Source organism: Daucus carota, chromosome 4, assembly GCF_001625215.2.
Source record: "Daucus carota subsp. sativus chromosome 4, DH1 v3.0, whole genome shotgun sequence".
In the NCBI taxonomy this organism is placed as follows: domain Eukaryota; kingdom Viridiplantae; phylum Streptophyta; class Magnoliopsida; order Apiales; family Apiaceae; genus Daucus; species Daucus carota.
Genome location: NC_030384.2, coordinates 28921327 through 28982274, shown reverse-complemented (window position 1 = coordinate 28982274; position 60948 = coordinate 28921327). Strand labels below are relative to the sequence as shown.

The 60948-nt window shown below is 32.7% G+C and overlaps 7 protein-coding genes and 1 pseudogene across 7 annotated transcripts in view; 5 read left to right on the top strand and 3 right to left on the bottom strand.

Moving 5' to 3' along the window:
* Positions 1–3790: 3790 nt before the first annotated feature.
* Positions 3791–4396, bottom strand: LOC108218299 (wound-induced protein 1). Its single transcript, XM_017391199.2, has one exon. The coding sequence runs from the start codon at positions 4335–4337 to the stop codon at positions 3867–3869; it is 471 nt and encodes a 156-aa protein (XP_017246688.2). The 5' UTR covers positions 4338–4396; the 3' UTR covers positions 3791–3866.
* A 7783-nt stretch (positions 4397–12179) lies between these two features.
* LOC108217987 (short-chain dehydrogenase reductase 2a) lies at positions 12180–14052 on the bottom strand. Its single transcript, XM_017390902.2, has 2 exons — positions 13774–14052; positions 12180–13060 (listed from the first exon to the last, which is right to left on the bottom strand). The coding sequence occupies exons 1-2, from the start codon at positions 13857–13859 to the stop codon at positions 12229–12231; spliced, it is 918 nt and encodes a 305-aa protein (XP_017246391.1). The 5' UTR covers positions 13860–14052; the 3' UTR covers positions 12180–12228.
* A 15534-nt stretch (positions 14053–29586) lies between these two features.
* On the top strand, positions 29587–32403 carry LOC108216868 (uncharacterized). Its single transcript, XM_017389722.2, has 4 exons — positions 29587–29817; positions 30824–30893; positions 30976–31070; positions 32122–32403. Exons 1-3 carry the CDS (start codon positions 29635–29637, stop codon positions 31023–31025), a joined length of 303 nt encoding a protein of 100 aa, XP_017245211.1. The 5' UTR covers positions 29587–29634; the 3' UTR covers positions 31026–31070; positions 32122–32403.
* A 4260-nt stretch (positions 32404–36663) lies between these two features.
* On the top strand, positions 36664–40944 carry LOC108219508 (F-box/LRR-repeat protein 3). The gene is made up of 8 exons (XM_017392988.2): positions 36664–37472; positions 38009–38134; positions 38334–38438; positions 38523–38916; positions 38993–39122; positions 39553–39847; positions 39942–40193; positions 40429–40944. Exons 1-8 carry the CDS (start codon positions 36822–36824, stop codon positions 40477–40479), a joined length of 2004 nt encoding a protein of 667 aa, XP_017248477.1. The 5' UTR covers positions 36664–36821; the 3' UTR covers positions 40480–40944.
* Positions 40945–44348: 3404 nt separating this feature from the next.
* On the top strand, positions 44349–46998 carry LOC108219317 (probable WRKY transcription factor 33). Its single transcript, XM_017392684.2, has 4 exons — positions 44349–44760; positions 45141–45754; positions 45850–46014; positions 46351–46998. Exons 1-4 carry the CDS (start codon positions 44449–44451, stop codon positions 46781–46783), a joined length of 1524 nt encoding a protein of 507 aa, XP_017248173.1. The 5' UTR covers positions 44349–44448; the 3' UTR covers positions 46784–46998.
* A 4349-nt stretch (positions 46999–51347) lies between these two features.
* Positions 51348–53273, top strand: LOC108217159 (uncharacterized). The gene has a single exon (XM_064092284.1). The coding sequence runs from the start codon at positions 51643–51645 to the stop codon at positions 53107–53109; it is 1467 nt and encodes a 488-aa protein (XP_063948354.1). The 5' UTR covers positions 51348–51642; the 3' UTR covers positions 53110–53273.
* A 1980-nt stretch (positions 53274–55253) lies between these two features.
* On the top strand, positions 55254–57615 carry LOC108219385 (probable protein phosphatase 2C 65; annotated as a pseudogene).
* Positions 57616–59287: 1672 nt separating this feature from the next.
* LOC108216375 (patellin-6) overlaps positions 59288–60948 on the bottom strand; it is a 2235-nt gene continuing 574 nt past the window's right edge. Inside the window, exons 1-4 of the mRNA XM_017389131.2 lie at positions 60700–60948; positions 60397–60521; positions 60065–60206; positions 59288–59756 (exon numbers count right to left, since the gene is read on the bottom strand). The exon at positions 60700–60948 is cut by the window's right edge and continues 574 nt beyond it. Of these exons, the coding sequence (XP_017244620.1) occupies positions 59496–59756; positions 60065–60206; positions 60397–60521; positions 60700–60948 (777 nt within the window). The 3' untranslated portion in view covers positions 59288–59495. The remainder of the gene's footprint in view (positions 59757–60064; positions 60207–60396; positions 60522–60699) is intronic.

Below are 60948 nucleotides of genomic sequence, written 5' to 3'. Positions count from 1 at the left end.
TAAGCTTAGTTCAATATATAAAGGATGAGAGAAATCATGTGTTACTGCCTGATGATGATATTAAGGAGAAGTGTGCTAGGTATCGAGTTGTTTAACGTGGTTAGGGAAGGGAAATCTTGAGGGAACAACGACCCATTCATTTTATTAAATCTGATTCTAGTATAAGTGAGGTTATTTCTTCTTGAGATAAAAGTGACATTTAAACATGATCATGGCCAATGATTAAACAGTTGGTTTAGATGATATTTCCATTGAGGTATGAAAATGTTAGAGAGAAACTGATGAGCGGTGGTTGACAGCACTCTTTAATGAGATACTAAGGACAACCAGATAGTCAGATGCATGGTGATTGAGTGTCGTGGTACATATTTATAAAAGCAAAGGTAGTGCGCAGAATTATAGTAATTATTGTGGTATGGAGCTACCTAGTCATATAATGAAATTATGGAAACGAGTTATTGAGTGTAGGATTAGGAAGGTTGTTGAGATTTCCCAAAATCAATTGGGTTTCCTGCTTGGGCGTTTGATGATTGAAACAATTTATCTCATTTGTTGTCTCACAGAGAAATATCGAGAGTGTAGAAGGAATCTACCTATAATGTTTATAGACACCGAAAAAGATTATGATAATGTACACACAAGATTATTTGGAAGTATTTAGAAGTTAAAAGGGTATTGCAGTTATTTATAAGTATAATACAAGATATGTATTTAGAAGTAGGAACATGTATTCGGACACCGATTAGTATTTTTCAGTTGAAGCGGGAGTGCATCAAGGGTCAGTATTAAGTCTCTTTGTTTTTATTCTTGATGTGATTACTCAGAAGATTCGAGATTATGTCACATATTGTATACTGTTTGCTCATGATATTGTATTAGTGGCAAAGTCTATGCAGTGGCGGAGACAGAACTTAAAATCAGGGTGGGCCAAAATATGTGATAAAAAAATTAAATGTCAAAATATAAATTGAGACTAGAGCAAATATTTATAATTGCTGGAAGAAATTAGAAAAGGGGCTACTCGAACCTGACTCTCGGAGGAGTTATACTATAACATGTACAGCTTGATCTAGATATCCCATGTTGTTATGTAATATATAACAAATATTTGTATAAATTTCAGGGGTGGCCAAGGCAGGTGCTGGCCTGCACTTGGTTCCACCCCCGAGTCTAGGAAGGCGGTTAATGTAAAACTAGCTTCTTGACCCATGCAAAGCACGGGTTGTTTTAAGTTATTTTTCTAATATATCTTATATCTTCTTGTTCATCTTTGTCAAATTGAGAAAATTTATATTATAAAAATAATTTAATTTAATATTTATTTATATTTTAAGTCAAATTATGTTAATGTATATGTGTACACATCTATCCTCACTATTATCATATTTATTAAAAATATAAATACAAAAAAAATACACTAATTAAATTTTTATTATATAATTAAATTATCACACTTCTAAAATTATTGAAAATTTGATATAAAAAATGAAATTCTTGCCGAACCAGAGTCTTTGTCATATAGTTATGTACTATATTTATAATTATTCATACACACACACACACACACACGCACACACACACACACACACACACACATATATATATATATGATTTTATTAAATCATGATAATGATATATTTGAAAAATCGGCCGATTAATCGATAATCAGACGGATTTTTAACTGGATTTGACAAAATTCAATTAAATCGATGATTAATTGGTTAGTGTGTGTGTGTGTGTGTGTGTGTATGCACACATATCCTCACTATCATGATATTTATTAAAATATAAATACAAAAAACATACACTATTTAAAATTTTATTATATGATTAAATTACCACTCACCAAAAATTATTAAAAAATTGATGTAAGAAATGAGATTCCTGCCGAATCAAAGTCTTTGTAATATAGTTATATATTATTTTTATAATTATTCTAATATATATATATATATATATAATTTTATTAAATCGTAATAATTAAATATCATTTACAGATACATACAATTTTCAAAAAAATTGCGATTAACCGATTAATGTATAGTTGGACGGATTTTGATCCGATTTAACAAAAAATTGCTCTATTAGATTAATCATTCTAATTAATCGCAGATTTTATGATTTATGCTTTTATAACACTGGATATTTATTTATTTATTATTAAATCAAAATTATTAATATAATATACGTATATGTGTTGAAGTTTTAATTTAAAAATAATTAATGTACATTAATGATTACACATTAATGACTAATAAATACGTTTGTATTAAAAGTCAATAACAACCTTTATATATATATAAATAAATGTATAGTGAGTAAAGGGCATATTTGTCACTTCGAATTAAATTACTCAAAGTTGTTCTATTAGATATATAATTGATTGATTGATTAGAATAGTGACGTATGACTCTAGAAACAAATTTTTTACGTCTAAGTTGTTTAAAAAATGAGTATATATGTTTAGGCTAATTTCAACGGGGAGAGTAACGAGAATGGTGCACTGGTAAGTATTGTAGATGATATACTTAAATGGCGGGCTGCCACATAAGTATTGTGTGGTAAAAGGGTATCTTTGAAGTTGAAGGACAAATTTTATAGAACAACAATCAGACCTATATTATTGTATGGTTCCAAGTGTTGGCCAATGAGAAAAGTAGAATAGCGTAGATTAGAGATCGTAAAAATGTGTATGTTACGTTGGATTTAAAGTTGCATAATGATAAATCACATACCAATGAGTTTTCAGAAGAGCGTTGAATGGGGAACCAATTTTTAAGATATTGAGGGAGGGTCGATTGAGGTGGTACGAACATGTTCGTTGAAGACAAACAATGACTAGTTAGGAGGATTGACAACATATTAGTTGAGCGAAAAAAAAAAAGAGATAGGTTGAAGCGTATATCAGCTGATCAACTATGCTGGATGACAACATATTAGAATAGTTGAGTCTAATTCTTAGCGGTATATGATCGGTAGGTTGTATAGATCTACTTCATTCATGTATCTTTATAGGTGTTTGTGTATGCTTATGTCATATGTAGCTATATATCGTACTCATTATATTTTATTTATATTAAATCAAGATTTTACGGAAACAATCTCCATACTCTTTCCTTACTCTTTTGAAAAATAGGAATATGTTTGCGTATATCTTACCATTCTAGATCCTCTGTAAACGGGATATATAGGTTATGTTTGGTTTAATTTTAAATCGTTCCACAATCTTTGAGCAATACAAAGGCCCTCTTGCGATATATTCTCGAGTCAAGTCATGTGAGCATATATAAGACAACCTTAAGGCTTAAATATTAATCGGTCGTTAAAACCATTTCCTTAATGTTAATGTCGCCATCAAAACTTAAAAACCTCGATATCACCATCAAAACTCGCAACTCTTTCTTTCTTTTTGAAGGCGCTCTTGTCATGGGATATATCGCAGCCGTCTTCTATAGTCTATACACTCCATGGCATCAGCCACTTCATAAGAAACAAAAGCATATCACAATTTATTATACAACTTCCACACTTATAGCACTTTGATTTTTGACATCCCCTTTCTGCACATTAGTTTAGATATTATCCCCCGCGTCCAAAATACATGCACGTATCACTATAAAGATAACAGCCTTTCGTCACGAAATACTTTATAGACATTCCCAATTGAATTCACGTATCACTATAAGTATAACCGACATTCATGACAGAATACTTAACGAACATTTATCATATAAAACTTTCGACAATTTTATGGGATATAACACCTAGTTATTATTGGCGGATCAAGGGAAAGAAAATGTTTATTAATCAAATGGGAAGATTTATCAGTATACAATATATGAATTCTCTTAAAAATAGCATAGAGTTCACATGGCAAGCATAAGTGCTGGCAAGGATCTTTTGAAGAGATCTCTAGGCTGGCTCTGCCACAATGTGGAGCCATGGTGCCTAGAGAGCCAACTCAATGGTCTCAACTCTGTGATTGTGAGCCAAGTGTTGAAATACTCCCTGAACTGCGAAATGGTTCCATTCTTCACGGTCCACACATGCACCCAATAGACCTTAGGGCCTTCCCAGCCTTCCACCACAACGAGATCGTCAATGACGCTAATGCTGCGTGGATCAAAGATGAACTCATTGTAGGGTGATTCTCCCGTGAGGACCTTCATCATGTGGTGGCATTTTTGTGGCCCGTGGAACCACCATTCGAGGTCTTTTCCCACGACTCGTGCGGCCTTTTTTGTGTCGCCGTTGGCCAAGGCCTTGTAGAGGCCTTCGACGGTCGCCCTGTTTGCTCTCTCTAAGTCGGATACGGGCGACATAGCATCCATCTCCATGCGAGGGGTGGAGAATTTAGAGAGGTTGCCAAGCTGGGGGAACTAGCTGAAGCTTAAAATATGAGAATTTGGAGTTGTGCATGTTCTTACTTTGTAACGCTATTTATAGCTAGGTAATTGGTATGAGACGGAGGAGAATCATTTTCCCCTAGCTAAATATTTTTTTTTAAGCAAATATTTATTTTTAAATAATGCAAGGTATCTAGCTTGAATTTACTTTTACCAACATGGGAGAAAAACATACCGAGGCATAAAAATTATGTAGATCGAAAATGTCAGGGGCTAATACCGGTCAAGGTCAATTTCAGAAATTTCACTACTAGAAAAATTGCTAAATTTGACAGAATACTTTTGACAGAGATTATATTCGACGGAACGCTCCTGACGTTGTTGTCTGTCGAAATTTAACTTAAAAGATAATTTTAAAATTAAGTTCTAAAATTATATTTTACAAGAATATTAAAATGTGTGTCACGTTCCGTCTTTCGATCTATACAATTTAAGGAACAAATGGAGTAATATATTGATGTCGGAAGTACAAAGGGAACAAAAGGAGTAATATATTGATATCAGAAGCACAAAGGGAACAAAGACAGTAATATATTGATGTCAGAAGTATAAAAGGAGTAATATACTGGTGTCGGAAGTCAACTGATGCTTACCTCGGCTTCAGACTGACACTACAACAAATTAAATAGGTCTTTTTAAAGATCCATAAATAATTCTAGGATTGAATTTTATTTCTAATTGAGTCCAGTTTTATGTTCTGCCACTGATACATGAAGATCATAAGTATGGACTACTAAAACGACTATAATCTAACCGCCAGAAATTAACTCTATACTAGCTCTCGGGTTTTACTAAATAAAGCGATCAGTACTTAGGACTGGTTGATAAATCCAAATTACAAATTCTACAAATCAGGCATATTACCAAGCTTGTGATCTCACTTTTTAACCGCGACTGATCGATTTTAACCGAGCACTCTTGTTTCTAAACTCTTAGACGGCTTAGGGAATATCTATTTTAAGTTTATTCTTTGGCATCTGCCTTAGTGTTCCGCAGCGAAAACTCTGCAGCATTGCTTATGAACTGACCTCTTTGTACTTACTTGTGTGATCTTTTTCAAATTTCTCTAACACATTAGTATTACTATATATCTTAGTTGGTGAAATGTTGGTTGTGTTTTAATCGACGTATATGTAATTAAGTTAAATAATTAGCGGTGATGGCCATGTCATGAATGATTAAATATTTGAAGCCTATAAATATCTCTCACTCTGTAAACGACGAGCTGCTGTAATTGATTCAAAGACAATGACATAAGAACGTGTAGTTAGCGAGGTTGCTAACATGTAGTTAAGGAGAATCGGATATTCTGAAACGCGAACTGGTCTATTGCAGATTCAACCAGGAATCTATTAGGAAGTGGCCAAAGTTGGTACATTGATTAGAATTAAGTTGCAGAGCCTAATGATAAATTTTATGATTTTATATGCTTGAAAACTAAATGCAGATTGTAGTTGAACTGCACTTTGATTTACCCTTCAATTTTTATTGGGTGAGCCGTTGCCAGTAATGATAATGTGTACTAATGATGATGCTTAATAACGTAATGATTGTGATGATGCTTAATTAAGTACTCCCTCCGTCCCATTTTAACTGCCTTTTTAGAATTTGATTGTTGTCCGAAAATAAGTGACTTTTTCTTGTTTTCATACACTATTTGGTAGGTGAATTTCAATTTTGCCCCTCATTAATGCAGCTTATATTTTCTATGCAATGCAAATAGTACGAATAAGTGCTTCTAACTTAAAATTCCAGAAGTGGGGCTTTTAAGCCCCGCCCAAACACCCACTGAGATTACTTATTCTGCTGAAAAGCTGTAAATGAAAAGAGGTTGCAGAGTTGATTCCTTGATCTTACTAGCATTCGACGCCTACATAAAATCCCAAATCAATGCTAAAAATACTTCAAGCTAATGATTTGCTATGCATTAAAAATTTCTTTTAATCATGGAATCTGAGAAAAGAATTACTTATAGTATTTGAACCAGTGAGCTTATGGAGGGGAAAACAACTTTGGTTGCACTTGAGTTTACCTTCTCTGCATAGAGATAATCGAAAAGATCTCCAACCATCACCTAATAATATGATTTTCTTTTAATTGTTTATCTTTGAATAAACTAGTGTCCAAAAATTGTGGAACAGATTTGAATAGGCTGGAGATGCATTTGTTGTACACATGTCAAATGATATTTTAATGTTCGATCTTCTGTCCGTATTTCAGATCGAATTTATGCTTTTCATAGAGATGCAACCGCTCCTTGCCTTAATTTCCTAATGCATATGATGAAACTTGATCTGGTTGATCATAATAATTGATAGGGTAAAACTAACAATGTTTTGAGTTGCATCTTAATACAGTTGTTAGAGCCACTGTTCTGAGTAAGTCCTAAATCCTACAATCTACATTATTGTAATGAATGTCTAATTTCATAAAATCTGACTGCTGAATCGCGGTATGACCTATTAAGATCGTGTTATCTTAAAACCTTAATAGTTAAAAGAATTCTTAGCCAATGATAATGATACTGTAATATTATTAGATATTAATAATAATGATGTGAAAAAGAATTCTCGTGGTGTAGGCCTCAACACTCAACAAGCGGATTGCTTATTTTGTGTGATAATCATCAGAGGAAATTAATTATGAAGAATGCAGCGCATTTGCGGAGGCTGGGATTACGGGACCGTTTGGGCAAACTTGATTCCTGTTTAAAATAAAGAAATAGATAAAGTGAGAAGTAAATAACTTAACAAAATGTTTGGAAAAAAACAGAAACTCTGAGAAAGAAGCTAGCATTCTCAGCTTTTTAAAAATGCTTCTACTTATTTACACAAATGATCAAAAAAAAGAAGTCAGAAGCAGACGCCTCTTCTGTTAAACAAACCGGGCCTATATATAAGAACTCAAGCAATAATTAATCTTCATCATTTACTTTAAAAAATGAAGTATGATATCCCATGCCATGCACATTTTTATGAAACTATGGTATCCCGGTCAACAGACCTACAAATTACATTTATCTTATTGTACCTTGCATAGCCAGGATGAATTATTGAAGTAGAGTTTGAACTAGCCCATAGCCTTTCTGAGTATCGACTTGGGCATCGCAATTGCATAAAATGGAGTAATGGTCCCAAGAGCCCATAAATTTAATTTCTTGAGTTGCAGAGTAGGATCCGGTTTATCTGATTATTTTTCACTTAAGAGTTAAAATATACAGGCCAGGAAACAGATGAAATTTCTGAACAGAGGGAATAGATAAAACTTATTAGAGCATCTCCAACCATGAAGACTCCTTAGCTAAAAGGTGAGTTGTCATGCCAAAAATAAAAAATTTAGCCAACCTCCTATGGATGGTCAAATTTGTCGAACCTCTACAGGTCTGTAAGAAATCTGTAATATTGCACATCATTTATTACCATATTGAACTAATATATTCTATTTTAAAAATCTAAAATATTAATAACATGCTATTTTTAAATTACAGCCAACCAATATAACAAATACCATTGAAGCAAAATGTCTTACAGGTTCAGCAAATTTTACATAACATATTACAGGTCCAATTTAGCCAACTATTATAGCCAACACCGTTGGAGATGCTCTTACGTGTTACTGTTAAACTCATTTTTTTATTAATAAAATTTCTAATTAATAATTTGAATTCTTAATTTATAAATTCAAATTACAAACCACTTAATTGACTCAATTGACTTATATAAAATTATCCAAACACTTTTAATAACTTAAAGGACAAATTCACTTATCACTTATAATCCTCTTCTTTATTTAAAGCAATAAGACACTTTTTTTTGACAAACAATTGGTTTTATTAACAGAAATCTCTCATCGGAACCCAGCCGGGACAACCCCGAATTGTCAACTACAATCTGATTGTGAAACAAAGAACGAACTAAACAAATAGCCGTTTTGTTTTCAGTTTGCACATATAGAATATTCAAATTCTTAGATCTAAAAAGTATTACAATGACATATCGAGCAATCCTACCTACAACACCTACAAAACTAGTAGCATCGCAATTAACATTCACATAAGTATCATGTATATATAGTCCGATGTTCTGAACTATCAGTTATATCAACTGATATTGGAGCAACAAATGCCTCCGAAATATTAACAAGTTTTTGTTGCGAAACGTGAGCTCTTGCGATATCCACCATAATCCAAGAATTGATGCGGGTCTTATAGATCAACCAAAATATCATATGAATACTTTTTATAAAAACTTCCAAAAATCGTACGAAAATACACACAAAACTCAAAATATGACATACACACATCTCAAAAATATGGGCACGAATAACAACCTTGATAACAAGTTACCTAACAAGATCTCACATCTCACAGATCTTGATTATATTGAAAAACTGAATTATAGAAAAGAGGATATGAGAGAGCGAAGATGACTTAACTGATGAAGAGATGAAGATTTAAAAGATGGAGAAATGGCGGCTTGAACCCTAGTTGCGGGAGTCGACTCTTAAAATAGAGGAGACAGATGGAAAACCCTAATTTCAACCGACACTTTTTTTAAGTTAAGATGAACGGCTCATAACTAATTTAATCTAAATTTACTTCTTTAGATGAGTTAACATAATTATAGTGTAAACTACAGTGACACTCGGATGACAGATTTTTTTTGAAATAATTTAATATTTCAATGATATTTTAGATTTTAATCAGAACACTCTCAACCATAAATTTTAATTGAAGAAATGAAATAATTATGTCTAAGTTATCTTTTTAGGTGTTTATATATAGTTCAATATCTTTTTCTTATTTTATAAGTGTTTGTGTTTGGTATTCTGTTCAAAAAACTAATGTTATGTCCTGTTGGTAAAAATGGGATGTAATAATATGACCAGAAATAGAAAAAAAAATAATAACAGGATTGAAAAATAATCGAGGTTTATAATTTTTATGATAAAATTTGAAAATAAATTGAGGAAGAAAAAAGAATAAGCACTATTTTGCAAATTGAAGTATCATCTATAATATAGGATGTTAAATATGAAATGGAAGATTAAATAAAATGTATAAACAATTATTAACAATATAATTCAAGTTATATTTTGATAACTCCATATCCCGTTCCAGGGTGCTTCCTCTGCCGTGTACGGGTGTGTTGTGGTGTTGCTGCTGGATGGGAGCCTACGAAACAGCATCGGAGGGGGGTTTAAACCCCGCGGCGTCTCCGACGTGAGAATAAGTACGGGCGTCGGAGTAAATGGACGGAAAATAAGCTATTTTTGTGTTTGAAAGGCGAGTGTATATGGTGGCTGCTGAGTATGGCTGCTGTAGTGTTTTAGCTTTTTAAGTGAGTGCGGGTGTGTGTGTATATATATGAGAGTGTGGATAGAATAACCCTTAAACCTCTCTTCCTTTGTCTATTTATAAGTCAAAGGATGAGGGTTTAAGGGAGTGTATCTTGAATCCTGATCATACATGTAGGTGATGGATGCTCTACACGTGTCCTGGTGTTAGCTGTAGAATAATAATTTGGAATGTTCAAGCATTTGTCTCTATCGTCCAATAGTTGACCGATGTGTCTATCGCTATCATCTGGGGTGTCAGCCTATTTCTTGCACAACAAATGCCGGTTTGAACTTATATGGTCTTGGGGTGCGGGGTTGAATCCGGGTGGAGGATCCGAGTCCGGGTGAGGAATTCGGATCCGGGCTCTTCTCTGGACTTGGCGTCTGGCGGGGTTGGTGTGTCCCTCAACCCGGGTTGGTTATGCTTCCCGGACTGCTCCCCTGTGCGGTGGTGTGATTATATCCTATCATATTTCATGCATGCTGTAACCAACACTCTTCCGTAAAAATCGCACTTCAATCACAAATATTCACAAATGTTGACGTTTTTCAGGAAATGTAATCAATTACGTTATTTTCCCTTTATGAGTATATCAATTTTAGTAACTTCGTTTAGACAGCCGTACTTTGGCCAGCTGTAATAACCCTAGTCAAATAACCCGTCAATCGTCATGTTGTGCAAGAACATGGAGATCGCTTTTATATGGTGTTCCCACTTCCCAGTAGATTAAACCTGGCAGCCTCAAAACTGAGCCGTAAAATAAACACAACAACCAACTCTCTTTGACTTCTACTACTGTATATCTTTTGACAGTTAGGTGGGGTGATCTTCGTGTTCTCACCTAGGAGTATCTTGATCAAAGTCAACTTCATGTGTCATACTCCTACAACTTTTTCGCACTAACTGTTCATTGTTCATGCCTAGCCACTTGTTTGTTACGTCGTAATTGATAATTAAGATCAACTTCAATTATGAAAATATTTAGCTGTAGAATGAATTGCGATAGCCACTTGTTTGCAGGCCGGCCCTAGAGATTTGGGTGCCCTAGACGAATTTTGAAAATGATATCTTTATTTTTCAAGATCATAAAAAAATATATATATATATATATATACATTCAAATTAATATACAATGACATAATAAAAATATTATTTTAAGATTAACAACACAATCAATTCAAACATGTAAATATATAAATACATAAATTTATCATTATATATTACATATGCATAGATCATTTGATGCCCTGGGATAGTGGTGCCTTAGGCGTTCGTCTTGGTCACCTTACCCAAGGCCGACTAGCTTGTTTGTTGTGTAGTAATTGATAATTAAAATCAACTTCAATTATGAATGAATTTGTATGTCAAAATGAAAAATATAGATAATCTCATGAAAATATCACAATCTAGATTATATTCTTCTTTTGTTTATAATTTTAACCAGTTTTTTTATGCATGACTATGTTTATCGAACCACTACAAATTTGCAGCAAATGCCACATCATCAATTATCATATTAAAACAATACAATCGATTTATAACAATTTGAAATAATAACAACATTTTTATATTTAATATTTAGCCAATTAATAGGGTCAATACCTTAAAAAATATTATTCCCGTTGAGCAAATTCTTAACCAATAGTAATAAGAAATTGTTATAATTGTAGTGGATCGACAAATATAGTCGAGGTTGACTATAATTATAAATTAAGAGGCCGCTATAATTCGATATGATTGGAGTATCATTTTTTGAAAGCATTGACTATAATTTTAATTTTTGGTATGCCATATAAGTTTTTAAATAAGAGTTTCTCATGGTTGGAGATGCTCTTAAGGAGACAAATAAAAAAAAAACTATAAATACGTGGACCAAAAAATCTAAAGTGACATTTTAAAATTAATTTGATGATAAAGGTTGCCTGAAAGTTGGATTGGATGGAAAATGCCCTCTCAACTATCAAAATCACTTAAATAAAAGATCTGACAGCGCAAAAATATGAATATTTAGGTGATTTTTAATATTATTTTTCTATTTAAATTATCTTAAAACAACACCTCATAATCTAGATTTTTACAAGCTATTATCCTCTTATATTTTTTGATTATTCTTATTTCTTTAAAAACATATGAGTCACACAAACATTTAATTAGTATTTAGTGTTTTCTTTATTTGTTACTTTTTCAAATATATTTTTATATAGTTGTTTTTGAGTAAATATATTCTTATATAGTTACTTCCATTTCAAAATAATTTCTTACTTATTTATTTTCTAAATGTTAAAGATAATTTGCTAGTTATAAAATCAAATACCCTTAGATTCTCATTTTTTGACGAGTTCTATTAAATCCCATGCATGCATAACTCATTTAGTCAGTTGTGAAGTGAAACCATAGACAACTCTTCCGGATTGAAGATCGAAGATCACAAATATCAAACTAAATGATCCTTTTTATTTACTAAATAATCTAGTCACAATATTATTACAAACCCACACAATTTCTAGAGGAAGTGACTCCCCCGTCCACAACAAGATTATGACCACTAACATACTTGGATTCATCACTAGCAAGATAAAGAGCTGCCTCCGCAACATCCTTAGCTCTCAAAGCCTCACCCTTCAAGTTCGCCAACCCTTTCACAAACTCCTCCATTCGCTCCACTTCCTTCTCATTCGGCCCCGTCTCAAAATACATGTCCATTTCCTCGTCCCCTCCTCCGTCCCCCCTCCACGCATTAACAAGCATCGATGTCGCCACACCGAATGGAGAAACGCAATTAACCCTAATCCCGTACCTCCCTAGCTCACATGCAACGTTCTTTGTTAATCCCACAATCGCGTGCTTAGAAGCCGTGTAGGCGTGGGGCCCGAGCCCTCCCATCACTCCGGCCACACTAGATGTCGAAATAATGCAGCCGTGGCCTTTCGGGATCATGACACGAGCCGCGTGCTTCATTCCCAAGGCCACCCCGCGGACATTCACGTTCATGACACGATCGAACTCGTCGACGTCGAAATTGAGAATGCTTTTGTGCTTGGATTGGTTTCCGAGGACTCCGGCATTGTTGAAGAGGATGTCGAGACGTCCGTGACGAGAGACGGTGGAATTGATCAAGGATTCGATGTCTTCTTCGGAGCTGACGTTACAATGTACGTAAGTAGCGGAGGGGCTTAATGTGTTGGCGAGTGCGTTTCCGAGTGAGTCCTCGACGTCTGCGATGATAACTTTGGCGCCGTGCTTGACGAAGAGTCGAACTGTGGCCTCTCCGATGCCTTTGGCCCCGCCTGTCACGATTGCTACCTTTCCCTCTAACCTGTCAATCATTGTTCAATACCGACAAGTTATGTATTACTCCCTCCGTCCCACGTTCTGTTAGCTTATTTGACTAGCACGGTTTTTAACGCATAAAGAGAGTCAATTGATATGAAATGAGTGTAGTTTATGAATATGTGGTTTCTAATAATCTTAAAAAGATGTTATAAATAGAAGGTTCTTTCTGTTAGAACACCCATAAAGAAGAGTTAGTTCAAATAAAATGGGACGAGGGAGTAATAATAAGGAGCTTTTCAATAATATTGGAGTTTTAAAAATTTTAAAAATATTCAAAATACGGTGCCACCATATATGCCAATTTAGTTGCAACTGTTATAACTTGAAAAAAAAAACAATTTAATTTTGACCGTAATTTTGAAAATAAGTTTGGAAACATGGATATTTTTGTAAATTTTGGTGTAGGATGATATTAACCAAAAAATGCGGAGATCAATCATTAATATTATAAACAAAAAGAAAAAGGACAATTTGCTGCAATGTACAAGGACCACACACAAAGGATCCGACAGGCAACATGATGGAATCTATCGTTATCAACTTGAAAATCAACAATGATTGTTTCGTCATTTTGCATACGATCCATATGATTAGTCTTAAAAGTTGTAAACAACCACTTTCGACCGGAAAGTCGATTAATCAAACAAATAAAAACCGATGATTTCATGAGGAAATTAGCAGGAACGCAATTAGTACCTCTTATGAGATGTCTGGGAGTAGGTTTCCATTCCCAAGTGATGAATTCCTGTGAGATTCTTCTCCTGAACCACCTGAGCAGTCATGTTTACAGCAATGTGTATGTAAATTTCTGTTTATTTTTAGTGTGCAAGGCAGATACAGAGAGAGAGGGAGCTCTGGTGCTTAAATGATAAGAGGATGTGGAGGTATATATAGTGAAATTTTGGTGGCCGGTGGGGTTGAGAAGTGATACTCAAATCTTTATTGCCCCTAACAGGACGGTGAGGTATGTCATTATTTAAGTGTGATGGCCCCAAATTATTTCTCTCCACCATTCTATTTCTATCTTCTTTCTTTCCTTTTTTCTAGTAAACTCTTTTCCACTTTATTAATTTGTCTTTTTTACAATAAATATATATGATCAAGCTTTAGAGTAAACTTCAAAGTTGTAGTCAAAGTTTACACCGATTTTTAAAAAGTTGGTCAAAGTTTCAGATTCTCAAAAACGTGGCCAAATTTTGACTCCATTTTTTAAAAGTGTGGCTCCCGTTAAATGTCACTAACGGAGTAACGGACAGAAGGGTAAAAATAAATTCCAAATTCTCAGAAAAATGGTCAAACTTTGGCCCGATTTTCAAAAATGTGGCTCCCGCTAGTGATATTTAACGGGAGCCACACTTTTTAAAAGCGACGCCAAAATTTGGCTATTTTTTTAAAAATTTGGAACTCTGGGCAACTTTTAAAAATCGGTGCAGATTTTGGCCACAACTTTTAAGTTTACTCTCAGGCTTTATTAGGAATACTGAGACACTATTATTTTACAGAATAATATAACATTAGATTTTTTTTTTTTAAAACTCCAAAATAGTTGTTCTAACTATATATTTTCACAACCAAAAAAATATGTAATACTACAGTGTATCTTTTGTTTTGGTCCCCTGTAGGGTATTCCTTTTTCTACATCCCTTCTTTGAAGAAATTTTGAGGCCTCTTTGAAATAATTACAGACTTACGTTTATTTATACCTTCTATTTTTACAAAATAAGATTCTTCTTGATAATGCTACAGTTTGGCAACTACTCTATGTTTCTAAAATAAAGTAATTGTTAACAAAAACTCAAGATTCTTTATCACCGAAATTAATTATCATTGAATGTGACATTTCTTGCTAATATCAGTGAAATTAACGATCTTTATGAAAATATATATATAATCTAAAATTCTAAATATATGTTATATATTACAGTGGTGAAGGGTATATGTTAATTTGTTAAAATATATTCAAACAACCATCATAATTACGATTCATGATCCGGTCAATGAACTGATATAATAAAATCATGCACATCTGCAACTTTGTGTATGAAAATAAAATACAGATTCTCATACGGAAATAGAAATACGTACAGAAATCCCAAATACAAAACTCATAATAAATTAGAGAGATATTTATTGAAAAACAAAAATAAATTAAGAAGAAAATAGAAAAAGACATATCATGAATTACGAAGCTGTCGTATACCTATCAAATAACATTTAATTATTCCCCTGATAATATAGGAGAACACATACCACATAAACAAATCTGTTGAAAATTAGTTAGTTTTGATCAAATTCAACTAAGTAAGCAACAATACAAAAATTTTTGAGATATTATTAAATGAATTATGTTAAGACAAGTAAGAATTTTATTAATTAATTAAAAATATCCAGAATTAAGTATCCCCACCGGCATGAATTAATGCAATTATGACTACCTACCCTAATTAATCAATCAGATATTTGACTAAAGAGAAAATATGTGTCCTATAAAATATATATAACCTCTTTCGAATATTAATGATTTCTTTAAAATAAAATCAAGCCTATTTTAATGGCTATTGGGTAGGATTTTTGGCTACTGGACCATCTATAGATTAAAGAAATTCTCTAAATTTTGCATGGGCTATAAGATTGTCAAAATATGAAGTACGAAATTTTGGCTAAACAATACAATAATAAGTGTAAGCAAATAAATCAAATTTCCATCCAAAAAAAAGTCCAATTAAATTTTTCTTCTTCAAATCCTTCCAATTTTAGGAACTCCTTGTCCTTTACAATAAAATTCTAAAACAATTAAATATAAAATATAATTAAATGTGAAAATGAAATCATATAGAATATTTATAAAATATTCACTATCAATCAACCACTCAATGTTTTTTGCAGGAGTAAATCAACGTATAAGTTTTAGAAAAAATAGTAGTTTTACTAATTTCTCTAAGCCTAAATTCCTATGCCAGTATACGCCTAGGTAGTTGTGTGATTTTATCTATACTAGCCTTTAACCCGTGCAAAGCACGGGTGGGTATATAATTCATAATTTATTAATTATAATTAAAATCTTAACACTGTTTTATTAGTATTTTTATATTAATGAATATTTAATTAAATTATAGTAACCAAGTGATTATATCTTCTAACGGATATTTAGCTTTCATAATTTATTATCTATCTATAAATATTTTTCTGATATTAATATGTGACAGTTTATATTTATAATTAGTTATACATTTATGTATAAGTATTTTTTAATATTAATATATTTTATTAACAGTAGTTTCAACTTTTTCAACTAATTATAAATTATATTTAAAACGATATCAATATACATAAGGAGTGTTTTTAGTATATGAAACTGTTTAATAGATATCTACATGTTGTAGACTTTTAGTTTTAGAGGACAGTACCAAACCAAGAGTACCAAACCAAAATTTTGTACGACTACAAATTATACCCATGTTTGCTTTTTATAATATAGTATAGATTTGCATGTACAAATTTCTTTAGTTGCGCTTATTTTATCATGGATTTATTTTTACCAATTTGCTAAAATCTTTGAAATTAAAAGTAGGATTTGATAAATGAATATCTAAATTAAATCAATTTGAATCACTAATCGGAATTAAAATTATTTAGTACTCCCTCCGTCCCTCCCATTTCTTTACACTTTCCTTTTTGGGATGTCCCATCCATTTCTTTACATTTCAAAACTTACCCAAAATAGTCAATGGGTCCCACCACTTCTTCACTTTTCTTTCCTTTTCACACTACTTTTACTCCACTATCTTCTTTTTATACATTAAAAATCAATGGGTCCCACCACTTCACCCATTTTTCTTTCTCTTTTCCACTACTTTATACATATTTCTTAACCTCCGTGCCCAACCCAAACGATAAGAAATGGGAGGGACGGAGGGAGTACCAATTAGTTAAAATATTTCACCGTATGTCCCTTCAAATGTCGGCAGATATGCATGTCCTTCCGCGATCTGCTTCTGATTTTTTTCGCACAAATTAAATCATCTTGTCATTATTCAAAAGTAATAGGAGTATTTTAGTAAAATGATTATAATACAGGTGGAATAATTGATTTAGGTGCAATTTTTGTAAATTATATATAGAATCTTCCAGGGATATGATACTCGCATTTAAGCCCCTAAAGCTATTCAAGAATTTACCAATGTTTGCATGAAGTAGCAAATTAATTAGTAGAAGCAGTTAACTAACTTGAAATTAAGACCCTACATTGCCTCACAAGCTTAGTACTGCCAAGAATAACCCAATAAATTACACAATATTTATTATCTGTCGCTGCCTATATTCTTCGACTCCGAATCTGCAAAATCTTCATAGGATTGGTAGATTTCCCGATTTCCGGGCTTCACAACTCACAAGTGAGCATTACTACTCTCTCCGTCCCGATCATTTCTATACAGTTTCCTCTTTGGGATGTTCTATCATTTCTATACATTCCTAAAATAACAACTTTTAATAATGTAAAACACTATTACACCAACTTCCACTATCTTAATTTCATAATAATATAAACACTGTTACACCCACTACTTTCCTCCACAATGAGTCCCGTCATTTTACCCACTTTTCATCCAACTTTTTCTTGATCTCCGTGTCTGCAACAAATGTACACTACCTATTCGGACGGAGGGAGTAGTAATTTTAGCCCTCAGATACTCTTGTTTCTGAGCTACAGACTGGAGCCCTACATTTTCTACTGAGTTGTTTGTTGAGAAAAGAGAGTCATAGGCTTTGCTGGATTATGCATGGTTTCAAACGCTACCCAAGATACAGTTTCACATCGACACATCGTCACATGGCTCAGTGGTCAAGATATCTGTGTTGAGCTGTGTAGTATCTCCTACGACTAACTTTAGACAAGTACATGTACACACTGATCATTGACAATATTGTACTCGGAGTACAAATGTCTAAACTAATACAGTAGTTTATGAAACCGGCCGCATCGCATAAACCGTCTTCTTTGCACACACCACAAATGCAGTTTTCGATTTTCGTTAGTCAGTTGCCGGTTGGAATTTTTAACAAACCATGTGGTGCGACGCAAGTTGCGGTTTGACATTATACAAGCGTTGTTCAAACCACACTGCACCGTTATTTTCAAATATATCAAATATAATTACAAATATTTAAATGATATATATAGATAATTTATTATGATCTGTGTATATGTTCAAATTACTCAACTTAATTTTAATAAATTTCCAATATAAATTAAGGTCGGATCTAAGATGATAAATTAAATATTATAATTATATCTATTTTCTATAAAATAATTTGTTGTATTGAAATCTTTTCATATTCATCATTATCATACTTATGTTTTAGTTTATATTTCTATTGATGAGTATCATAACTCTAAATTTGTAAAGATATATATAAATCCTTTATAAAAATTACTTTTATATATAAATAATTTAAAATTATATTTATATTATCATTCATAAATATAAATTTTTCGAATATATAAACCACACAAATCGCACCGCGGTTTTATGGTGTGGTTCACGCAGTTTTTATATTGTGCGGCGCGTTGCGGTTTACGAATTTTCTAAAACCGCATGCGCGGGTTAGTTTGTTGTTTTAATACACTGCCCGCACCACGAACACCTCTAAATAGCGGGTGAATTTAGAATTGTAGAATTTTAAAATTGTAATGCATTTATTATCTTTGCAAATTTATTTAATACAGTTTTAAATGTAGACCGTTCATATAACTTATAAGGGTAGTGTACCCCAAATTTTTTTGTCAAAATTTTTTCCAAATGACGTTGGAGACAATTGACTTATTTTAATTAGGTGGTTGATGTGCATATAGTGATCCAATTATTATTAATGTAAGCTGAACCAGTCATACGTTGCCAACTGAATTTATGAAATAAATTTAAAAAAAAATTAGGAGCACACGACCTTTCCTTTCGTATAATCGTCCAAGGTAATCTATAAGTGCATTAGAGCATCTCCAACTCATCAAAACCCTTAACTAAAATTCATTAAAACATATCATAAATAAAAATTACAGATAATGTGTGAAATTTGCTCCACTCCAACCACACATAACCCTTCCCTAAAAATATAGCCAACCAATTGATGTTGGCTATATTTGGCCAACCACTACACGCCTGTAGCAATATCTGTAGCTAGATTTCGAATCATTTATTACCATATGAGAATATGCATTCTATTTATAACAACCTGAAAGAATAATAACTTACTATTTCTGAAATATAGCCAACCAATATAACCAATACTATTGAAGTAAAATGCATTACAACTTCGACAAATTTTACCAACCACTTTTAGCCAACGCCGTTGGAGATGCTCTTATACATTATAATCTACTCCCTCTGTCCCATTTTATATGACCCTTATTCCTTTTTGGGACGTCCCAAAAAGAATGAACCTATCATACTTACTATTTTTGAACACTACTTTTCACTATTACACCCACAACTTTCTTCCACTATCTCCATTCTATAATAATATAAACACTATTACACCCACTATCTTCATCCACTATCTCAAATCTATTATTAAATATTGATAGGTCCCACTATTTTACCCACTTTTCAACTAAACTTACTACTTTTTTCTTAATCTCCGTGAAAGTCAAACCAGCTCACTCAATATGGGACGGAGGGAGTAAAGTTTTGCTCTAAATAATATGATTAGAATTTTTATGGCAATATATGATCTTTCCATATTATATATTACTTAATTTTAAAATAAAATTTGTCTTTTTAGAGGTGCTTTGCAAACATATATAGAGCTTTTCACGTGGTTTGCAGGCTATTACGTGAGTTTGTGGGTTTACCCAGTACGCATCCAAAAGATAGCGGTTGCGGTTCCTACTTAAAAAAAAAAAGGTTTATATAAAGTAATACAATACTTGTAAGATCAGTTTGACGTTGGAACTCCCTGAGATGTACCCGTGGTCGCGGAAATTTTGAAAGATTGTGATCGGATAATATTTCGTTAGAAAATTCCATAGAGACAATCCGTGAGAGGTATATATTTCTCTATTTGATAAACTAGTTGAGTCGCGCAGCGGCCTATAAAAATTATATTAATGATTCAATATTAATATTTGTAGAATAAAATAATTTTGTGGCTGTCTATGAAAACTATATTAACGTTTCAAAATTAATATTTGTAGGATAAAATAAATTTTATATTATAAAGATCTTGATATAATACCAATATTAATATATAAAATTGCAAAATTGGACTATAATTCATGATGAAAAAATGAAAATAAATTTATACACATAATTAACAATTTAAAGCACGACGAATTTTAATTTTATTTGTGTTTTTTTGAAAAGTAATCATGTTCTTACATTGTCACCTTCCGCCAATTTTTTTGGATTGATTGTGCACAAAAACATCTAACTTAAATCCGTGAGGTTGTAGTATTGAGAGAGAGGAGGTTGTGTTTAGATGATCCAAAACCTTACTATCTATAGGGATATTCATAGGTGGAGAGAGATTTGTGTGCTAATCTTTCCCATAATTAAATAATCTGAAACGAAAACAAAATCAGATTAGAACTTTCAAACTACTATATTTCATAAATAATCTGAAACAAAAACAGATTCTGAAACTTGTTTCTAATATACCCGAAACTAAAATAGGTAGTTCCTAAATTTTGATATTTTTCATCCAAAAATTCTAGTAAATTAGAAAAATAGAACGGAGCGATGTGAGAGGTGCCACCTACACGCCCTTCGCTTCTCCACCATATTTTCCTATATACAAAGTAAATCATATAAAAATTAACAACAACAAACATGTCCGATGAACAAAACAAATATTATAAAAGAATAACCAACAAACATACATCACTAATAGTTATTTATTGGTATCATCCATCAATATCATGTCAAGACTATATTCTTTTCTCGTGTTTGAATTTGTCGACTCCCACATAGCAATCTATAACTACCTTTGCTTGCAACAATTTTTATTTTTTTTAATACTACATAAACAGTCTTCACTTATCGTTGTAGAAGAACGGCACCACCGAGTTAGAAATCAAGCAAGAGAACTATCACCAGAGAGGAGGGGAGTTGTGGTATTGAGAGAGAGGAGGTTGTGTTTAGATGATCCAAAACCCTACAATCTATAGGGGTATTTATAGGTGCAGAGAGACTTGTGTGCTACTCTTTCCCATAATTAAATAATCTGAAACAAAATCAAATTAAAACTTTCAAACTATTATATTCCATAAATAATCTGAAATAAAATCAGATTCTGAAACTTGCTTCTAATATATCCGAAACTTAAAAAGGTAGTTTTAATTTTTGATTTTTTTTTCATCCAAAAATTCCAGAAAATTAGAAAAATAGAACGGAGCGATGTGAGAGGCGCCACCTACACGCCCCTCGCTTCTCCTTTATATAAATAAATTAAATAATCTGAAACAAAATCAGATTAAAACTTTCAAACTATTATATTTCATAAATAATCTGAAATAAAATTAGATTCTGAAACTTCCTTCTAATATATCCGAAACTTAAAAAGGTAGTTATAATTTTTGATATTTTTCATCCAAAAATTCCAAAAAATTAGAAATATAGAATGGAGCGATGTGAGAGGCGCCACCTACACGCCCCTCGCTTCTCCTTTATATTAGTATATTGATTGATTATTTATTTGAGTAATAAAATTATTTTTCTATGAAAAATTATAAAAATAAAATAAATTTCCTGCAGAATACATCCTATAAATTTAAATTAAGTCATCGCCTAACTTCTTAGTTTATATAAACTCACATTTTTCAGTTTAAAATGAATTTTTTTTAAGCTCTAGCCATGCAATCAAGTAGAAATCAAGTAGAAATATATTTCCAATATATTTTCAATTATAATTCACTCTTTTACAAAAACAGAAAAGTAACAAATAATTAATAAATTTTAAATTCCTTTTTTTTTAATAGAAATTTTAAATTCCTTTTGCACACCCTTTATATCCTTGTGCTACAAAATAATTGCATAGAGTTCTAATGAAATTTACCAACCGTCCATGGAAGTTAGGACGAAACTATAACCGTGTGCATATGATATACATGTGTTGATTAATTCCTGAGGTTGACTAGGGAATAAATAGTTTATGGCGCCGTCATTTTAATAAGTCAATTCTGATATATCAACATTCTGCACCTGAGAATTCTACACACCGGCCAGGCTTTTTTCATTTTTAAGCTACTCACCGGCCAAGCGAGGCCTATTGTCATCTCTATCTTTTCCCACTAATCAGTACTCTATGAAATTAGTTATGTTTTTATTAATATTTTTAGTGACCGAATCAGATTTTTCTGAAAAACAATTTGAATTAAAAGGTAGGAAGTGATGTCTCTTTAAATTAAAATGAGTTAGAACAAGCATAACATATCTAACCATCATCAATAATGCCTCTTTAATTTATGTTTGTTCATACATATGTACTTTCCTCACTATCATTCTGCCTTGGTCAACATTTTCATGTCCACACTGTTTTTATAATGAAGTCAATTAAGATTTGGGAGACTAAAATCGAAGCTCATGTGTTCAAAAATAAAGCTAAAAACGATTTTAAAAAAAGTCCAAGAGATGTCTTATAACATGTCTTAAATCGTATTTACTAAAAAAATGTTAGATCCAAAAATGTCTTAATGATGTATGATATTACTGGGGCACCTCTCTCCTTACCTTATCCTATATTTTAATATAAAATCTTATACTCACCCTCTTTCTCTCGCTTTAACAATGAAAGATAATTTTTAATAATAAAATATTAAATATATATTAAAAATATGATTTTTATAGGTATGTCATGGGCACATGTTAAGCGCGGAATTCTATAAGTTTGACTCATTTTTATTGGCTCTCATATCTTAATAATGATGAACCCCTGCATATACAGCCTTCCCATCAATCAAAATCTCTCAAACATTTAAAATTCCGCGCTAAGTATGTGTCTATGACCACACACTAGACAAATCCTTAAAAATAAGGCACATCATTGGAATTGAACTTAGATAAACATGTCCTAAATCACAAAGACATCTTATTTTATACTCCCTCCGTACCTATTTATCTGTCCACTTTATATGTAAAAAATTGTCCCTATTTATTTGTCCATTTATATAATCAAAGCAAAATTTTCCATTTTTACCCTTTTTTATGTTTTCAACGTGGCTGATAAATATGTTTAGTTTAATGCTCATAAATCATCTAAAAACCTGAAAAGGTCTTTGACTTTGATATCTCCTAGGAAAAAATATTAAGGCTAGTGGCTACTACTATATATAAAGTCAGAAGATTAGCAGCTCGTATAAGTTTAGTTGCCTGCATTTATGAAGTATACTCGTATATTTTTTTTACAATAAATCTTCGCGTACATCTTTATACACTACTAATTCGCTACCTATAATTTAGGAACAGTTTTAACTTCTACCCACCTCTACGTCTTCGGGATTTTTTTATCACTTCAAGTCAACTGTAGATTAAAAATACACTTATAAAAACTTTAACCTAAATCTTTTTTTTCTGTTTATTTATTTACCTTATGATCACATATTTAACTTTAATTATATAACTGTTTTATAATTTAATGAGCCTGATATATTTATAAAATAACTTATATTATGAAATTTGTTTAGATGGGTGATAAAATATTAGATACTATATTATTCATTTATTTATTAAAAAACTAATTTATTTAATTTGTCGTGCATTTTATTTTTTTTAGGTAAATATGATGTTTATTATGATTATATATTTTGAAAAAAAATTATTTCAAAATATATATTTTTAGCATAATTTGAAATAAAATTTATTTTTATTCATTCAAAAGAATGAATGCAATGTGATATAAAATTATATTAAATTTTTGTATAATTATTTTTGAACATAACTATGTCCACTAAAAATTATATATTTTATAGATATATTGATTTGAGAAATGTTGTTAACACATATTCATATATTATATTATTTTTTCATAGAAATATAGAAAATATGATTCAGTGTCTTATAACAAAAAAAATAAGATTTAAAACTATAAAAAATTGCATTAATAAAGAAATAATGTATATACATAAGTTTTTGATATGAGTTATACTTTTAAAGATTGAATAGATAACACAAAAATGAAAGCAAAACTGGAGACGTGTGTTCTAATCTGTTCCTAAATTTTAGGTCGTGAGTTAGTAGTGTATAAGGATGTACGCGAAGATTTACTCTTTTTTTTAACTGGTGTTGCAGATAATGGAGTAATCCCATCACTATTTAACCATGATTAAGTCATTAAATAAGAGCATTGTTGGAAGTTTCTTATCCAACTTAAATTTTCTTAAGATGCGTGAAATTTTCAAAAGTGGACAGATAAATAGGGACGGAGGGAGTAGAATTTTCTTTTAAAAACAAGAAGGTGAAAACTTAACTATATTTTGTGTAATTAATGTTATGAAATGAAAGCAAGATATCTTATTTAATATTTATAAATTATGGAAGCTTCTAAATCCAAATACCGACAAACTGATCAGCTTTTAATGGTTCGATTTTAGTAATACAATGTTAATAGATATCATAATAAATGACGTGGAATTTTAGTATATGACTTTAGAAACTAGCATGAAATAGTTATATTTTTTATCAAAAGAATATCTTATAATATGTCCATATTTTACCTTTCATCTATATTTTATATTCACAGTACGTGGTCTTCACCTTTTTTTTATCAAAGAATTATTTGCATTGAAGATAGTAAAGACAATTATGAAAGTACCCGAAGTAGGTTTTGTAAATAGAACCCGTGAATAATATAGTCAGATAAAAGTGTATCTGAATAAAAAATCATGTGCAAAACTCATGAACAAACACAGAATGATATTAAAGATGATACGAATCCTCTGAGTCCAGTCGAAACTTTTTCCTTAAAGCTATTTCGCCTCACATTATGTGTTGAGTCAATAGCCTTCGAGATAAAATGAAATTACAGAGTCGTTAACATGAACGACACCTTCGGCGAGTTTGAATCGAGCAAGAGTAAGAGATGTAGGATTTTGATACTAATAGAGGGAAGAGGCTGTGATTAGATGATTCAAACTCTACAACCTATAGGAGTATTTATTGGTATAAAGGGACTTGTGCGCTACTCTTTTTCATAATTAAATATCATTAACTATGGAGTTGGTGTAAACTTGAAAGCCACACTATTCCATATATAATTTGAAATAGGATCATATTAAAATTTGCAAGCTACAATATTTCATGAATAATCTGAAACTCTGATTAATTTTTGCTATAATATTTGAGCCAAATTCTAGTTGAAAATAATAATTTCCATTATTAAGTGAATATCATCATATTTCATACATCCCTTAGTCATAATGCTCAAAATATGACTTATCAATATGAGACTTATACCCATATTTTATCCATATTTTCCAACAGTTTTGTGATAAAAAAAAACAAATGGTTGATATTTGATAAGTGATTAAGTAAAAATGTATAAATAGTGATGTGGGTAAAATGATATATATTTAGTTTGTGATGATTTAAATGAGTCTCTGATGGGGTGGATGAGTCAAGTAAGATATTTTGACACAACGGATAGAACCTGATACTTTATCCGAAGTTAACATAATTGATAGCTATATAATAACACTTTTTTTATTTGAATTTTTATTTATAAAGTGAAACGAAGATTACTAGTTGTCTTTATTAAAAAAATACTCAATTCCGGATTATAGATAAAAGGTTAATGTTATGTATAGAAAAAATTCGAATTTTTTTTACCAATGACGTGGCAGACAATGAAATTTTTTGGAGTGATTGATGTATATACAAGAGGTTTTCATTTTTATTGGAGTGAATACAATCAATCAGACTTCGACACATTATTTGAGAAAAAAAATTAGGACAATTTTTTTAAATACCTAACATTTTCTATAGATAAAATTATATGAAATGCAATTTAGAAGTATATACAACACCATCTATTCTACAATCAACTCCCAAATCTATTTCCTGATAATAACTCGGATAATTATTTTGAGCTGTGTTATCAATTGTTATGGCCCACAGCCTAGTAGTTGGTACCCGAAGGTCCGCCAGTTAAGCTCGTTCAGCCCATGAACAAAGCCGCTTCGAAATACAGAAGACTTGGGCCCAAATCATAATAAATCGGAATTTTAATCTCAGACGGACTCACATTAGCGGTTTTTTTTTTCACAGCCTGACTGAGGGTTGAATTAATAATTATAGAGTGGAATTGTAATTGCGTTCTTTTTCAGTGATTGAATTATTTATCACACCTATTCTCGGAGTTCTCATTTATATATTTAAAAGGTTGTTTGGTTACCTGAAACGAGGTATGAGTTTTGTCCATTACAAATTTATAATCCCTCCGTCCTTTATTATATTTCTAATTTCAAAATTTTGTCCCTATTTAGATGCTCATTTACACTTTCAAAATAAAGTCTAAGTTATGTGAAGACCCAAAATTTTGGAGATTTGGAGTCCTGAATCTTGACCCTTCATTCATTTATTATCCAATGGCTGATATGATTTTAATTAATAATTAAAATTTTCTGTTTTCATACTATTTCTGTCGTATAATATATGTACACCATATAAACTATTTAGCATAGATGAATAAAAGTGGAGCGTCATTTCGAGATGGCGGTTTCTCCGTTAATATCTTCTCTTTCATCATGTGTATCCCTAAACTGTCTCCCTATTTTGCTGACCCATCGTCCTTCTTCCAGCATATACATCGTCTGCTCTTCTCCTCTCCCGTGGTGTCACAATCCTCCTTATTTTTCTTTATGCATCTTTGGTGTGGTATATGCTCGAGACTGGTTTCATCGCGCAATATACTCTAACTTTCATGTTGAAGGCTCAGGATCTATTCTTATTAATCATGATATCTTGAACTTCACAAGGAGATGCTCTGCACTTGTTATGTAATTCTTTGTTCCGCACTTGTTCTGCGCTTCTTTATCTATCCGTTGTCTCTCAGAACTTTGGCGTTGGTTGAGGGGAGAAAGTTTAGACAACAACGGAGTGGTAACTGTTAAACAACATATTTTACGGAATTAGGATCTTATGCATAGACTGTTACTACGGTACTCAATAGTACTCGAAATATACACTAATCTATTATATATTTAATAGAACAACCTTGAGTAATTTAATTCAAAATGATTAAACTGCCCTTTACTCAAAATACATATTTTCATATATATAAAGATCATTATTGACTTTTAACAATAACGTATTTATTATACATTAATGTCTAATCATTAATATACATTAAATTACTTCATATTTAAAACTCCAATATATATATATATATATTTATATTTATATTTATGATTTAATAATAAATAAATAAATATCCAATGTTATAAAAATCGAGAATCAGAAAATCGACGATTAATCCAATGATTAATATGATCATTATTCAGAATTAATTTTATTATATATATGTTTTTAAATTATCCCCCATAAATTTTGTAAATTCTAATATTCGGCCTGATTTTCAACCAATTAATGCAATTTTTGTCCAATTAGTCGTCGATTTTAACCGAATTTAATCAAATTCTGTTATATATATAATACAAAAATAATGAGTAATTTAATTCAAAGAGACTAATCTGCACTTACTCACTATAAATATTAACATGATCATTATTTGGAATTAATTTAATATTATGTGTGTGTGTGTGTTTAAATAATATATATCTAATTATTTTTTAAAATTTTAAATGTCCCCCTGATGTTCGTCTAATTAATCCAGTTTTTACCAAATAATCATCGATTTAATCGAATTCTACCAAATCAGATTAAAAATGCGTCTAATTATCGATTAATCAATCAACCGACCGATTTTTAGAATACTTAATTATTATGATTCAAAAAAAATTATATATATTAGAATAATTATAAATATAATATATAACTATATGGCAAATACTCTGATTCAGCAAGAATCTCATTTCTTATATCGAATTTTCAATAACTTTAGGTGGGTGGTAATTTAGTTATATAATAAAATTGTAAAAATATATTTTTTGTATTTATATTTTAATAAATATCATAGTGAGTATATGTGTACATATAGACATCAATATAATATGACTTAGAATATAAATAAATATACAATTTAAATTACTTTTATAACACAAATAATCTCAATTTAAAAAAGATGAACATATATCATAAAAATAATTTAAAACAACCCGTGCTTTGCACGGGTTAAGGAGCTTTTTAATTAAAAGTGAACTGCTAGGTGTTCTACAAATCTACCGTTCAATGTAGTTTTAATCTAATGGTATTGGATATGATCTTCAAATACTCCCAAATATAAGTCTCCAAGGAGCCCAACTCAATAAACAAATATAATGATAATTTTTCAAATTAATTCCTATAATCTCTATTTTCGAGGTTTGACTTATTTAAAACTTGTTGTAGTTGAATTCACGTTTTCGAGACATTTTCTTTTAGTCACACGTTTTCGAGACATTAATTAGGGTTATTTCATCATATTCAAGACATTAATTAGAGGTATTCAAAGAAAAAGTTTATTGAATGTATATGTATTTTTTTCGAAATGGACATTTAAAAGAAGACGGAAGAAGTACATGAGTTTGTTGTAAAAAGTAAAATTTCAAACTCACATCTCAAAATCCTAATATATGAGTTTTTGATACTCAAGAGAAGAGGTGGCTATGAATGTATGAATTTAAGATATGGTATATACTTATCTCAAGCAAGCTAGTACAGTTATCAAAATTGTTACATTTATCGTCAAAGCATTGTTTACCAGGGGTGTTTGGTCGGGGCTTGAAAACCCGACTTCTCGATTTATAAGTTAGAAACACTTATTCGTATCATTTGTGTAAAAAGTCAAGAAGTACTTATAAAAAGCTGAGAATGCTAATTTTTGTTTTCCTGACTTTTACTTCTTTCTCAAACACTTTAATCACTTATAAATCTTAATTTACTTCAAACTTTTACTGCACTTTTTTACTTCAAGCAAAAAGCACTTATTTTTGGTTTACCCAAACGGCCCCATAGTTAGATTTAGGTCTTGGGTTTTTTATTAAATCCTATAAATCACATGAATTATTGCACAACTACGGAAAATATAGTCTTAATTTTGTTGTTGTATAGACTAAAAATCCCTAACAAAATGATACATATATGTTCTTTTAAATTAAAAGAATGCTACTCTTGATCCTAAAAGAATGCTAGATGATGTAGCGTCTTTGATGAATATCATAAACGTTAAATGATATAACGTTTATAATTGATATTCGACATCATTTTTCGAATATGATATTAATGATGAATATAGTAATAACGGGACAACGCCTCATTGCTTTTTTAACAAAATCCCATATCGACCAAAAAAATTAAAAGACAATGGCCCACTAAAATTTAAAATTGTGTTCGAAACAACCTTTTAAATATCAGTGGACAAACAACAAGACCAGACGAAAGAACATTCCAGGTAAACAAGCAAAAAACCATGGGAGAAACAAGCAGCAGCAGTGAAAAGAAGTGTATGGCTTTGTCTGAAGTTGTATCTGATTGTGTTAAACGTTGGTTTCAAGAAACATTAAAAGAAGCTAAATCAGGGGATTTTTCTATGCAAATTTTGGTTTCCCAGATGTATAATTCTGGTTATGGGGTTCCTGTTGATCCCCAAAAGGTTTCAACTCTCTTTCTTGATTTCCAAGATTCAATCTTTATATATATTAGTTGTGTGTATTGTTTGGGTTTGCCCTTTGTGTGAATTTTAGTAGTAAAGTTTGAATTTTTTGATATGTTTGTTTTGATTGTGTGATTAGTGGTATGCCCTTTGGTGGGTTTTATGTGAAATTGTGTAATAAAGAAAGGGGGGAAATTTTAGATGATTGAGGTGTGAAGAAAAGAATTGGGGCTTTTTTGTCAATTTTCCTGTATATAACAGAATATTTAGCTAACAGCTTGACAAAATTTGATTGTACACTTAATGTTGAGGGGGTGGAACTGAAAATTCTTAGATTTTATGAAGCAGATGAAAAATATTGTGTGTTCAGGTTCATATTTGTTATAACAAACATGGTTGTGTGGTTATTATATAGAGTTGTGTTAATTTGATGGCAAATAAGTAAAGTGTGTAATCAGTAAGAACACCACTGGTTTTAGCTAGGTTTGGCTACTGAATCCTCTTGTTTAGTGGTGCTTTAGCTTTGTTTGGCCCATGATTAGTTTAATTGACCACTTCCTAGTCCTATACGCAGTGGTGGACACATGATCAAGGCACAAGGGGGCCAACTAAGGGTATTTAGGTGCGCTAAAGTCCATTGCCCGTTATATTGAGAAGGGGTTTTGGCCTTTTTGGTCTTTTGGGGGGGGGGGGGGGGGGTATGTGATGCTATATTACTGGAAATATAGCCAATACACTAGATTATGACAGGTGAACACAAGGTTTCGAAAACATAGATACGGTAGATAATAGAAGAAAGATGCAATTCATCATTTTGTCCATGGACTTTAACTTTGGTTATTATACTTATCTGAATATCAAAATACCTCTGAAGTCTTCTTATACAGTTATACTTTAATTTTTTGATTGCTGCATTCAGTTTTACTTTGTTTATGTCCTTAATACATACTTTCTTTAGCTCCCAAAATGCTTATTTGTTATAACTTTTTCATATTCTGGGAATCAGGCAAAATTATGGATGACAAGAGCTGCTCGAGTTCGATCTTCAGTTTGGAAAGTTAGTGAGAAACGACCTGGTAATCCCACTATAAGCCTCTTTACTCTTGGCAGGTTTATAGGTGCATCAAATACTGAACCACCTCTGATTTTCCCTTTCAGGTTACAATGCAAGTGACTCTGATTCAGATGATATGTTAGATGGCTCTTGACGACTGTTGGACAGAAATTTCTGTTCAATTCCCTACAGAAATAAGTTAAGTCTACATTATTTTCTTCTTCTTTTTGCTAAGGGAAATAAGCTAAGTTTACATTCGATAGTTGCATTAACCCTGATTTTGGGATTCTGTTCCTTGTCCCCTCAGGTCTGTTTGTTTTATGTTACCAATTAAATTCTTGATAGCTAGCTCTCATTAAACACGCTGTACTAAGTTCAGTGAAGTAGTATCTAGTATGGGTAATGATTTTGGAGAAACACTTGTAAAAAGATTGTTTGTGCTTGTAGCTTGTCTCGCAGCAAATAATCCCTCCTTTTCCCTTCAGTACAAAATTTTATCTTGCTGTCATTTGCATTTTGTAGTAAGAGCTTCTAAATAATTATAATGCCTCTAGTGAAATCTCTCACCTTCCCTTATGTTTGCATGTGTAAGAATAGTAACAAGGAAATAGGGGAAGACCTCATGTGTTATGTCCTTCAAACATCATAGCATAAGTGCACCTGTGTACGTGATATCTGTCAATGTAATATTAGTCAAGGTATCACATAACTTGCTTCGAGTTAGCAACTGTCTACATGGCTTTCATCTCAAGTTTGAAAATGTTGAAGGTTTTAAGAAGTCTTTAGTCCATTTTGATATAGAAAATTAAGGTGAATGAAATTGATGTTTTATATAAAAGGTTGCAAAATCTATATGGTGAGAACTGAGATTGGTGAAGAATATAAGGAGGTACTCGTAAACATTTATCTGCAAACTGGTTGGATTTAAACTTGTGGTTTAATTTTGTACAATGGAGTGGAAAAACAAAATGAGTATCATGTGGATATGTCTACTAATATGAATATAAGTCGAGATTCCAAATCAAATTACGAACAACACCAGTATATCATCTTGCTCATGCTACGACCAGGGATATCTCAGCTCTGCTATACTTTTGTTAATACCCTTGGATGAATGAGATATTGAGATGGAGTTGATTTACAATCCTTTGTGATTTTTGTTTGTATACATGTATATAGACAGCTTTGTTTGAGGAAGATTGGTTAATGTTGTTAATTTGATCTCATTATATTTTCTTAATGATATGCAGGTCTTTTCTTATTCATCCCATCACTGAGATGGACTGTACCAGTGAAGATCTTAATATTTTTCTTTAGCTCATGTTTATTGTTTTGTCCAGATCAATTACATGTAGATTTTCTTTTTGGTTTGTTGGTTTGAGTGCATCAGTTCTGCATCAAATGACTATTTAAACCAACTTTAAAAAAACAAAGCTTAGTAAGGAAGTCTTGTGAATCTGTACAGATTATAATATTAGCTGAAATACATGGTCTGCTCTAACAAAGCTTAGTAAGGACTTATTTTTTCTTTATGTTGGTTGCCAAGCAGGGCCTGCTCTAATGTTTCACATCTACAAATAACTTCTCTATAAGACACAGAAGTTTTATCGTTTATTTTGTCTCAGAACATATTTTTACGAAGTTTCAATAAAATAAAATCGAATGAAATATATCAAAATTTCTGTGTAGTCTCTCTCTTAACCCTATTTCTATCTTACCTCTCTTTTGTCGTAGTCGGCTAGGATTTCCATCGGTTTCCACAGATGGAAAGCCCCAAATCAATTAATTAGTTGACAAACTTAGATCTAAAATTATCGGAGATTTCGCTGTCTTTCCTCTCTGTTTCAAGTGGGTGGATTTCAATTCGTTTTCTCTTATTTTTGTGATTCTGCTCCATATATAAGGTTTATTTATCTTCAATTATTATATCGGTTTGATGTACATTAATCTCTCTTTGGTGAGAGTTGTGTTGTTTCTCTCCTTGACTAGAGTTTTGGTTTTCCTTTAGTTTATTTGTGAGTGTATGATCTTGGAATTACTGATAAAAGCTATTAAGAGATTGCAATTATGGTCAATAGCTCAAACATGATTAACTTCAATCGGATGTGGAGAGGAGGATACTTGTAAATATCTCATTTTCAGCAAATCGCTTGATTCCATGGATTAATCAGCGTTTCTTTCTGTTTTATGTATGTTCGACGCGATTATTTTTGTAGATGGCGTATGCCTTTTCATTATTGAATTGATTTCCTACTAAAAAACAGAATAAAATAAAATGTAACTAAAAGATAATACAGTCAGGTGGAATTCTTCTAATGGGCACCGATCTTTTTGATAAATCGGTTAATTGAAATTAAAATGATGTTCTGACAGATAAAAATAGTATGATGGCAAATGAAAACTTCTTGTCAAGGGTTTGAGTATTATTAATCTAGCTTATTGGAAATACGAAAAATGTAATATTTATTAAATTTGGAATTTAAATTGTTGTCGTCTAATTTCATTCTTCCAATCAAATATGAGTAGCGCTAATAAAAACTGAACTGAAATATAAAAAACGAATACCGTAATAAAAAATCTGAAATTTTGAAATACGTATTTTTTGTCACGCATTTTGATACTCTTATTAAGTATACTTACATGATATATATATATATTTTATAAAAAGTTTCCTAAAAAAAAATTTGGTGTTTAAACTTTTATTCGAAAAAAGAAAAAAAATTAAAAATATGTAATAAAACTATACTTTACAAGGGTATCAAAATACGTGCAGACAATGTACGTAAATAATCTGACGGGACGGAAGGAATACTCATCTTTTCCATCAAATACAATATATTTATCCCGAATTCAAATTCAAATTTTTTCAAATGACATATGAGATAAATAATTTATGTCTATACAAAAAATTAAGATTCGAGAACAATTTTGCTAGAGTAGCATTAGGGGTGTTCATCAAACCGCTCACACCGCATAAACCGTCTGCACCACACCGCAAAATGTGATTTTTCTTCTTCGTGGTGCGTCTGCGTATTGAAGTTTTAACAAACCGCGCGGTGCCGTGCAGGTTGCGATTTGACAATATACAAGCGCGGTTCAAACCGCACCGCACCGCAATTTTTTAATATTAAAAATATATCACATATAGTTAAAAATATATTTATATTATATAGATAGATTAATTATTGTGATATTATCTTATTTGTGTGTATATATATGTTCAACTTACTCATCTTAATTTTAATAATTTTACAATATAAATTAAGATTAGTTCTTTGACGACATATTAAATATTAGAATTATATTTGTTTTCTATAAAATAATTTTTTAGTGTTGAAATCTTTTCATCTTCATCATTATCATACTTATATTTTAATTTATATTTCTTTTGATGAGTATCATAAATTCATAACTCTAAATTTGTAAATATAAATAAATTTATATAAATCTATTATAAAATTTATTTTTAAATACATATAGTTTAAAATTATATTTATATGATCATTCAAAAGTATAAATTTTTGAATCTATAAATCACACGAACCGCATGAACCGACCACACCGCACCGCAATTCTGTGGTGCGGTTTACACTGTTTTTTTATTACGCGATGCGGTTGCGGTTGCGGTTTACGAATTTTCTCAAACCGTATATAAGGATTGGTTCGTAATTTTGAAAGAACACCGCAAACACCCGTGAACAGCATTTTCATTCTGAGAGTCGATATCCATTACTTTAAAGATACGGCATGAGTCACAGCCTTCTCACAGACCAAGACTTAATTAAATCTCTCTCTCAGAAGAATACTACTCCCTCAGTGCCTAAATACTTCTCTCGTTTGATATGTCGGGATTCTTCCTAATATGAGATAAATTATTGATTAATGTCTAATCTATAAAACTGAATATAGTCATGAGTGATCTTGTTGGATTCGTATTTATGAGTACTTTAATATACTGAAATTTTTATATTTAATATTAATATGAAATTAAAGATATTAACATTGCTCATTTTTAAGAAATTCTAAAAAACCCTATTCTCTCTTTTCTCACTTTTCTTGAAGTAGCCGCCTCTATAATCTGAGGGGCTTCCATCGGCTTTTACCGGTGGAAATCCCCAATCTTTTCTTCTTTTTAATAGTCTTTGTTCATCTTTTGCTTTTGTTCAATAAGTTCCCAATTTATTTGGGTTTTGTTTGGTCTCTCCTTGTGTGAGAGTTTGATTTTGATTTTCTTTACTGTTCGTCATGTCCGGGATTCCAGATCTGCAGGATTTTGATGGTGTTGGTTTTCATGGTGTTGATTCGGTGATGAAGGTTATTATGGTGATACATCTATGGTCGATTGCTCAAAACAACAGTTGGAGGATTACAATATGTATATATCTCTTCAAAAAATCGTTTGGTTGCCTATCCAAGATGGAAAGGATTCAACAACGATATTATTATGCGTTTGTTCAATTTCGATCATGTATGTAGATGTCGTATGACTTTTTATTATTGAATTATTTTTCCTTGTTCAAAAAAAAAGATATTAACGATCAAAAGTGTGCATTGACAAACGTAATAAAAGAAAATGGAAAAAAGTATTAAGAAACGGAGTGACCAGTATACACACAAGTACACAACAGACATCTATAGAAGGGCATGAGATGATAATAAAACATTATAAAAAGTGAATGCATCCAACTCATTCCGTTCTTATCAGGGTAAGGTACAACTCATCAACACCACTCCTATGTACGGCCTTACCTCACCCACTAGATGGGACTGTGGGAGGATTTTCTTTCCATTTTTTACTTTTATTAAATAATGTTATCAAATAATAGTCAATCAAATTGCCAAAAAAGAAATTGTGAAATAGAAAAACTTTGTATATATTTTGTATTTACCTAAAATATGTACCATCATTACCTAAATTTTTAGGTAGAATTTTTTTAGACAAACTTAGATGAGTTTGTTTACCACTTAAAAACCCGACTCCTGGATTTATAAGTTAAAAGCACATATTTATACTGTTGTGTAAAAAGTCAGGAAGCACTTACGAAAAGCTAAGAATGCTAATTTTTGTATGAGCAGTTCTACTTTTTTTCCAAACACTTTAATCACTTATAAATATTTACTTATTTCTAACTTTCACTCATTTTTTTTATCTAAAGCACAATATGATATTTTTGAAATACTACCAACTAAATATAAAAACAAATCGTACAGTTCCGGACCTCAGATGCGTCCTTCCCCACATATTGTCTCCACCAAATGAGATAAAAATGCTCTGTGACACATCTATCTTTGAAAATGACATATTCTTTTTCCACTTGTATCCCTTCATGTCCTCTTCACTCTTTTCCTGGGTTGTACTTCTTGGTACGACACTCCAACTGATATGGCACTTTTGCCCTTCACACAAATTTATTATTCCCTCTATTATCTCGATTCGATTAGTACTTTTCTTCTTTGTTGTCTAGAAAGACTGAACTTTTCATTCGGTATTTGTTTAAGATTATTACAATCATATCTTGATATCCCACACACTTATTTAACATTCATAATTTTCCGTTAATTGAAATTAAAATCAAAGATTAATCAAAGGGAGAATTCAAAAAATGCTGAAGCACATATCAAAGGCAGATAGAAAGAGTTTCTGGCTTTGTCGCTAGAGGGTAATAGTGTAATCTGGAATAAGGCATCATTTTCTGACCAAATATTCTAGAAAATCATAAAGGGTAGAATCGTAATTCAACTATTATTCTTCATTTCTTCCTTCTCACTCAAATATCAGCTCCTTAAAACAATAGTCCTTTGCATAGTTTCTGTTAACCGTTACTTCTACAGACAGGCAAAAGCTCTTATACATATCCACTTCTCTCTATTATCAGATAACACCATTTTCACTGAGCTCTTATATATTTATCATCTGGGCCTCTTCAAAACACATAAAGATTGAAACTTTATGGCAATGAAGAAGCAAAAAACAACCCCATCATCAAATTTCAACTTATTTGATCATCTCTCTGAAGAACTCATTTTCTTGATTCTTGATCACTTAAAAGACAGCCCTTTTGACTCAAAGTCATTCTCTCTTGTATGCAAGTCATTTCACAAGCTTGAATCTTTACACAGAAAGACCTTAAAGCCTCTTCATCCAAAGCATTTGCCAAAGATTTTGAACCGGTATCAATATGTTAGCAATCTTGATTTGTCTCTGTGTCCTAGGGTCACTGATGAGGCCCTCAATTTTATATCTAGTAGTTGCAAGAAAATGTTGAGGTCTATTAATCTGTCAAGGTCAAGGTTTTTTAGTCATCTGGGCTTGTCTAATTTGGTCAAGAATTGCTGTGGTTTGGTTGAGATTGACTTGTCTAATGCTGAGGACTTGAGGGACTCAGGTTTGGCTGTCTTGGCTGAGGCTAAGAATTTGGAGATATTGTCTTTGGCTAGGTGTAAAATGATTACAGATATTGGGATTGGTTGTGTTGCTGTTGGGTGTAGGAGACTGAGGTTTATTAGTTTGAGGTGGTGTTTGGGTGTTGGGGATTTAGGAGTTGGTTTGATTGCTGCTAAGTGTAAGGAGATGCAGAGTTTGGATCTGTCTTACTTGCCGGTAATGAGTTATTAATGTTCTTTAGCTGATAATATTGCTCTTGCTTTAAAATTTCATTGTTCATGTATGTGTCACTTGAAAGTTCGTAAGTTACATAGGTTTCAACTTTTAATGCATAAGATTTTTAAGATTGTGAGTGGGGCAGTGAGGATTCTACCCATGACAACAACCCGCGGGCTAGATGAATTCAATTTCATGAAACTGCATAGCAATTGGTAGTGGTTTAGCTGCAATTGTCATATTTAAGCTATGTTACATCTAGATATCATGTCTAATTAAGTGATATTGCACTAAATTATGTTTTTTTTTGTTTCTGGTGGGGAAGAGCAGTGGAAATTTTGTGTCAAACTTAGTAATCGGATTATTGTAATAGTAGATGGTACACAAATCATTAATCTGGCAAGATGTTCATGTCTTATAGTCATGTTCATAAGTTTGCAGGATTTGATGAGTTGCATCTTTAGGTCAATCAATTGCTTTGTCGAACTTATTATCTCGGACTAATTTTTTGTTACCTTTCTTTTCTTCCTAAGCAGATCACTGAGAAATGCCTTTCGCAAGTCATGAAATTAGAACACTTGGAGCATTTGGTTCTAGAAGGATGCATTGCAATTGATGATGACAGCCTTGCTGCTCTTAAACATGGATTCAAAACTTTACAGGTAGCCTTATCAACATGAACCAGTTAAACAAAGAAAGTAATATTGGAAGTTACACCAGGCAAATGGGATAGCTCAAGCGACTAGTTTCTTGAACATGTATTTCGATATACACACACTACTACTGATGTATGTTAATTTATTGTGGTTGGCTTCTGTAAGCAGTTTGATTTCTTGCTTAAATCTTTGTTTTCTTCAACAGGCCCTTAACATTTCTTGCTGTGAGAATGTAAATCATGCTGGTTTGTCTTCGCTAATAAATGAAGCTAAACCTCTACGAGAACTTATCTTAGCATATGGCTCTCCTGTAAGTGTTAGAACTCATATGCTTTTTCTGATGCAGTTTATAAGTTGCTCTCAGCTTATACATATCCTATTGTTGGTGGCTCAGGTGACTCTTGCTCTTGCAAATACTTTGCAAAAATGTTCCTTGTTGCAGTCAATCAAATTAGATGGTTGTCAGGTTACTTGTTCTGGACTGAAAGCAATTGGAAATTGGTGTGCTTCGTTGAGGGAAGTAAGTTTAAGTAAATGCTTAGGAGTGACAGATGAAGGTCTCTCATCTCTTGTAACAAAACACAAGGACTTGAGGAAACTAGATATTACATGTTGCCGCAAAATAACTCACAAGTCAATTGCCAACATCACAAATTCTTGCACCTCCCTAACCTCATTCAGGATGGAGTCATGCACCCTGGTTCCAAGGGAATCTTACATCTTGATTGGACAGCGTTGCCATTTTCTAGAGGAACTTGACCTTACAGATAATGAAGTTGATGATGAAGGTTACCCCATTGTCTTATTGCAATTGATGAACCATTAATTCTTGTGGCAAAGTACTCATTTTATATGTCTTAACAGGGTTGGTATCTATCTCAAGGTGCTCAAATCTGGCCAGCTTAAAACTAGGAATTTGTCTCAACATTACAAATGAGGGGCTTGCTTATATCGGAATGGGCTGCTCAAAACTTACAGAGCTTGATCTATACAGGTAATCACTTCCAGTCATAACTTTTACAGGTTATTGTTACATCATTCATAAGTGTCTAGGTCAATAGTGCAATATGAACTCCTAGTTACCATCAATGGCTTCTTTGCAAAAGATTTAGAAGTGAAGGATTGACTTAAATAATATCTTCTTCATATATGGAAACTTTATATTATTTTTAATAGCAAGTTGTCAATGGAGAAACATGTTTTACTCAAACAAAGAGAGCAGATTTATCTTAAAACAAGTAGAAAGGAAAAGCTTCCATTACAAGTATAGGGCAAAGTATTTCCATATTACTAGGATACTATCATACCAGACCTGAGATACTGTTACGACATGATTTAATATATTATTTCAAAACTGTATTTCCTTAACATTCTGACTTGTGACTTTACCTAATTAGTTAAACATGACTCTGTTGTTCATTCAGGTGTGCTGGAATATCAGATAAGGGTATCTTCGCAATTTCTGATGGCTGTAATAATCTTCAAATGATTAATATAGCCTACTGTAATGATATTACAGATACCTCCTTGATATCATTGTCGAAGTGTTCCAAGATACACACCTTTGAAAGTCGAGGATGCCCTCTTATCACGTCTTTTGGTCTAGCCGCTATAGCTGTGGGATGCAGACAACTAACTAAGCTAGACATTAAAAAGTGTTACCTTATTGATGACCTGGGAATGGTTCCATTTGCTCACTTTTCCCAAAATCTCCGACAAGTAAACATGCTTTCCATTTTAGTATGATTATAGTTATAGCCGCTCCAAAGGAACACTTCTATTCATTAATAGTTGTTTATTTAAAATTTTGCAGATAAACTTGTCATATAGCTCAGTTACTGATGTTGGGCTCTTGACGCTGGCCAGTTTCAGCTGTCTACAGAGTTTAACTATACTACATTTGAAAGGTTTAACTCCCAGTGGATTAGGTACTACACTCTTGGCATGCGAGGAATTAACAAAAGTGAAGCTTCATGTATCTTTCCGAACATTGTTCCCAAGACCTCTTATTAAATATCTAGAAAGTCGTGGATGTTCATTCCAGTGGAGAGATAAAGAATTCCAGGTATATATTTCTTTCACTGGCATAAATTCCATATATTCTCACTTCACTTCTTATTTCTTTGGGTGAAATCTCGAATTGATGTTTCTTTATAATGTTTCCCCACATGGGATCCAAAGAAACTGTTTACTTGCAATCAACACAGGATATTGTTTCCTTAATAACCAGCAACATTATAGGTGCGATGAGGACAAATTATTTGGCTTATTAATGACATTGAAATATTTATGGTTAACAGGCTGAACTGGACCCAAAGTGTTGGAAGCTAGGATTGGAAAATACGGAATAGAAGTTGAAAAGGTCAATCAAGCTCTATTTTGCCCCGGAAAAGCACTTGAACCATAAACACACCAGTTTCTGCTTTTTGTCGAGCTATAACTCCTAAGCATGCTCCTCATTCCTCAACAGGGAAGAAGAACGGTACAAGGGTCGTCTGCGTTACTGACTTACAGCTCAATATTCTAGTTTTATCAGATTATCCGAGTCAAATATGAAAAAAGAAACTCCGAGAGGACTCAAGCAGCTCAGTCTTTAAACTTTCGAAATGAGTCTTCTGCTGCTGAGTACAGGTATTCAGCCATTCAGGAATACAGTAATGTTGTTGTTTTGAGGTTTTTAGTCAGAGCATGAGAACCAGCAGTGGCGGAACCAGAGGGGGGCTAGGGGATGCTAGAGCCCCCCCTAACCTAAAAAATACAGTGTATATTTTTTTTCCAGCCCCCGCTGAATTTGTGATGTCAATATAATTTTATTAGCCTCGCTGAATCATAAATGTCATAGAGAGACTTAATATAAAAGAAGAAAAGAGAAGGCACTTAGTCTAAAGAGAGTTTAATTAACAAATACATTCAAAGAGATACATTCAGAGCAACTAGATCATGAAAACTGTATGATGCATACTGAGTACTTTGTACATTGGAAAAATAATATAAAATATAGTTAAAAGGGAAAGTGTGCTCCTCATTGTTGAGAAAGTAAATAGAGCTCTTAAGTTCTTGAAGAGGTGCGAGGAAACATAGAGCTACTACTTTGCATTGGCTCTTTGGATCCTAGAAATTAATTTTCAAATTTCAATAACTTAAAACTGGTCTGCCTTGCACAATTTTATCCAAAGAATTTCTCTTTACTAGACTTGGAGTTGTTGCCAAATCAGTTACACAATTTTATCTATGATATGAGAGCGGAGATTAATCTGGACTTCAAAATATAGGAAATCTTTATGTCATGATGGTTAAAACACACAGACACACTATTTATCCCTTGGTTTATCTTCTGGTTGAGTTAGCTCTGGTTTTACCGGTTGTCATTGCTACTGTTGAGAGGGTTTTTTTTGCTATGAAAGCAATCAAGATTATCAGCGTAATAGGATGGAAGATGCATGAATGAATGATAGTATAATGATATATATTGAGAAAGCTATTTATGCAAGTATAGATGACGAAATATTTTTCAGCCCCCCCTAACTTTTAGTCCTGGTTCCGCCCGAACCAGGCTTGACAATTTATGACAAGACACTGCATAATTGTTGAGTTGTATTATTTGAGGTTGTTTAATTAACACATCAACTGATACATAAAGTCCCAACAAATGGTCAAGAAAGAGTTTTCTTGAATGGTTCTAGATTGTGACCCTGACATGGATCATGATATGGGGGCTGGGTGCCTCCACGAAACAACCCATGTAATATATTTATGCCCTGTGACATATTTGCATGACATGTAGAGAAGAACAAGTCAATACTCTTATGGTCATCGGACAGCATATTAAGCTAACTAAAGTGAAATCTTCTTTTGAATTTTAACAAACGATTCTCCTTAACACTTGTTTTGACTCGAAATAAAATTTGAATTGCTAGAATTTTTGTATCATTCACACAATAATACTCGAGTTCCAACTCTTATATGGGGGTGATGGAATAGTACAGTTAATAGTAGGCTTAGCATAATTATCCGCAACCCGTACAAACCGCAGGCGAATGGTTTTCTTAATGGTTTTTTTGGTTTTGATAATTAGAAATCGAAATTTTTTTGTTTGGTTTCGGTTTTCATTTTTAAACCCGACCGAAATATCCTAACCTAGTACGTATGTTATATAATTAATATTTTTATAGATTTAATTGAGGTATTTAAGTGTTGATCGATATTATAAATATTTCCTATTTTTGAAATTATTCTTCTCCATTTTCTTCATCCTTATTTTATATACAGTTCATTAATAATTGACCTTTTTTCTTTTTCTCTTTTAAATAAAACATTTTATTTAGTTTTTAAGATAAAATGAATTGTTTGTTTTCATAACAATATATAAGGGTAGCACCTAAAATTATTTATATTGAAGAGTTATAGAAGTTTCACTTTTTTCTTTTATTAAGTATTTTGCTAAGTGACAAAAAAAGAGAACACTTAAAATTATTATAATCTAATAAAAGTGTACAATTGATTTGGATTGATTTTTATAACATTCGATTTGGATACGGTTTGTAATTTTTTGAAATCGAAAAAGTCGGTTTGGACCTCCAAAACCGTTCAAACAGAACCGTGCTCCCTATTTAATAAGATGTACTCATTCAGTTTTTATTTCCCCAAATTAGACATTTATTCATATTAATATAATATACATAAAGGTTTTGTGCTTAGGGTGTGTATTCAATCTCTTTGGATTTTTCTACTCTCAAAGAAAATCTCTGTGAATTTTCCTTGAAATTTAAGTAGAATCCTCCAAAATTTGGATTTTGGAGATGAAAAGATTTCTAGAAATATCAAATATACTAAACAATCCATCATTTTATAAAGTTAAAAAATACAATCCAATTTTGATGAAATTTAAATACTCCCTCCGTCCCTCCCATTTATTTACAATTTCCTTTTTGAATGTCCTATCCAATTCTTTACATTTCAAAACTTACCAAAAATAGTTAATGGATCCCACCAGTTCTCCACCTTTCTTTCCTTTTCACACTACTTTTACTCCACTATCTTCTTTTTATACATTAAACATCAATGGGTCCCACCACTTCACCCACTTTGCTTACTCTTTTCCACTAGTTTATACATATTTCTTAACCTCTTTGCCCAATCCATTTGATAAGAAATGGGAGTGACGGAGGGAGTAATTCTTATCGAATATCATATTTTTATGTATAATTTAAAATCCCGAATAATTATCATCAGATTTTTTCAAATAATTTAAAATTTTGATTAAATATTTCAAAATCACAATATATTTTTCTAATCTAAATTAAACACATAATTCTAAAATAATTTAATTAAATACACAACTAATTACATGGTATATTTGTTATAAGAAGTGTCTGCTTGTAACGTAAAAAGTTTTTAATAATATAATGTTATATTGAATTTGAATGAGAAGCAGTGTAATAAAATGTGAAAATCGAACTCAACCCATGAAACCGGCAAAAATATGAAATAAAAATTAATTAAATTGATAAAAAAATTAAATAATTGGAGACTTATGAGAAACGAGAAGTGTGAACATCTCCTTCAACTCGTGTATCACAATGCTTCTCCCCATTTAATTGTTTGAGAAAAAATTGTCTTTGTCTCCTTCACATCGCATATAAAGTTTAACCTATGAGATCAAAAGCTTATGATCCAAAGTTTAACAGATGCGACTAGAAACTCATGACCCAAGTAACTTCCCATGATTATTATTTTGTAAAATATACCTTAACAGGATCCCATATGATATTTTAATTACGATTATGTTTCACTTACAGTTTTAAAGTCAAATTAACAATTCTTTAAGTAGCACTAGCATTTTCAATTATCCAGTAATGTTAGCCACACGATGGCATCTTTAGCACCAATATTTATTAATCACAAACAAAACAAGTTAAAACTAGGAATCAAATCGAAACAGTTAGCTCCATAAGCACTGCATCTCACAAATGGGGTTCAGTTTTTCAACTTGTAGTTGTACTAAATAAGAACCATCTCACATGCCACGTGTCTCACTCAGATGACTCGTGATTGTTCCTGATTAATCACTCTCCACCGTTGATCTTACACCCCGGCCGCCAAAGAGGAGCCAGTCAAACACACATGCTTTGACTGAGAAAACATTTTCCATGGTCAAACCTCTCTACTCCTTCTCAGAAAGTATCAAAAAGTTGATACATAAATACACTACATGAGCCCATTTTTGAAACCAAATCAAACTCAACCCTCAAGTACCTCCTCCATCTTGAAAACACACACACTGAAACACACAAAAAAGACACATAGTTTGTTCAAACTTGATGACTTCTTCACTAGGGGACCTTCTTGCACAGCCAAACAATGATGATTTTGGAAGTAACTGGGGATTTGAAAGCCAAAAGACCAAATCTTTTGCTAGTCCTTCACTACCCTTTTCACCTCCACCTGTTTCTCCATCATCTTACTTCTCATTTTTGGATTCTCCCATCCAAGTTAACAGCTTTAATGGGACCATGAATGGGCAGAGTTTCAAGGAGGAGAATCAGAGCTTCTCTGAGTTCTCTTTCCCAACTCAAGCAAGGCCTGCTTCATCAGCATCTTCATCATTTGTGGCTCCAAATACAAGCTCAGTGGTGTGTAATTCAGATCTTTTGTAGCTATTTTTTGTGTTTTGTTTATTAAGTTGGCTTGTTCTTCAACATTTGGAGCCTTGACTTTGTTGTAGCTTTGAAGGGTTTTTTGTTGCGTAGTTGAATTCTATATTTTAACATTACTTTTGGTTAAATTTTAGGTTTCTTGTGTTAGAAATCGATATAATAGGAGAACTGGTGACTTAACATTCACGGTTATTTGTTTGACTAGGATGAGCAAGTCAAGCCTAAAATTGGAGGGAATTTGATAATGATCATATTTGTTTTTGAATTTTCATTATGCTTTTAACTTGAGGAAACCAGGAATTGAATTTTCAATAGCTTCATTTTGATTAATTTCTAATGATTTTTTACATTAACAGGATGAATCCTTGAAAAGGAAACAAGGTGGATGGAATTTTGAGGAACCAGCTAAGAAGAATGAGTTCCTGATGGATAACGCGACGGTTAAGCCAGATTCAGGCACATTTCAAAGATTTTCACCAGAAATGGCAATGAACCAACCAAATATGCAGAGCAATGCTGCTGCTCTGCAGTCCAATTCAATCAATTATGCTCAATCATCACAGACTAATAGAGATCAGAGTAAATTGGACGATGGATACAATTGGAGAAAATATGGACAGAAGCAAGTTAAAGGAAGTGAGAATCCAAGAAGTTATTACAAGTGCACATTTCAGAATTGTCCTACCAAGAAAAAGGTGGAAACCACTTTCGACGGACACATAACTGAAATTGTATACAAAGGCAATCACAACCATCCAAAGCCTCAATCGACGAAACGATCATCTTCACAATCTTACCAGAATTCCATAGGCACAATGCCAGAAACTTCTCTGCTAGAAAATGGCCATTTAGAACCAGTAACCACTCCGGAAAATTCTTCACTTTCTTTTGGGGAGGATGACCTCTTTGAACAAGGATCCATGAATAAGCAAGGAGAGGATGATGAAAATGAACCTGATGCTAAAAGATGGTATGCTTAGTATTTATGTTTGAACCATTCGACATTCTGCAGATCATTTGAATTGAATAGCTTCTAATTGTGTTTCTTACTATGTTTCTTTTCAGGAAGGGTGAGTATGATAATAATGAGACAATGTCATCTCTCGGGAGCCGAACTGTCCGTGAACCAAGAATTGTAGTCCAAACAACCAGCGACATTGATATTCTTGATGATGGTTATAGGTGGAGGAAGTATGGACAGAAGGTTGTTAAAGGCAATCCAAATCCTAGGTAAGGCCTCATCTATTGTCTTACAACTAGGATTTTTCCAACTATGCTTTCTTTTATGTCTCCTTATTTTCAATAAAGACATTTTTTTAGAGGTAGGCACTGTTTGATTGATGTTGTATAGTCAGTGTTTTCAAAAATCCCCGATTAATTCATAAAAACTATTTTACTGATTACATTCCGATTTGATTAAAAATCCCCGACTTATCGAAAAAATCCTCGATAAATCCTGAATAAGCAGGTCAACCGATTAGTTCTGATTCCTGATTTCTACAACCATTTGTATAATATACCCTCATAGATTTGGTTACTAATCTGGACATTTAATCATATTTGCAGGAGCTACTACAAATGTACACAAGTTGGCTGTCCGGTGAGAAAGCACGTGGAGAGAGCATCTCATGATCTGAGGGCAGTGATCACAACTTACGAAGGAAAACATAACCACGACGTTCCTGCACCGCGTGGCAGTGGCAGCTACCCTGCAGTAAATAGACCATCTGATAACACTGCCACCACCAGTGCTCCCACGGCTATAAGGCCAACAACTAATTACTTAAACCCTCTTCAGAACACAAGAGCCCAACCAGCAAATGGTCAAGCACCATTCACACTAGAAATGTTGCAACGTCCACGGAGCTACGAGTTCTCAGGGTTTGGAAACTCAGCTAATACTTACACAATCAACCAAAATCAACAGGCCAGTGGACAGTTCTCCACAGCCAAGGACGAGCCCGACGTCGACTCGTTTTTTGACTCATTTTTAGCCTGATAACTGCTAAGACTCAGAGCAGGTAAACAACAGAATCTTCCATAACTTTGTGTGTCTTTGATAATGCTGTGTAGTTTTACATAAATCTTAGCTCTTAGGGAAAGTTAGAGCTATTTGTTCATTATTTCTGTAATGTAGGAACTAAGAAACTGTAAAATATTGTACCTTGTTTCAAATATGGAGTGATACAATAAATCTGAAAGTTGTGGTCATAATGTTAAAATATAGAACAGAAATTCATCACACTGTAAGAATATCGAACACAAATTCATTTTTTTTAATTTATATAATTATAAATAAAGATAATAATATTTTTTTAATTTATTCATAATCAAAGGTTTTGAATTCAAATTGTGCTCGTGGTAAGAATAAAAAGGTTACCCTTGTACAATTGGCTTATCAATGTTACCATCATATTTTTAACTTGTGTCCATAATAATCTTGTATATTTAGTTTTCCAATATACTACCTTCATAGTAATATAAGACCGTAAAACAAATTATATTTATTTTTTAATAAAAAAATTACATGAAGTAGATTTTTAAATCACATAAATTGCATTAAAATGAGTGAGATGTTTTCAAACGTTATAACCAACCTTTAAATTTTGATCATTTATATCTCACTCATTTTAACTACATGATTTAATAGTTTATTTCATGTATTTTTTTCAAATATATAATTTTTTTACAGTTCAGAATTGAAATTGTTACATTTTACTTAATATAAAGATATTATATGAGAAAAATCAAATGTATAGGATTATCATAAATAAAAGCGAAAAATGTAATGATATAAATGACAACGGTACAATGATAGCACAAAAAATATTCCTAAATAAAATAGTTATCCCTAATTAATTTTAGGATTTAGGACGGACCTAAAACCTAGGACCCAGTATAATAAAATTAATATTGGGACGTAAATTTACAGTTATTAACATTTTAGGATTCACATTTGGGTTCTAGAATAATTTATATATACTTGAAATTAAATTAATTTTAAAATAATTATTTTTTTAATAAAAGATATTCAAAACACAATTTTAAATTGCATTTTGGCTGTAAAACACAATTTAAAATTGTATTCTGAGTATAATTTAATTTAAAAAATTAAAATTGGCAATTGAAGTTGCGTTTTGTCCTAGACGCAGTGTGAAGTTGTGTTTACCATCTTGATTGATCGTGACATTGAGGGCACTTTCCCACCCAAATATGACGCTCAGGGCTAACACCAGATTAATAGTCGTTTTATCTTCGGATCGCTTAACATATAGAATATTTAAATTCTTTCATCTAAAAAATATTACAATTAAATATCGAACAATCCGAACTACATCAGTTGTGAACATAGTTAGATTGACCTTCATTTAAGTATCATTTGTAGCCCTATGCTATCAGTGACATCAAGTGATATTGAAGTACAGCTGACACCAAACATTTTTTTGTCGTGAAATATTCATCACCGTGCCGTATTTGATACGAGCTTTAGAGCATGTCCAATGGTGGTGCTAAAATAGGTGTTATTGCTATAATATAGCAACCAAGCAAAAAACTCAACTCCAATGGAATGCTAAACTTCAAATGTAAAATAGCAAAATGCTATACTTGATGCTAAATATAGAACCAAGTATAGATGATGTTATAATTGCCACATAAGCATGCAAGTGACAAAATGCATTAATAAAATTATAATGACAAATATATACTTATGTACTTTAAGATTATGTAATTAAAATATAGCTTTATTTAGATACATCTGGACTATTTTGCATTTATCATTGGATCATAAGTTCTATTGTAGCATCAAAAATCAATATTTGATTTCAAATTATAACAATAGCTACATATATTTTAACATCACCATTGAACTTGTTCTTACGGATAGTCAAAAATATCATGTAAATCATTCTTAGAAAAATGACAGAAATTCCATAACAAATCTCACAAAAAACATCAAAACAAAGAAGAACATCCCACAAAGATGGGTACAACGTACGACTAACAACTCTGATGACAAAATAGTCGATAAAAACTCATCCAAGAAGAGTTTGATCATGATTTTATTAATAATTAATAAAATTAATAAATATGGGAGAAGATGGAAGAACGTAAATGATGAACATTAAAAATGACGAATATCGAAAAATGAAGAAGTGATAAGTAATTTGAGAATCGACCGTCGAAATTGCAAATCCTAAATGTTTAGGGCTTGGAAGATGGTAAATGAACCACCGTTTTAAAAGCCATAAACCACCCCTACAAAGTGAAAAATAAACAACTTAACGATCTGACCTAACACGTTAACATTCACGGGTAAGACTAATTAAGCACAGGAAGGCTGAACCACAGTCTCAATTGGGATTGAGGACCACTTTGAACCGCATAATCAGGAAATCTGACATGAAGAGGATATATCTAACACTCACGGGTCATGGGTCAACATCTCACACGATATATTATATTTCCTCCGTCACAACAACAGATTGTTTACGTACATGTATTTTGAGATTGTTGTAAAGTATATTTTTCTAATATATTTTTAATTTATTTTTTTAATAAAAATTTAAACGTCAAACTTTTTTTCAGAAATTTTTCTTATAAAAAATATATTATGTAAATATATTTTATAGGACTCTAAAATGTGTGTCAAAAAGTAATGTAAAACATGGGACAAAAAGGGAGTATATACTATGAATCCTTTGGTTTTACATATTCTTTTCTGAAATTTCGTCCTTTTCTTTTAAAATCCAATTATATTTGGTCAAATTGGACCAGGTTTAGTATCATTTAAGTATTTATGATTTATGAAGATCAGATTTAAATTAATTCATAACCTCAAGTTAAAAATATTTGAATATCAATTTTTTTTTCAAAATGCCGTCAAAGTTAATATTATTAGTAAATATTAATTATATTAATATAAATAATTATGAATATTTAAAATTAGCAAGTAGCAGAAATGATATAGATATTAGATCTATTAAACCCCTATCAATATATAATAAAGATCAGTTAAATGAATGTTAACTACCAAATTATAACCTAGCAAAAAAATACTAAACTATAACGATATCATTAAATATAACAAATATATATAAAATAATTACGGCTGTAGTTCGAGTCGATAAGTCAAGTTTAGAGTCGAGTCTAATTCGAATCAAGTTTAATCGAGTCGAGCCGAGCCGACTCATTGAGCTAATCGACCTAAATATCTGCCTGAACGTGACTCATTTAATTTCACAAGTCGAATCGTGTCGACTCATTTAGCTAAACGAGCTGATTTTAACGAGTCGAGTGAGCCGGCTCGTATAATTTTAAGTCTAAATCTCTATCTGAACTCGGCTCATTTAATTTCACGATTTGAGTGGAGTCGGCTTGTTTAAGTACAAGGGATACAAGGGATATCTGTACTGAATTGTGTTTACATATTGAAAACGTTTTGATTTGTTTTGGCAATGCAAATGCGAAATATATGTTATCTTCGCAACAAACTTGAATATTTCATTGGCTTACTCGTGGACTCATGCGCACAATGGCAGGCTAACTTGGTGAGGGTAGTTAAAGTTAGATCCCGAGCAACTCCAACAATCTCTTAACATCCTTCTCAAAAATAATATAAATTATTGAATCCTAACTATTTAGGATACTTTTATATGATTCTTCTCCAACAATCTCCTTATCCATGTCTCCTAAACTATTATATATTATTAAATGGACTTGTAATATTTGAATAAGAAATGTGATGGTAGTAAAAGTTGGCCAAGTTTGATATATATTAATAATGAAATGAGGAGAGGAGAGAGAATCTTAAGTATGAGGAGGATTTTGAAACTCCTAACAATTTGAGGAAGACTTAGAAGATTGTTGGAGTGAAATTTGAACACATCCTCCCTAAAATATGACTTAGGAGTGTAGGAAGGAGCTTGTTGGTGATGCTCTAAAGACTCAGCGAAACTGGATCATAAAAATTTGGGAGATAATTATCGGGCACCTAAAATTTTTCAATATATCTGTGATATTGTATATGATGCAATCTATTAGAGCAACCCCAATGGTGTTACTTATCTTCGACCCCTAAAATATAATAAAATAAGGATTACCTAAAATATAAGTAAGCAAAAATTTGTTTTACTCCAATGGTATTCCCTATAATCATCCCTATATTTGAAAAAAAAATATTTTATTAAAACTTTTACTATGGTGGGGTAGATAAAAAAAGGAGGGAAAATAAAAATTGAAAGAAAATGAGAGAGAAAGAGATGAGTTGGAAGAAATAGGGGCTCACTTTTCTATCCCCAAAAGAAGGGGTTTTGTTTTCTCTCACCTAAAAATTTTAGGTAAGGAGAGGATGGTTGGAGTGAAGAATTTTTACATCAACCCCTATTTTTGTCCACGTAGGCTCATTATAGGTAAGGGAGGTGTTCCTTTGGAGTTGCTCTTATGTCCATCTCATGTCATACAATCGATATTGTTATCCGAAATATAACGGATACGTGTGATTTGGTTTAATCGTAAATTTCAAAACATGCAGTTTAATACTAGTACTATAACGAACAACAAAACATTAGTCCACTATCGAGTATCGACTACAGAATTAACTCACCTTTCGTGACCTTTTTGCCACCCTTTTCTCCCACTACCACTTACCCTAATCAACCTCTCCTCCGCCGTCCATCTTTTCCGGCCACCCATCGCCGATGAAAACCAATCGGACCATCCCTTTCTCACCCCCTCTTTATTTCCTCCCCGCTTTTTTCACCGGCGGTAACCACACCTCCTCTCGCTTCTCCTCCCGTTAATCCACACACTAAAACTCACACATATATAGATACACATATACTTACACGTACAAATCAAATGGGTCATGTTGGATACACGACAGGAACAAAACCCAACTATGTCCGAACAACACTTACTCGAATCTTCCTATTCTGTCTGATTTTCATCGCCTTAAGATTCGCTTACTTCTGTTTCATCGCCACCGTCGATTCATCCTCCTCTTCAATCTCCACCGTCCATTCATCTCCGCCCTCGAAACCCAAACATTCCGATCAAGCCATCAAATTCTACACTACCCTTTTCAAGGATCTCATTTCCGACGGCTATCTTTGGAGAAATTCGAAGTCCTTGTGTCTCGATACGCCTGCCGGAGATGATGTGTTGGCGTTGAAGAACATTGGAGTGTGGAATTCTGTTGGGGTCTTCAAGAAATCTTGGAAACCGTTGGTGATCTCAGGTCAGGGTGTTAATCAGCCTTTTAAGAGTGATAGTTTTGATTTTATTTTTGCGGGAATTAATACGCTTGATTTGTCGAAGAATCAGTCATTGTTTGCTAATGAAGTTGGTAGGACTCTTAAGCCCGAAGGGTATTTTGTTTTGCTCACATTTTCGATTGACACGTATAGTTTTAATTCGTTTATTGAATTGTTTGATTGTTGTACATTTATGCGATCACGGCAAGTTAGGGGATTTGGGGGGTTAGGATATGTTCGTGAGATTGTTATGAAGAAGGAGAGTGATTTTGAGAGGAGGGAGTTGATTAGGGAATCTGTTGGGAGGGTTTCGGAGGATAATGTGTGTGCTGTTCCGGGGTACAAGAAAGAGACAGTTAGGAAGGCAGAGCCTTTGATTATGGAGGAACCGTTGAAACCGTGGATTACGTTGAAGAAGAATATTATGAAAGTGAAGTATCTTCCGTCTGTGGCTGATATTAATTTTAAGAGGAGGTATGTGTATGTAGATGTTGGAGCAAGGAGTTATGGATCAAGTATTGCAAGTTGGTTTAAGAAACAGTATCCGAAACAGAATAAGACATTTGAAATTTATGCTATTGAGGCTGATAAGATTTTTTATGATGAGTATAAGTATAGAAAAGGGGTTACGTTATTGCCTTATGCAGCGTGGGTGAAAAATGAGAGTTTATTTTTTGAAATAAATCAGGATCCCGGTGGTCACAAGAATTTGGTGAAGGGTAGAGGGATGGGACGGATTAAACCAGTTCAATCTGCTACTAGTTCTGTTGCGGAGGTTGATAAGATACAGGGGTTCGACTTTGCTAATTGGTTGAAGAGTACGGTGTCTGAGAAAGATTTTGTTGTGATGAAGATGGACGTTGAAGGGACTGAATTTGATTTGATTCCGAGGTTGTTTGAAACGGGGGCCATTTGTTTGATAGATGAAATCTTTCTCGAATGCCATTATAATCGGTGGCAGAGATGCTGTCCCGGAGAGAGATCTCCCAAGTATGAGAAAACTTATGGACAATGCTTGGACCTCTTTACCTCTCTGAGAAAAAGCGGAGTTCTTGTTCATCAATGGTGGTAAATGGTAATACCGACACAGGTCTCTGTAACTTTCCTAGTTTTTGGTTCCAAATTATTTCATTTTTTTTCCTCAAAGCTGAAAGCGTTTGTGTATTTTTACCACTCCTATATGTAACAACTTCCTTATAAGTGTGTAGGAAATTGAAAAATCAATTGTTCAGATTTCATCAGTACACTTGGCTTCCCCTGATTTGAACAACAAAATGATCATGCATGCGAGCTTCTTACATTAGTGTTACGATATTTCTTGTCTGACTGCCGTTGTATGCTCAGTTTTCCCCCCATCTTCCAAGTTCTGCTTACATTAGTGAGGGTTGCTAACATAGGTGTCATTGATCCACAACATTTCTGCTAATGCTCGTTTGGATTTTTGAGGCTTTCAAAATTTGTGTGCATGAAACTTAATTTTTCTTTGCAAGCATACATGCAACATAAACATATGATATAGAACTGATACAAATTAAATTTATAAATTAGTGTATATTTTAATAATAATTTTTTTGATAATGAGAGTGGAAGCAAGGACACAGTGAGGAGAGGAGATAGGATATTAGGATCTCTCGTTTCTCACGGGACAAGAGAGGAGAGGAGATGGATCCTTTTATTGGCCAACTTTAATGTAGGAATAGACCATAAATGTTCATGATTAGAAGTGCAATGAATGGTTGGGTCACAAATAATCAAAACTAGACAATAAATGTTCATAATTAAAAGTGCAATGTAAAGTTGGGTCATGAAATAATCAAAGCTATAACCAATTAATCACGGAAAGCGAAAAGGAGTAGTGGGCGCAATCTATCATTTTTGTAAGAATAAGGCTTCAAATATCACTAATCAATATTTCGATTAAAATGAGTGATATTTAAAAACACCTCGCTCATTCTCTGTTCTTTTTCTTTTCTGTTGTTGGAGCTTCATCAATTTTTACCGATGGAAAATAATGAATCAGTTAATTTCTTCTAATTTATTCCTGTTTTTTCAATAATACTTCTCACCGAACCTGTTTTGGAATATTAGATCTGGATTTTCAAGATTTTAATTTGATGATAAATTAATTGGGATGAGTTTGACGAGTTAGGCCAGTGCAATTTAGTTTTAACCATATCTATTGTTTGCATCTATTTACATTTGCTAAAGTTAAGATAGTTTGAATTGACTCCATAATAATGGTATAATTCAAAATCTTTTCTCTTAGTGTTTTTAAATGTATTTATCATACATGTCATTTATTATTGGTTATAGATTTTATAATTGAGTTTTTTGATTCGTTTATAGACAGATATATAAGGTTTCTTTTTACAAATTGTGTTATAATATTTTTATATGCTCAATTTTAATTATTGTGTTCCTTTCGAGCGAGTGCCTAATTGATAGCTTTTTTTTGTTATCATATATTGTGATTATGTTTTGTCGTTAATTAACTATGGTGTCATTTTGATGACTTTGTTTCGGTGTCTGGTATAAGCCTTTTTGTTTGATTTCTTCTTTTCTTCCTTTTTTTTTTTCTCTTCCCTCTTTATTTTCTTCCTTTCACCGGATCTTATGTCTTTCATTTGGGTTTTTTTACATCATTGAAGTTTTATTGGCTGAATTTCCGGATCCATCTGTGGATGATCTTTGATTAGTCGATAGACTTTTTTGAATAAAAGCTCTCTTTTTCCTCTCAGTTTCGCGAATTTGCTTTTCTTTCGAGTGTTTTTCTTCGGACATCAAAAACATTTATCTAAATTTCTGTAGTACATTTCGGCATACCTTTAGTTAGATGAAATTTTTTCATATATGATAGAAACTCTTTCGATCCTTTCGGTATTGTATTTCGATAAAATTTATTGACATGAAAGTCTTATGACAAAAAGGAAAAAAGTTTCAAATATCACTACAAGAGAAGATGGTCTCAAATATCATTTTGCAATTCAAAACACTGTATCGTGTAGCGTCCATCCATCTTTCATTACTTAACGTCAAATTGTCCAGCATTTTGAAGTGCTAAACGCTATTTAATGTAGCGTTTCAAACTAAAATATCATGTTATGTTTTGTAAGATTGTTCTAACCTTAACACAATATTATGTAGCGTTTTCTTTCAAAAATCAAAACACCAAATTATTCAATTTTAATAAGTGATATTCCGGACATTTTTCCGACTATGATATTTAGGACTTTACTCCTGGAAATTGTGGTATATAAATCGGATGACTTTTCTCATAGGAATGAGCATAGACAAAGACATCAGTGGCTAAAGGAAGAGTTTATTTACCTTACAAAGGGGAAGTAAAAGAGAAAAGAGAAAAAACAGGGAAATGATGATAGCAGATATGCCATTTGAACAACAGATTCGCTTAAGAATTTGTTGTTAATGGCGTATCTGTCACCTTCAAGATCTCTCTTTTCACCCTTAAGTTTTGATATGAGTTCTATACATGCATGACATAGGTACCAAATTTACACATAGTGGCTGAATTTTTTGATTCTTGTTTTTGAATCATATCGGACATTTTGAACAGATACACATAGGATTCAATTTTGCTTAGAAAATTAATCAGAACTTTCACCATTTTTTAATAAAAAAATTTGTTCAAATATGGGTGCATGTTGTTCATGTCAGATTAGAACTCGGAGAATTAAGGGCCCCCGGAGTTGGGGTCCACAATTCGGAACAAAGAGAGATCGATGGTGACAGTGATATAGCCTATGGAGATTATGGGGCAAGAATTAGGGTAAAGGGGTCCTCTAAATATACCGTCCATGTTTTCTCTACAAGGTAGAAAAGGGAAGAATCAAGATGCTACGACAGTGTGGGAGGTAACAAGTCCTAATTGTGTCTCAAAAATTATGCGGTTTTTACTTATGTGATGTGATCATGTTGCTGATTCTTTTCTGGTCTGCAGAACTTTGCTGGTCATGAAGATGCAATATTCTGTGGTGTGTTTGATGGACATGGTCCGTTAGGTCACAAGGTTGCGCAACAATTTACCCTCAAAGCTTTCGTCAACATTAAAGCATAGTCATATTGATCGGATTAGTATGAAAAACGATGTGAACTCTGATGATAATGTCTATGATTCAGTCAAGAAAAGTATACTTCAGGACTTCAAAGGTATGGATGAGGATCTTGAAGTCGACGATGTAATTGACAGCTTCTTTAGTGGCACAACAGCAGTGTCGGTGCTTAAGAAGGTACGATTTGTTTATGTGCCCTCTTAGCAGTGAGATCAAGAATGGATGTTTCACTTCACTTCCTCAATTTTTCTATTTCTTTGTTTACAGGGTAGACATCTGTTTCTTGCAAACTTGGGGGATTCTCGTGCTGTACTATGTACAAGAGACAGCAAAGATGAACTGAGACCTGTTCAAATGACCGTGGATTTAAAACCAAATCTTCCAAGTAGGCTTCAGTATTTTTCACATTTTTAAGAACATAGGGATAATGTTGGCTTCCAAATGTCTATGTGAACTGAGACCAGTAATTTGTTTTCAGGTGAATTTGAAAGAATTAAGAAGTGTAAAGGCAGAGTTCTGCCAATAGAGGCCGAACCAAGTGTACATAGAGTCTGGAGACCTGAGCAAGATGCTCCAGGTCTAGCCATGTCGAGGGCTTTTGAAGATTTTTGCCTTAAAGATTTCGGGCTAATATCAGTTCCTGAAATCTGTTACAGAAAGCTCACAGAAAAGGATGAATTTTTGGTCCTAGCAACAGACGGGGTAAGCACAGCAGAATGTAATGCTAATCAAGTAATTGACTGGCGTATACTTCTGAACCAAATTCCCATCTGGTTCAAATTTATGTAGTACTTAGTTTAATTTTAGAAAAATAACTGAAAGCAATCTCATTAGTTAGATTACGATGTAATCAACAGATAACATGCAGTTCTATTAGTAAGAAATTCAATTACCTGGTCTGTTTTTGCCTCAGATATGGGATGTGCTATCAAATGAGGATGTAATTCGGATTGTTTCCTCAGCGAGTAAGCGATCAGTGGCAGCAAGATTACTAGTTGCTAAAGCTGTTCGAGCATGGAGATACAAATTTCCAAATTCCAGAATCGATGATTGTGCAGCTATCTGTTTATTTTTCAAACGTGAGGCGCCTCATATACCCAAATCCATGTCGGAGAAAACTCACCTCAGTCTGGATAATTCCCAACTCAGTCCCGGCCCTGAACATGGTGACTTGGCTACCGAGGATGGACGTGAAACTCTATTGAACTGTGAGATGCCTAAGAGAAGAGACCCCATTAATCGTCGTCATTTAGCAACTATTCATGAAGAAAAATACACGAAACTGAATTATGCTTCTGCAGAAACTCATCGTTATGGCCACATTCTACAAAAATCGACGTGGATATGAATTATCTCTTAGATTTTTGTGAAATAGTAGTGATATCCATTTCTCTGAGAGCAAGTCCAATGCTAGATGCTATATATCTATTGCTATTGCTATATTATAACACCAAAAAGTGTTTTTTGGTGCTAAAATAAAACTTGCACTCCAATGCAAAGTTCTATAACTAGTTTCAAATTTAACCAACTCATCAACTTTTACCTAACTTCTATATAGAACCAACTCATTAACTTTTACCTAACTCATTAACTCATTAACTAGTTTCCAATTTCTAGTTATTGATGATGTGGCAACATGGATGGATCCATCCTTGGTTTCAAATATAGAACCAAGGATGCATCTAAGCATGGATGCATCCAAATATAGCACTCCTTTGGAATTTAGCTTTTTTTAATTTTGATGTTATAATATAGCAATAGAACCAAATATAGCATTGCATTGGAGTTGCTCTGAAGCTAAGAAATGTTTCAATGTGCACAGAAAGAGGAGAATTTGTTCATCTATAATTCTTTTTAGGATCCAATTCAACTTTTACTTGCCTTCATCTGCATATACACAAAATTAGATTTATAATTGATAGTTGGATCAGCTTGTGCTCAAAAATTGAAGATAAACAATAAAGAACAGCTGAGTGTCTTCATTTCCTCATCTGCAAATAATTTCTACCACTGCTTTTGATCATAATTATTGTGGTCATCGTGAAACATGTATGTACCAGAAATACGAGTAGCAGAAGTGAGGCGTTTCATCTGTTTTCAAATATTTGACGTTTAACTTTCAGGCATGCGGGAAAGAGGAACCCCACAAACACAAAAACATATGCAACAGCAATAATTAAATAAAAGGTACCATAGTTGCTATACATTCAAAGCAAGGATTCCAAATGAGTACTATTTCTGCATCTGGCATTCTTGTTTCACACTTTGAGTTATCAGTACTCTCGAATCTTGCCTTACTCATAATACTGTACCTTTTTCAAGATGTATGTTCATTTCCATTCCCCCTCAACACCAATTTTTCTATGTATAATATCATACAAAATTCTACATTATTTTCAACTTTAGACGCTCGTCTCATCTCAACTCGATTCCTTGAATAATTCTGCTTTACTTTCGACTTTGGACGTTCATCTCATCTCGACTCAGTTCCTTGAAATATGAAAAATCGGTTTTCAAATTGCTCATCTCATCTCGACTCGATTCCTTGAAAAATGAATATTTGGTTTATTTTTTCATAACTGGATCGACCATGTGGCCAGTCCAATTTTGAATTTTAAAAGCAAAAATAATTTCTGATTTCCCCACGCAATAACCTGACCAAAAGAAATCATATTCCTTTGACAACACAATCCCGTTTAACAAGGAAAAATGATCCATAACCTTCCAAGACCCCATCTGCCCAAGCCAGGCTTCAGTCAATTTTCTCATCTTATGCTTTACACTTTTTTCTTTCCCATATCCCCAAAAAGAACCTCATAAAAAGATTTCATGTAATCATGGACACCGCAATTCAACATTTTGTTTGATCTTCACGCATGGCATAAACTTAATTTTCACTCTAAACAGCACTAGCAAAACATTAGCAGCATGTCATAACATTAGCAGCATGTCAAAAACTTAATTTTCACTCTAAACAGCACTAGCAAAACATTAGCATCATAGCATGACTCCGGATCACCACTTGATGAGACGATATCTCCCTCGCTCCGTTCACATGAGGTCGAAAATTCAAAATCTTATCAAAAATAAATGATATCTCCCTCAGTACGTTAACAAGATGTTGAGAATTCAAATCTTGTCATATGTTCGTGAGTATGTTTAATTATCAGAAGAAAAACATTAACATTACTAAGATTAACAACAATAATCAGTTAAGTAATCATTACATCAAATACATTACACAGAACTCAGGCACAATGAGGTGTACTCCTAGATAGTAGATAGACTGGATATGATACCACAACAACATACACATAAGTATATAACTTAGAACCATTCAAAATTAGGGGCAGATATTGAAACATAAACCAAATGACACATATTACTGTTAATATCCCTTAGATTTTTGGACAACGTATCGATAAGCAGCAACCTTTCGTTTACGGGAGGCGGTGTTATCGACCGATAACACTATTTTTCCGGCTTCTTTGGATGTGTATGAGTTGAACACAGCCTCCTCTGTAGCAGCCACTTTCCTTGGCTTTTCAACCGCAATGGTGTAGCTCCCTTCAGCGCTGGGCACAAACTCAACACTGTATTCTACTTCCCATCCTCCCACTACTATGTCCCATGTTATTGTTGCACCTGCCTGATGTACATTATACCGATAGACCACAAAAACATAACGATTAAAATGTGATGGTTTGTTATAAAATCACAAGCATGAAGTCAATAAAAATCCGTCACCAAGTAAAAAATGGTTGTTATTGTATGCTCATGGGCGCACAACATAAAAACCGCAGATTTAAAGAACATAATGATAAATGCATCAAGCAGAGCTGCATGATCAAGAAATTCCTTTGAGCACATAGATAACTTTTAGATTACATAATAATTAATGGTGGTGCGAACTTTAAGCAAGAAAGTGAGAGCTAGCAAATTAAAAAGTAAAGTGACCTCAATTCCCTCAATTTGGATGTTCACTTTCTCTCCTCCTTTGACAGTGAACTCAGATGCTGGTTTTGCTGGACCATTCTCCAAATCACTGGGTCGACTCAGTCCTCCATACTGAGTTGGTACATTCTCAGGCCTAATGTACCTGGCCAGTGCATTAAAGTGATGCATATTAGCACACGCTATCTGATGATTCAGAGAGTAAAGATCTTGTGAATGATTACAAGCAACATCATAGCATTGTTGAATGATTACAGGCAACATCATAGCATTAAAGATAGATAAGGACAAGGAAAATAATTGTAACCAAAATATAACACAACAAAAGAGCTCACTTGTAAAGGGTCTCTGCAACATTTCCTTCCTTGGAGATTACAAACTTGCTCTTGGTTCTTTGAGTTAAAAATGGACTGAACACAGAATATAACACACTGAAGTACCATGGCACATTGATAAATATCTGCATTCCAACACCAAAGCACACATTTTTTCAATCAAAAATGTTAAAAATCACAGATCAGAAAGAGAGAGGGGGAGAGAGGGAGAGGGAAAGGGAGAGAGAGGGAGGGAGGGAGGGAGGGAGAGAGAGGGGGGGGGGGAGAGAGAGAGAGAGAGAGAGAGAGAGAGAGAGAGATTACCTTGCGAGCAACCATTTCAGGATAATTATCTTGGAACAAAGAAAGAATGTGATTAGAGGCCACCCTTAACTCTCTTTTAGGCATGTCTTTAAGATCAGTAACTTGAATAATAGAGTTTACACCACCAGGCTTAAAATGCAACAACTTGATCCCTCTTTCAAGAACTTGAATCCTCCACCTCAAAAACTTCTGCAACTTCTCATCATCACCAAAAATCCTCTCATACATATCTTTATCTCTAAACATACC

What these genes read in the sequence shown, in the direction of transcription:
- LOC108216868 (XM_017389722.2), top strand. Translation starts at nt 29,635, where the DNA reads ATGGGAGAAACAAGCAGCAGCAGTGAAAAGAAGTGTATGGCTTTGTCT. An exon ending in TTCCTGTTGATCCCCAAAAG is followed by an intron (nt 29,818 to 30,823) that starts GTTTCAACTCTC and finishes TCTGGGAATCAG; the next exon opens with GCAAAATTATGGATGACAAG. An exon ending in AGTTAGTGAGAAACGACCTG is followed by an intron (nt 30,894 to 30,975) that starts GTAATCCCACTA and finishes TTTCCCTTTCAG; the next exon opens with GTTACAATGCAAGTGACTCT.
- LOC108219317 (XM_017392684.2), top strand. Translation starts at nt 44,449, where the DNA reads ATGACTTCTTCACTAGGGGACCTTCTTGCACAGCCAAACAATGATGAT. An exon ending in CTCCAAATACAAGCTCAGTG is followed by an intron (nt 44,761 to 45,140) that starts GTGTGTAATTCA and finishes TTACATTAACAG; the next exon opens with GATGAATCCTTGAAAAGGAA. An exon ending in AAAGGCAATCCAAATCCTAG is followed by an intron (nt 46,015 to 46,350) that starts GTAAGGCCTCAT and finishes TCATATTTGCAG; the next exon opens with GAGCTACTACAAATGTACAC.
- LOC108219508 (XM_017392988.2), top strand. Translation starts at nt 36,822, where the DNA reads ATGGCAATGAAGAAGCAAAAAACAACCCCATCATCAAATTTCAACTTA. An exon ending in TGGATCTGTCTTACTTGCCG is followed by an intron (nt 37,473 to 38,008) that starts GTAATGAGTTAT and finishes CTTCCTAAGCAG; the next exon opens with ATCACTGAGAAATGCCTTTC. An exon ending in TTTCCCAAAATCTCCGACAA is followed by an intron (nt 39,848 to 39,941) that starts GTAAACATGCTT and finishes AAAATTTTGCAG; the next exon opens with ATAAACTTGTCATATAGCTC.
- LOC108218299 (XM_017391199.2), bottom strand. Translation starts at nt 4,337, where the DNA reads ATGGAGATGGATGCTATGTCGCCCGTATCCGACTTAGAGAGAGCAAAC.
- LOC108217987 (XM_017390902.2), bottom strand. Translation starts at nt 13,859, where the DNA reads ATGACTGCTCAGGTGGTTCAGGAGAAGAATCTCACAGGAATTCATCAC. An exon ending in TCCCAGACATCTCATAAGAG is followed by an intron (nt 13,061 to 13,773) that starts GTACTAATTGCG and finishes AATGATTGACAG; the next exon opens with GTTAGAGGGAAAGGTAGCAA.
- LOC108217159 (XM_064092284.1), top strand. Translation starts at nt 51,643, where the DNA reads ATGGGTCATGTTGGATACACGACAGGAACAAAACCCAACTATGTCCGA.